General features: G+C 34.7%; 3 protein-coding genes across 6 annotated transcripts; 2 read left to right on the forward strand and 1 right to left on the reverse strand.

The window, feature by feature from the left end:
• Positions 1 to 12,888: 12,888 nt before the first annotated feature.
• LOC108210514 (protein MRG1) lies at positions 12,889 to 21,620 on the forward strand. Its single transcript, XM_017381838.2, has 11 exons — positions 12,889 to 13,105; positions 14,158 to 14,211; positions 14,343 to 14,356; positions 15,519 to 15,664; positions 15,873 to 15,908; positions 16,036 to 16,076; positions 16,477 to 16,581; positions 17,857 to 17,945; positions 18,176 to 18,345; positions 18,522 to 18,606; positions 21,264 to 21,620. Exons 1-11 carry the CDS (start codon positions 12,965 to 12,967, stop codon positions 21,352 to 21,354), a joined length of 972 nt encoding a protein of 323 aa, XP_017237327.1. The 5' UTR covers positions 12,889 to 12,964; the 3' UTR covers positions 21,355 to 21,620.
• Positions 21,621 to 22,363: 743 nt separating this feature from the next.
• On the forward strand, positions 22,364 to 33,954 carry LOC108214182 (probable cadmium/zinc-transporting ATPase HMA1, chloroplastic). 4 transcript variants are annotated; one of them, XR_001805530.2, is made up of 15 exons: positions 22,415 to 23,082; positions 24,103 to 24,253; positions 24,347 to 24,531; positions 25,662 to 25,808; positions 25,970 to 26,165; positions 27,002 to 27,114; positions 27,940 to 28,178; positions 29,063 to 29,168; positions 30,022 to 30,189; positions 30,804 to 31,020; positions 31,338 to 31,525; positions 31,601 to 31,687; positions 32,724 to 32,921; positions 33,017 to 33,066; positions 33,547 to 33,954. XR_001805530.2 is itself a non-coding variant. In XM_017386026.2 (14 exons), the coding sequence occupies exons 1-13, from the start codon at positions 22,567 to 22,569 to the stop codon at positions 32,901 to 32,903; spliced, it is 2,493 nt and encodes an 830-aa protein (XP_017241515.1). In that variant the 5' UTR covers positions 22,415 to 22,566; the 3' UTR covers positions 32,904 to 32,921; positions 33,547 to 33,954. The 4 variants fall into 4 exon arrangements, 3 of the variants coding, with proteins under 3 accessions (XP_017241513.1, XP_017241515.1, XP_017241514.1); XM_017386026.2 differs by lacking the exon at positions 33,017 to 33,066; XM_017386025.2 differs by lacking the exon at positions 33,547 to 33,954 and having other exon boundaries at positions 33,017 to 33,149.
• Positions 33,851 to 35,221, reverse strand: LOC108214184 (transcription factor MYB44). The gene has a single exon (XM_017386027.2). It carries the CDS (start codon positions 35,112 to 35,114, stop codon positions 34,167 to 34,169), a length of 948 nt encoding a protein of 315 aa, XP_017241516.1. The 5' UTR covers positions 35,115 to 35,221; the 3' UTR covers positions 33,851 to 34,166.
• Between the last annotated feature and the right edge of the window lie 36,868 nt (positions 35,222 to 72,089).

The following is a 72,089-nucleotide window of genomic DNA, read 5'->3' on the forward strand; positions in this document are numbered from 1 at the left end:
TGTTGGAAAGGCAGAGTCAGTTCCTCAACATAATAATGATCTGGTTGATTTGGATCCAGTTCCTCCAAGACATGTGGACTCGCAGGTTGGAGACGATGCTCATGATAATGACCAACATGACACTAATACTGATATTCCCGAAAATAGTGACATGGATGATGATGCCCATGAGGAGTCACCGGTACAAAATGTTCCACCATTCGTTCCACTCAGGCGGTCTAACAGAGATCGTCATCCTTCCAACAGGTATTCTGCTGATGAGTATGTTCTATTGACTGATAGTGGTGAACCTGAATCTTATGCAGAAGCTATTGAAGATGAGCACAAGAAGGAGTGGGTTTATGCCATGCAAGATGAGATGAAATCCTTGTATGAGAATAATACTTTTGAGTTGGTGAAGCTACCTAAGGGAAAACGAGCTTTGAAGAACAGGTGGGTTTACAGAGTGAAGCAAGATGAGCATACTTCACAACCACGGTACAAAGCTAGGTTGGTCGTCAAGGGATTCAGTCAGAAAAAGGGTATTGATTTTGATGAGATTTTTTCTCCCGTTGTTAAGATGACATCAATTCGTACGGTGCTTGGTTTAGCAGCTAGTCTTGATTTGGAGGTTGAACAAATGGATGTCAAGACAGCTTTTCTACATGGTGACTTGGACAAAGAAATCTATATGGAGCAGCCTGAAGGTTTTCAGGTTAAAGGTAAAGAGGGGTATGTTTGTAGACTTCTAAAAAGTCTATATGGTTTGAAGCAAGCACCAAGGCGATGGTATAAAAAGTTCGAGTCATTTATGAAGAAGCAAGGCTACCGTAAGACTATTTCTGACCATTGTGTTTTTGTTCAGAGATTTTCAGATGATGATTTTATCATATTATTGCTTTATGTGGATGACATGCTTATTGTTGGCAAAAATACTGAAAGAATTTCCCAACTGAAGCAACAGTTGAGTAAGTCCTTTGCCATGAAGGACTTGGGGCCAGCGAAACAGATTCTTGGCATTCGTATTCATCGAGATAGAGTGGCCAAGAAGTTGCATATATCACAAGAGCAATATATTGAGAAGGTGCTTTGCAGGTTCAACATGGATAAAGCTAAAGTTGTTAGTTCTCCTCTTACTACCAACTTTAAGTTAACTGAAAAGGATTCTCCTTCTACGAAGGAAGAAATTGCAGAGATGGATGGAGTTCCATATGCCTCAGCAGTAGGAAGTTTGATGTATGCTATGGTATCTACGAGACCTGATATAGCCTTTGCAGTTGGGGTTGTCAGTCGTTATCTTACAAATCCGGGTAAGAAGCATTGGGAAGCAGTTAAGTGGATTATGCGATATCTTCGAGGTACTTCCAAATTGGGTCTTACATTTGGGAATGATAAACCAGTGCTTATTGGATATACAGATTCTGACTTGGCAGGTGATAAGGATACATTGAAATCCACTTCTGGATATTTGATGACTTTTGCAGGGGGAGCAGTCTCATGGCAATCTAGGTTGCAAAAGGGTGTTTCACTTTCTACGGGGGAGGCAGAGTATGTAGCAACAACCGAAGCTTGTAAAGAGTTGTTGTGGTTAAAGCGGTTGATGCAGGAGCTTGGCTTCCCGCAACAACGCTATGTGGTTCTTTGTGATAATCAAGCAGCTATCGATATAGCTAAGCATCCAACATTTCATGCAAGGACGAAACATATCGACATGAGGTATCATTGGATTAGAGACGCTCTTGAAGAAGGGTTGTTTGAAGTGGAAAAGGTACACACCGATGATAATGGTTCTGATATGTTGACAAAGTCTTTAGCTAAAGGGAAGCTAAAAGTATGTTGTTCGATTGCCGGAATGGCGAACTCTTTCTCATAGTTAGAAAGGGGGAGATTTGTTGGGTTTTAGTTTCTATCTATGAGATTAAAAGCCCAATAGGATTACCCTTGTTTTGGCCCACAAGGAGATAAAAATAAAGGGAACCCTATATATAAATATAGGAGGATATTTGTGAAAATAAGCAAGAGAGAAAATAGGCAAAAGAGATATATTGTGTGAAAATTCGTAGGTAATTTTCTGGTTGCGCTGGCTGCCTTGTTTTTGCGTTTCCCGGAGTTCCAACGGTCGGATCGTCCTGAATTTCGGACAGCATCTTCCTAACACCGATATCTAAATTCTGAACGGTGGAGATCGGATTCGGAGGTGTATTTGAGGGGCTGGGCAGTAGCTAAAGAGCCGTGGAGAGGCTGAACCTAGCCGGTCTTTGTTCTTTTGTTGCTTATTTGGTTCCATACTTCTTGACGAGTTATTCCAAGAGTGTGAAGGTGATTGTATTCCTCTAGTTTTATCTGGAGAAGAACTTGGTGTATTACCCATATAATTTATCATAGTGAATTGTTTGGGTGGACTACGGTCCCGTGGTTTTTACTCCTTTCATTGAGGGGGTTTTCCACGTATAATTCTTGGTGTCTTGTTTATTGTTTATTGTTGCTTTACTTGTTTGTTTCATCGAAGGTTCATACAAGTAGGGAAAGTATTGTCCAACGAAGATTAATTCCGCACTTAGCAGTTGCCGTTGTGGTCACTTTTTCCCATCACTATAGACTAAAACTTCACGGCCATTATATTTCAGATCATGCATAACTACTGCAAGCAATGCTCATGCATAAATCAACGACTACAAAGCATGTTCTTCTGACTAGACCTAAATTTTAAATAATATATCATCAACTTAATAAATAAAAACACTGTAAATATTTTATTGTTTTCTTAGTTTTTGAATAATACTTCTTCTCGAGAAACCTAGATCTAAAATCATCGGAATTTTCACCATCTATTTTCCAAGCGGGTGGATTTCAGTCCGGTTTCTTTTGTTTTTGTAATTTTGCTCCGGATCTATTCTCCGGAGAATTCTTAGATCTAAAACCATCAGAAATTTCGTTGTTTTTCTTCTCTGTTTCAAGCGGGTGGATTTTTAGTCCGATTTCTTTTGTTTTGGTGATTCCGCTTCAGATCTAAGGTATGTTTATTTATCTTTTGTTATTATTTTAGTTTGGTATAGTCTCTCCTTGACGAGAGTTAGGTTGTTTCTTCTCTTTGTGAGAGTTTTGGTTTTTCACCCCTTTGTTTGTGAAAGTATGATCTTTGATTTAGTAATAAAAGCTGTTAAGGGATTGCAATTATAATCGATAGCTCAAATAGGATTAACTCCAACCGGATGTGGAGAAAAGAGTGCCTCTAAATATCTCATATTCAACAAATCGCGTGATTCGATGAAGAATGGATTAATCAACAATTGTTTATGTTTTATGTTTGTTCAATGGGACTGTTTTTTTAGATGTCTTATGACTTTTCATTATTGAATTAATATTCTACTCAAACAAGGCCAATCTAACTAAATAAGAAAGTCGAGTCGAATAACTAAAATATATATGTAAGTTTTTATTTTTAAAATTTAAATTTTTATATAAATTATAAATAATATATACTATATATAATATTAATTTTAAACATCGGATCAGTTCCTAGCTATAACCGGAACCAAATAATCTGTTTCGGGTTCGGTTTTTAAGTTTTCAGATATACACGATGTAGTTTTTTGCGGTTTCGATTTCAAAATTTATTCAAATTTTTGCTCAAAACTACATATAGAACTAATAGATAATGGCCACATCTTCTGAAACTTATACATCATCTGCGGTTTTCATTTCGATTTCAATTTAGAATTTATCCAATTTTTTCTGAAAACTACATACAGTATAGAACTGACAGATATTGGCCACATCTTCTAAAACTTGTGCTCCGTGTGCTTCTTATAAAAACCATTTCTTACGTTTCGTTAGATAAAGAGCATCTTCACAACTTCATAAACAATAGAGTTCAACTAAACAATTATTTCTCTATGGACATGATTGAAAGATATATGTAATATTATGATGCAGCACATCTTAATTGGAATTAAAAAATAAAAATTATAGAATGACAAATCATCTTGTGATTTACACGGGGAAGCATTGCATATAAAATGATGGATGATGCTTTCTTTGACGAGGCCTTCTTATAGAAATAAATAACACTCTCCATGCATATCATATGAAATATTGTTTAATTAATCCACAATCCTAATCACTTTTTCCTATCTAACTACAATATTAAATCACAAGTAATCTGTAATTATCAGCACCCGACAAGTATAAAGTATTATTATATTTCAGCACAGCTTTTACTATATCTGGCAAGGAAGTAGCTTCTGAAACTAACTGCCCTGCCTAGCTAGCATAATGTTGATAGAGAGATATATTTCTTTAGTTTTTCTCTACATGGTGGGAACCCAAAAGTTCCTTGAGATCTCATATGTACATGCCAAAAGGAGAGGCGAGGAGAAACTCTGCTTTAGAGTTTTATTTAATTAATTAATTACTATCACTAAACTGTTGGAGAATTATTATTGATCTTGCTTACTGAGGATTAGAATCTTAACGGTCCATAATTGAAGAGCTCCTGACTGCACAATATTATTCTTTTCTTTCATAAAAAGATCATTTCCAAAGTGGTGGCGAATGATATCGCGGATGACGATCAGACACTTGACTATGACTCCAAACACGACGTTCCGCAGATTTTGCCTGTGGGCTGTGGACATGAAATATGTTTGCGAGAATGATTAATATGCGTGATATTTGAAACATACAACACTACTTAAAGCTACAAAAGCTAATGAAAGAATTTCTAAATTCAAGAGGCAGACTAAATATCTCCTGTATCTGCTATATATGTATGAGATCATGTACATTCATTTGAGCTCTGTGTTCAACGGAACAGTGAGAAACGAAAAAAAAGAAGGTAAATTCGGCACAGCTAATATTCACTTGTGACCAGCTCCTCTTCTGCTGGGACCAGACGCTAGCGTATATACCTGACCATCTCCAGCAAGAAGGTCTTTCGTAGGATTCGGAACTTTGGTATTCGCGGTGATCTCGCTCGTGTTTTTGGAGACCGCAGCCTCCTTTGTTGCTGAAGTAGTTGAATCAAGAAGCATTCTAGAATGCACAACACTCGGTTGGCAGATCATGATCATCATCGAAATCGCGATCATCATCACACAGCAATATGATATCTTTGATATTGCCATCGAGTTTCCTCTTGTTTCTCTTGTAAAGTTCTTGTGTATCTTGGTGTAATAAGTATCTTTGTAGTGTTGAGCAAATGGAATTCTTGTGTATTTTGGTGTGATAAGTATCTTTGGAGAGTTGAGCAAAAAGAATGGTGCAGCATCTCCCTAGCATATGGAAAGCGCTTTATATAAGAAAATGGTTCGGTTGGGCGAGGAGTGAGGACGGTGACGAGCTTTTTGGGTCTGGGCCCTAAGTGTTATATGGTTAGTTTGACTAAGATTTTTGGTTGGTAGAGGGAGGGTGGTCACTTTGAAACGCTGCTTTTCATTCACATTTATGCCGATTCTTGTCCCTTAAATCCCCTTCGATATTGACATTTTCCAATCATGTCGCTATTTGAAAGTGAATGCCGTGAAATGGCCAGGAACTCGAGTATTACCAACGAAATTTTATTCATCTTCACCGTATACTTATGGACAGTATCGTAAAAAACGGAAACAAGAATTAATCGATGAATTCACGGAATAAGGATCAATCAGATATTAGTTGGATTATCAGAGAGTCATCGGATTGATTGGAGAATTATTGAAGATTTAATCAGTTCGACAAACTATGGAACATGGATCAATCGATGATTAACAACGATTTTTAGAACAGAGATTATAAGTTGTTACTAAAAATTCCAAAAATTTTTGTATCATATAAAATTTAATTAATTTATATCAAATCAAAACATTTATTTTTACTAAAAATTGAACTCTGGAACTTGTTAATCGGAGGGGAGTATACACAATTCATAATACATTTACGTGAGGAGCAGAAAAAGTCATGTGTGCAAAACATGTACCCGTTCACGTGTGCAGAAATCAAGTGAAGATCTATAATGTATTTGATTGTTAAGCATGTAACGTGTGGCTTGAGGGGTATGTTTATTTGCGTCCGCAACTAGTAAATACATCCATGTGAGATTCAGCCAGCTAGAGAATATTAATAAAAGATTTAGTTCCTCTAGTTTGCGGACTATATGTATGATATAACTACACTTGAAAATAACATCCATAGAAGTAGGCCAAAAGTCGGTAAGGATTGTAGTTGGTTTATCAACTGGGAAAAATCGTAGTGTTGTCGATTATGGATTTATTTTGCAGACACGATTAGTAGACATGTGAAGCAATGTTAGCTAGCTAAATTCTGGGCTACACCATTTGTACTTCTAGGCTTAGAAAACAACCTTTAAATCCTGTGGTGGGAGTCGTTTCCAAATGCTAGATAACAGAGGACCTAAATCAGTACAAAATCACTACAATAATACAGAGTAACCCTTGCAACTGGTTCGTATAATCCCGAAAGTGTAACCTTGTCATTACACAGTTCAGTCAAGATAATTCCTAATTCAGAGTGATGACAAGGGGAACATCAAAGTTCAAACCATGATAGTATCTCTCTTTATACATATCTTCAGGATATTTAACAGAATTCAGTGTTGTGTATAGGAATAATTCTATCTTTAGTCTCAGTCCTGCTGATGGGCTTGAGTTGAAGCTGTCACCTTAACTTGCACTCCTAAAATTGGTTTAAATTTTGCATAAATACCACTACAAAATAGTATTGTGGCATTTTTTGGGAACCTTAGCAGAAGATCTGAGCTGAGCTAATATTAATTTTACATCTGAAAGTAGCTTTCCTTAAAGTATTCTTGGCACCACAAACTTGTTTAATTCCCTTGTTCTAAACAGGCAAACACAACTGAGCACGATTGGATAGCCCAGTGATGGGTTTATCCTCTGTTGCCCCGGGTACCAAAAATTTCACAATGACGCGCGCGGATGATACATTGGCTTGGAATAAGTGATCCAGTTGATAATTGACCCGATGTTTATGTTATCTCGATATAATTCATCACTATGTAACATTTTCACTTATTTTGATTCTGTTTTCATTCAAAAAATAAAGATAGTGAACTCAAGAATTTGTTGCCAAAAGTAGTCCAAGACTCCGAGACCTTCGGATTGTAATTTTTTTTACTGTGAGTCATCGCCAATCCTTGCTAAACTATCTTGCTCATGTTAGTTCTTGAGCTGGGAACAGAATTAGGGGAAGGAGGCAGTTTGTTATCTTAGTGATCACATACTACATGGACACAAGGGGTTTAAGGCCATTGTAGAGGAAAGGGACAATTCTGGTGGAGAAGTTTGGGGACACGACACTGGGACTAATCTTATTATAACTTGGAAGGATACAGAAGCAGAACAAGTCCAACAATGTCTTAGCAAGTGCCCTATAAATATAATAAAAAATAGTGCTCTATAAATATAATAAAAAATAGTGTCCTAGTAATTTAGGACATCTTTTTTATACATGAACACAAACAACATGACTTATAATTGTGTCTTATTATTAACGGTTTGTCTAGTGTGTGCCCATGGGCACATGCTAAGCGCGGAAATTTTTGTATTTGAAAGATTTTGATTGGGATGGTTGGTGTATTTGCAGGGGGGTGCACCATTATCAAGAGAGAAGAACCAATCAAAATGATCTAAGCACAAAATTTTCGGCGCTTAGCATGTGCCCATGGGCACACCATAGAAAAACCGTATTATTAAACTAATAATTTATTTGAATTGGTGTTGGAGGGAAGTGAAAAAATAAGAGGAGAGAGATGCATTGAAATGGTGGAAAGTTAATATTTTAATGAGAAAATTAGTTTAGGACATGCTTAGAAGTGCCTCACAAATGAGGCACTTGTGGGATGTCCTGGTGGTTTAAGGCACCACTAAGACATTGTTGGAGCACACATTTCATCCAATTACCTTATATTTTAACTTAAGACATGAATTTAGGACATTGTTGGACTTGCTCTAATATAAATATCAATACTGTCATGCTCAACAGCTAAAGGTATGAATTATATATATGCTCACTTTTTATTGCATACTTCCCATAATTTCTCGACTCCCATAATTTACAACTTTGGGACAATCTTGAAGTATGAGAAACTCCATTGTAAACGCTCAATACTAATCAAACTTATTGAAAGCCAGTACAACCAGTTATATAAGTAAAAAGCTAAAATACATTTTTATCACTTAGGTATGCTTTGGTGGACACACCAACCATCAGGTTTTCAAAAATTACGGTTCGGTCATGAATGTTTGCTGTTATGCACATTTCAGCCACAACGGAGGGTAAAGGAAAAAAACCGAACGTGTATGCAGTGCACTTGCAGTTGAGACGAGTAGGCGGTAAGTGAGGAAGGAGTGGGTGACTGAACAAGATTTTCAAAAACATCTGACAACGCAGTGTATTACTTAGTAAATTAGTTAAATTTTGATTATTACCCCACTAATCATTCTGACTAATTTCCGAAATATATTTGGTATCATTTATCTGTTCCGAATAATCACAACATATTTTAATAAAGATTATTTTATTAAATTAAATATTATTATTTATTTTAATATATTCCGACTACTACCCATGCTAATCATTCCGACCAATTCCCGAATATATTTGGTATCACTTATTTGTTCCGAATAGTCACAATATATATTAATAAAGTATTTTAAAAAATTAAATATATTTTAAAAGCTAGTTTAATAAAATAAATATTATTATTTATTTTAATATATTTCGACAACCACCCCCACTAATTAACCTAAAATGAAAATTAATTAACCTAATTACTTATCACTTAATAAATTCACCGATTTAATTAATCTAAATTATCTAATTACTAGTCGAAAGAAAACAATTAAGATACACACAAATATTTTAGAATTCGGCCATGACCCGATAGCTTAAAGTGCCTAGCCGATTCAATAATTCAACAACATTAATTATCAAAACTCAAAACTGCAGCCTAGTCATGCTTATACATACTCTACAGAACTCGAAATCGATTTGTCACAAAAAAAACAAAAACAAATAAACTTAAACAAACGAACTGGAAATTGGAATTAACCCGGAACTCAGCCTGCAACATTCAAACGAAACTAACAATGCTAAGACTCGGATGGAAAAAAAAAAACGTAGCAGCAACTTCAGCAAAACCAGTAGCCAACCAACACGAGGCGACTCGGACTCCACGACCCAGCAAGACACAGCAAAAGAAACGATACGACACAAAAGACTACTCGGGTATTTTTTGCTTTAGCAATGCTCTCCACGGGTACAATATATTTGATAGTATCATTTATTTATTCCAAATGATCAAAATATTTTTTTTAAGAACCATTTGAATAAATTAAATATTATTATTTAATTTAATGTATTTCGACTATTACCCCACTAATCATTCCGACTAATTCCCGAATATGTTTGGAATCACTTATTTGTTCTGAACGATCACAACATATTTTAATAAAGGCTATTTTAATAAATTAAATATTTTTTAAAGCCCGTTTTAATAAATTAAATATTTTGTAAAGGCTATCTTAATAAATTAAATATTAATATTTATTTTCATATATTAGATTTTAATGCTACAAGTAATGAAGCTATTATTATTTAGAGGGGTTGCTTATTAAGTTAAAATCAAATAAATTATATACATGGCATGCTCCAGGAACAAATAAGACGTGTACGCTCCTGTACTTCCATTTGCAGGGAACCGCAAGTGCGCCGCATACACGGCCGGTTTCTTTCTTTTCGCTCGGTTATGGCTGAAATGTACATAACAGTAAACATTCATCGTCGAACCGTATTTTTTGAAAATCTAATGATTGGTGTGTCCACCAAGACATACTTGAGTGGTAAAAATGTATTTTAGCCTAAGTAAAATGTTGCTTAGCTCTGCTCATAGTGAGATTCATCTCTGAAATATAATAATTGAAGATTCTAATTTTCATAAATGAATGCCATTCTCTACTGTTATATATGATGACCTTTCCAGAATATACATGATACTCCTTCGCTTGTATTCATTTCTATACAATTTTCATTTGGGGATGTCCCATCATCTCTATACATTCCAAAAATAACAACTTTTAATAATATAAAATATTATAGAAAAATATATATGTCAGATTGCATTTTCATTTCTATAATTACAAGTTGCTTATGCTGTCTGCAAGTCTTTGAGAGGAACCTGCATGTTAGATTGCATTTTCATTTCTATAATTGTAAGTCGAGACTCAAATTTGATGTGGCTAAAGAGAATTATCATTAGATATGAAAGTTTATGCAGTTAAATTAGTGGTTTGAGGACTAATTAATTAGCAAAAAACTAACTAGGATGATGATCGTTTTTATTTGATTATCTCATTATTTTTATGATATTATTATTGGCATGGGAAAAATTTTATTATTCGACCTCTGCAAGCAAATGCAACTTATTATACAATTAAATGTAATTTTTAACAGATTTTTTCAAAATTGAATTTATAGTTACACATATAGTTGCAACACCCGTATGTTGACAATCTTTATTTGAAAGATAGTAATTTTACAATTTTCCTAAAAAAACTACAGTAATTTTATAAAAAAATCATTCTAGGTTTGGATATTTGGAAAAAATCCCATAAAATTTTCTGATTGTTTCTTTTAAAATCAGCCGAGCATGTACACGTGCCATGTAGAATCGACTGCCCATGCATTAGTCGTGGTCGTCGAAATAACTAAGAATAAGGAGTCTAAAACACAATTATTCAATGGCCGCCGGTTGAACTTGGATCCTTGTATATATCACTAAAATCATCTTTGAAACTGATATGGTCTACTAGTATCGTACCGATCAAGACAATTATACAAAGAAATGCTCTAGTTGTTAGGTAAATTCGTATTGTATTTCAGAAGCCAAGAACCTCCCTGGCTAGTTCCTCAGATCTCACAGTCCAATATTAATTTTCCTCACGTTTCGTTTGAAATTTGAATGGTACACATCACTCTCCGTTTACAAGTCAACAAAACTTACTAAGGTTGCCATATGGACCAAATCCATGCTGCATATAAATAGTTGGCATAAACCGTCCTTATTTTCCATCTCAACAAACAAAAACAAGCATCTCATTCCCACTACATATATCTTTCTCCCCCCTCTCTCCCGGCACGATCCCAAACCAAATCAAACCAAACATACTCGATATTATGGCCAGATCACGTATGAGTTTCGGGTTTGTTTTTCTAGCATTAGTACTTATAACAAGCACTGCTGTACATGTCACAAATGCACGCCCGAATCCGGTGAAGGTGGACTCGGCCGCAAGTGTCGAAGTGGGAGGTTTCTTCGACGGATTAGCTCTTGGTAGCATGAAGCAGTCAGGGGGTTCTAGTTCTGGTGCAGGACATAAATATAGCGTTAGTTCTCAAACTCTCGGAGGAATTAAAGACTCAGGGCCAAGTCCAGGGGCGGGACACAGTTACGTTACAGACACAAAGAATTAGAACTCCACTGGTCAATTGTCAATTGGCTGCTATATATATTATTTCATTGTTTCATCACTTTCGTTTTTATTTAGTAGTATTATATATACTTTATATACTTCAATTGTATTAGAGTACTAGGTGATGGAATACTTTGCAAATTGCCACCATTCATTTACATGGTTGCATGTATGAAACTATGAACGATTTTTCTATGGTGTGCTCATGGGCACACATTAAGCACTAACTCTTATTAGTTTGGTGCATTTTTATTGGTTATCTAATCATAAATAAGGATGGCCCCCCTGCATATGCATTAAGTCCACCAATCAAAATTCACCAAATTTATCAAATTTAGTGCTTAATGTGGCACACACTAGAAAGACCCAACTATGAATGCATATGGATACAACTGCTCGACTCTGAATTTGTTGGTGCAGTCTTTCGGAACATCACGTGAAGCATATTAACGGGGATTCTGTCTCCGACTTTGGCGCACATTAAGTCTTGACTTGTGAATTTAGACAAAATAATTAAGTTGCGAAAAAAACACTCGTGCTTAACATTATACGGCTTAACAAAATAGAAACAAAATAATGAAACAACAACAATAATAATATATAAAAATTATTCGCACTAGATATCCTACATTATATGCACCTATGTCCCAACAGATTTTTATTTTATTTTTGATACACATTTTAAAACTCTCATAAAATATATAGTTTTATAATATTTTAAAAAATATTTGATTCTTAAATTTTTATTAAAAAAAATATTAAACAATTATAGAAGATTCAAAATACGTGAAAAAACAGACGTGGACTAATTATTTGTATGCGGATATTAATAAGACATGTGATTATAATGATATTGATAATTAAGAAAGTTTTTGAACTGGACCAAAATTCTTGTCCTTTTTAATAGCTACTATTACCTGTTTTACGAAAATTGCTCAAAATTATTATATCACGGATACAGGTGTTTCTTATATCCATTTTCTTCATAGTTTTATTCACTTATCACGTATGTTTTTATATTTATTAATTAATTAATTGTTATATTTATTTACAGATACGAGACCAGTTATAATTATTTCAGAATATATTTATGAATTATACGGGAGAAAATATATTATCATCGCAGTAGAAAATACTCCCTCTGTTTTTTTTTTATATGACGCTTTGATTTTTGGCACACATTTTTAAGTGCTTTGACCGGGTAGTTAAAAATATTATTTTTCAAAATTTCTTTTTCTGAATAATAATATATAATCAAAATTTTTATTCAAAAAAAGAAAATTCAAAAAATAATATTTTTAACTACCCGGTCAAAGCACTTAAAAATGTGTGCCAAAAGTCAAAGCGTCATATAAAAAAAACAGAGGGAGTAATAATTATTATTATAAAAAGGTATTTAACAGAAAAAACAGACGCAAATTCAGAGTCACCTGTCAGCTGTTCTTCTTCACTCTTAAGAGAGAACAAAAGAAGAAAACGTTTTTGTTTTTGGGGTGATGGGAGGGAGCTCCAAGGATGACGATTCAGCCACTGACAGTGACGATTTCAATGGAGACTTGCCGGAATCTAGTTCCGGTCTTTTCCAAGAAGGCGAGAAAGTCCTCGCTTATCACGGCCCTCGCATCTACGAAGCCAAAGTAATCTCTCTCTCTCTCTCTCTCATTTTGCTAAATCATGAGTATATGATTTTGTATGTATATGTTGCCTTTGAATTATCCGTGCTCCTTAATTGGCGTAATTGGACTGGGCGTTGAGTGGATATACCATAATTGAAACACAATTGATGATATGTAATTAGGTTTTACTCATTTTTGTTTAGTGTTGGTGTTATATGTGTACTGTTCTATTTTCTCTCCATAAGCGTGTCAACTCTCCTTAATTATCGATATATGTGTGTGTCGTTGTACTGCTGATTGAGTAGTGAATTTTGTTTTTTACATGTATAGAACTAAAATAGTTATATGTTAAAGGTTACCGTGCAGCATACATTCTCATTCTATTGACGTATGTATATCCTATTTTGAGATTTGACGTCTGCTCTTGATTTGCTGTGATGGTTTTGTCATGTCGGAAACGAATCAATAGAGTACTGATTTGGTTTTGTCGTATAGTCAGTTGTCAAACTCTGTGTACGGAATAACTTTGATTATATATATTATTCCTGTTTTTGCTTATAAATTGTATTTCATTTAGTGCATTAACATTTGAAAAACTAAATAATATCAGTTCCAACTTGCTTCTTCTCTTATACCATAGTCATATTATGTTTGGCCACTTGATCTGTATAGAAATATTGCATTTCTTGTGCTTGCAGGCAGGTTCTGAGTTTTTCATTTTTCCAGAATAAGAGCATAAAGTATAGATCAATTAGTTCCTCGAGTTTTTTGAGTTTGTTTTTGAGATCTTGAAATGAATTAATTAGTATTTTTACCATGTTATTTAACTAAACACACTTTTCTTTTCAAGAAATTTGTGCTTGGCATTATTTGTATTATTTTCTTATGTATAACCGTCTAGGACCTTAATCTTGTATGCATCCATCTCATATTGGAGCCCATGTGTCTTAGCCCCTGTGTTTTTCTGTAAACATTGCAGTCTGATTCTGCAATCACTGGTATTCTTAGAATTCAATAAATGTATCTGACCCTTAATAAAATTTGTGTTGTGTTTATCATTTTACTTTGGAAAGGTGCAAAAAGCTGAACTACGGAAGAGTGAGTGGAGATACTTCGTTCATTATCTTGTAAGTTTTATAATTCAAATTACGTCTCTCCCCTGGCAAACATTTCATATTAGAGACATCTTGTTTATGCAGTAGACAGCTTCTCAGCCAGATATAGAGAGCTTGACATGTATTTTCTTCTTAATTTGCAGGGTTGGAATAAAAAGTGAGTATCGTTTTCTTTAGAATCTTTTCATCGAGGAACATAACTTGGTCAAAATTATCATGGGAACAAATGTATCTTGGTCAATCTTATAGCTGTATGAATGTGGAAGTCTCCAAATTTGCTTATCCATTATTACTTCCCTCTGATTTTTTGTTTTATTAGCACATATGTTCCCATGTTTTTCTACTCTTCTGCCTCTTGACCCTGAAAGCATGTGAGCAACAGATTACTGTAATCTGTTGATTAGTAACAAAGCTAGAAATATCCTGGGAAAACCACGAAGGATCATGTGGAGTGTGGACACATAGATGGACTGGAAGGCTTTTTTCCACCCCCTTTTTTGAATCTGGGGAACTCCATTTAAGGGGAGAAAAAGTTCCCTTAATTGGGAAATTACCAAGTACAATCAGGGCGAAGCACCAAATATGGTTTAGTGTACTACAGAAATTCTGATGATAAAATTAGGAAACTCGAGCATATACTTGAATAACTGAAAATAGCCCATAGGATTGTGAGAGCTAAATTGCTATGATCGGAAACAACACTGGACATAAAAAAGAATTTTTATATGTTATCAGTTAGTTTAAATACATGTTGTGTGGAGATAAATAGTGTATATATGTATATATTTTACTGTATTTTATATGTGAGGCTAGGAGTTAATTAGATATGCAGGTTATATATAATAAGCTAATTGTTTTTGGTCCTAGGCCATTATGTTATATTAATAGGGATTTATTACGTAGACAAGTATTGTAATCCCCGCATATCATGGTAGACTTGATTGATATAGAGTGATCTATATATCCATACAAAATTGACCACATTTGTTGGTGGGTCGCCAATTCAAATTTACATATTATGTCCTGCATTCTGCTAGTTAGATGTTCCCATATCCATAGTTAGTTGTCCACTTGGCAATGTTTTCCAGAAAAGCTTGTAGATCTAAATTAATTATACTCCTTGTCACTTTTGACTACCCGTATATTTTTTAATATAATTCTGTCAAATTAGTAACTGTAAGTATCTTTGGTCTATGACGTGCTTCACTGTGGAAACAACATATGTCAGCATGGTGACAATCTGAGTCTTACAGTTCTTCTTTGACAACAATTTTTGAGCTTGACAAAAATTTTCTGAAGCTTGGATATCTTGCCAACAGTTGGGATGAATGGGTAGGCAAGGACCGCCTAATGAAAAATACAGAAGAAAATGTTCTGAAGCAGCAGGCTCTTGACAAAAAACAGGGTGCAGACAAGAATCCGAAATCAGCACGTGCAGGACACACAAAGCCAAAAGCCTCAACTGGTACCTCTTTGACTTGAATCTTGATATATAATTACTTATTAGCTTACTGTGTAATTTTTGCTACTTCAAATTTTATAATCCTTCAACAAGTTCACCTTATTTACGGGACCAAAACATATATGTTTGACAACATTTTAGAAAAATCTATGTTTCCCAGTATTTATCTTAAGACTTCTTTTCTCTTTCCTCCTATGTGTGTCTTGTGCAGATGCAAAATTGGAAAAAGAAGATTCACGAAATACTGGTGTTGTACCTTTTCACCCTTTTATTCTTGTGTCCAACTATTTTAACACCTTAGCTTCTTCTGTTGTGTTTTGATATCCTGACACTGATCAGTAATTTTAGTTCAATTTACCTACATTTCTTCGCAGGCACAAAAGGGAAGAAGAGAAAGAGTGATGTAGAAGTTGAGGTCTGTTTTAAAATGTGATAGCATGTTGTACTTCTCTTTTTGTTTCTTTCCCCCATTTTTTTGCATATTGTGTAACTCTTTCTTGAATGGTCAGTCTACGTATATCAGAGACTTTGAATAGTTTTTTCATTCCATTTGTACTTGAATTAACTTTAACTGAATGAATTCCGATTAAAATTTTGATTTGAATGTTTGCTTTGTTGTCTATCATATATTGAGCCTTTGCAGGAACCTTTTTCTCTGTGTCAATAGATATGATAGCTTAAGCTGGTTATTGTATAGAGCCCTTAGATTTACACCTGCTAACATGTTTGATTAGAATATTTAACCAATTTCTTAGTCAGTGCAAAGAACGGAAGACTGTTTACTAATGGAGCAAAGTGGTTTGTGTTATTGGTAGAAAGAAGATGATGGCCAAGTAGGAAAGCCCGTCAAGATTCAGATTCCCCTAACTCTAAAGAAGCTATTAGTTGATGATTGGGAATCCATCACTCAGCAAGACAAGGTACCTCTGTTTTTAGCTGTTTTGAGTAATCTAAATTGTCAAAAATCCATACAATACAATACTTGATTCTGGTATGCAGGACTATAAAATTGGTACGGTGAATTAAAAATGGTTTTGGTTTTTAACTATCTAGTGTAAATTGCAATAATTGCTCATGTGTAGGGAATTTCTCTTGATGATTTGTGTTTAATTTTTTATTTGATTTTTTTGATTAAGATGTACAAGCCCGTCAAATGTACCAAAGGTACCCAGTATTTGTATAATTATATGGAGAAAAATACATCTAATACCAATAAAATATTTTATGAAATTACTATTATATAGTGTGACACTGTTGTGAATTAAGCATTATAGTGATTTATATGTCAGGATATACCAAAATAATATTTTGTTCTTATATATATTAATTCTAGTTTAATTTCAGATTGTCTATATTTCTTTATTCTGCGGTAATCATTACGTGCTAGTCTATAAAGCAGGAACATGCCACGCACATGCCACATGCCTCACTGGATTCTTGGGTGCACTAGGATTCTTGTTAAATAATTAATTATGTAATTAGTTGATTACTTAATCAGTGAACTACTTTATAATGCAACAATTGTGTTATCAAATAATTATTATGTAAATTTTAAGGATAAGGAACTTATTTACTTGATTATTTGGTTTAAATATAAATGTAACTCTTGAAGTATACGCAATATATTAAATATATTAATATAACTCCTGCCACCGAATCCCCATATATTTTAGTTTGCTGAATTCCCGTATGACCTTATCCCCGTGCTGCTCCCGCACTCATGCTTCCTAGGTGCTAGTAGTAATTTTACAACATTCTATATTATTAGTCCATCAAGCTGATCTTTCACATAGGTGGAGTTCTTGCCTTCTGGGTTCTTTTCAATATTGAAAACTATTTTCTGCAAAATGGATGACCTGCAAGAACATATTTTTTAGATTATTATAAAATTATTAGTTTTCTGTAAAATAGAAAGACAAGTACAACTGTACGAAGGTTCCATATCTGGATGGAAGTGTCAAAGTTTAGCCTGCAGATTTTGGGAAAGATTTATAATATTATTTCATAATCCGTTCTATTTGTGAATCTTTCTTCACTTCCATTTTAACTCTTGTACGCTCATGCTTTTCGACCATGATTCTCTGTAGTGATGAAAAGTGTGTGCTAAATCCAAAAGAAGTTGCCATCTTTAGTGTTTTTTTATTGGGACTCAAGAGTTTTGCAGGACTGAACTGATCCAAAATCCGTTCTTGCAGCTTGTTAAACTTCCTCGTTCCCCTAATGTTGATACTATAATTTCAAAGTACGTGGAATACAACTCTTTAAAAGATGGAAGTCATGGAATGTAAGTGCAGTCTATTTACCTTCAGTTCACTGTCTGGTTATCTACTTGGTAATGTCTCAGTAAATGTACCTTACATTATATTTTTATGTAAAATTGTATTGAGTGGTAAACATGTATCATAGAAGTGCAGATTACTAGTTAGATGAACCAGCTGAAACATTTTTATTGATTTATCTCTTTAATTTTATTACCCCTGCTTTCTTTTTAAATTATAAAAAATGTATATATAGGACGACAGATCAGTCCCAGGAGATTATGAATGGCTTACTGTGTTACTTTAACAAAGTGCTGCCAGTTATTCTTCTGTACAAGAAAGAACGCCAACAATATATTGAGGCAGTTGTTGGCGATGTCTCCCCATCTGCTACATATGGTGCCGAGCATCTGCTACGCCTCTTTGGTATGCTCACAGATACCTGATTTTTTGTTTTTCTTCTATTTTTAAACCGTCATCATGTGAAACCTGCTGACTGTAATTAAAATTGAATCGAGTCATATATTGACAGTACAAGGATATTCACAATTTGGTCATCTCTGCTGTCTTTTTAGCTCTCTGATGCAAGTTGGCTTTTTCAGTTAAGTTGCCTGACTTGTTGGGAAAAATCAAACTGGAAGAGGATACACTTATTCACTTGAAGCAGAAATTGAACGACTTTCTCAAGTAAGTGAGCATATTTTTATCATTACATTGTATTGGGTTAGGATTTAGTATTTAAGGGTTTAGGGTTAAGGTCGTTTGGTTTGTGACTTCGTGGAGCGGTATGGGGTTGGAATCACGAATCGGCTTAGGGTGGTATTGGGTTGAGGTATTATTTCTGATATCATGTATTTGGTTGAGTGCTAGAATGAATCTGTTTAATTTAAATTATTATTATATTATTGATTAAGTTAATTATTTATAGGTAAAATATTTTTAATATTTTTAGGGCTTTTTTTATACATAACCAAGTTTAAAAGAATTTTTGGCGAAAATACTACTACCTTTTAAAACAAATTACAAAAATACTATATTTTTGAAAATATTTCCAAAAATACGATGGTTGCATATGCAACCATATCTGCAACTGCCAGCAACCATATGCAACCAGAAATGTAACTTTGAAAAATAAAATTAAAAATTATAATTTTTTGCATACTAAGTTGCAACCGGTTGCAAGACAGAATAATAACCCCTGTGGGGCCAAACATTACAACCTAAAAAACAACTACAACAACAAACTAGGAATCAACTCAGAAACAACTCAAAATTCAAAATCAATTACATTAAATCCACATATTAGACGACATTTTTAGGGTTAAATCTGATTTCAAGCTCAGCAATTGAGAGGGTAAAACTCAAATTGATTGTGGCCGGGTGTGTATATATCGACTGTTTATGAGACAGAATAATAACCCCTGTGGGGCCAAACATTACAACCTAAAAAGCAACTACAACAACAAACTAGGAATCAACTCAGAAACAACTCAAAATTCAAAATCAATTACATTAAATCCACATATCAGACGACATTTTTAGGGTTACAATCTGATTTCAAGCTCAGCAATTGGGAGGGTAAAACTCAAATTGATTGTGGCCGCGTGTGTATATATCGACTGTTTATGTTTTGTGTCCTTGTGTTGTTGTGTTGGGGCCTGGGGGAGTAAATCGGAGGAGTATTAGGGGTGCAGGCTGTTGGGTTTGAGTCGGGGGGAGACAGCTGAGGGGAGCAAAGCCGCGTCGAAACACAACAGCGGCGGTTGGTTGTTTGATGGGTAGCCGGAGGAATAAGGGGAGGGTCGCGACTGATGTTGCAGCGGTGGCGGCGGCCAGTCCCAGCGACGCCGCAAACTGATGAAGGTGGGCCAGGAGGCTGGGTGCGTAAGTTTGGGTGAGAAAGAAAGAGGGAGGGAGGGGGGTGAGGTGAGAGAGGAGAGATAAGTGATAAAGAAATGAAAAGATGAATTAGAGAAGGTAGTATTTTTGAAAATAAGATTAAAAAGATAGTATATTTTAAAGATTTTTGAGAGGGTAGTATATTTGTAAATAAGATCCAAAAAGTAGTATACATGGCAAGTCCCAGATTTTTATTATTATTAATAACATTTATTTATACATATAATTTTTTTATCATTATAAATGTTTTTCGGAAGAATAAAAAAGCAACATTGAAAATGATACCCATACCACCATCTCATATCCACCTCTCCCCTTGGGTTCCAAAAACTCATAACTGATGGGTTTTAAAGTATGGGTATGAGAATAAAAAAAATTCAACCAAACACGGTATGGGTTTGGTTTTGGTTGATTCCATATTTATAATTGATTCCTGGTACCACCCAACTAAACGACCCTAAGTATCAACCTTGTATGAACTAGGTCATAACCATCTCCTATTTGTTACTGTTTCTTCTAGGGGTGAGCATTCGGTAAAAACCGAACCGTACCGAATTTTTATTCGGATAACCAAAACCGAATTAACCAAAAAATTACCGAAAACCGAACCGAATTATAATCTTCGGTTAATACCGAAAACTGAATATAAAAACCGAATCAGACTGTCTTGTTTTCATATTGTCTCTGTGAATTTACTTCTGGGTTCTGAATATGAATTTTGCTTTACTGAGTTGATACAAAGTATGTCCAGGACAAAAACATCAAGTCTCACCACTGAAGTTTGCTTTTATACTTGAATATAGAACTTCACTGTAAGCATGACAAACTGAAATTACAGATACTGATCTGGGGTTTAATTCTAGAAGTACAGATACACACATGGATAATTAGATTCAAAGCCACAAACTTAATTTCAAAATACAAAAATTCGATTCAAACATATAGACACCCATAGATACAAAACTGAATCCTATTTTCTTTTAAGATTTTACCTCGCTTGTTTGAGAATGAAGCGCATAGTGGCATATTTAAGATTGAGGACTGATTGTTGAGTTGAGACATGAGATCAGAATGGTATATGTAGTACTGAGAGTGTGAGCTATTCAACTGAATTTATTAACTGAAATACTAAAATTTTCATGAAACATAGGAAATTCGGTTAACCATTCGGTTTTCGGTTAACCGCGGTTAGAAAACAGAAAAACCGAAAAATGAAAATTTGGTTACCGAAAACCGAACCGAAATATTTATATCGGTTAACCGAACCGAAATTATTCTCGGTACGGTTTTCGGTTAACCGAACCGAATGCTCACCCCTAGTTTCTGCCCTTGTCTGCTGTGAAGTGTTGTATGCTTATAAGTATCATGGCCTGAACTTTAATCGAATGACACTGGATTAGAGAATCTGTTTTAGTATAGTGTGACAAAGCTTTTCCCTGGTGCAGGTTTATGCAGAGGAATCAGAGTACATTTTTCCTTTCTATGTATGATGGATCTAAAGCTTCTGAAGAATGTGGTAAAGAGGAAGATAACTGAAGGGCTCTGGTCCACCTTATGTGTAACATTAGTAGCTCTTGTCAGATGGCAAAAGCTTGCGATTATTTCTCAACCATACTGGCATCTGAGATATTGTTTTTAGGATCGTGCAAAACAGAAGCCAGTACGCTGTTGTAACTGTAACTTGTAACAGTAGTTCAATCATCTTCCCTATACCTTTGGAGGAACTAAATTTTCGGAAAATGCCTTCAATTATTGAATAATCACATTTTAGGGAACTATATTCACTCCTTTTTTATTTTTCATTTTATCATTGCAATTTAATTGAGTTCTCTTTGTGAAAGTCCTCATGGGATTTATCATTTCCGTTATGTAAGTGTTGCAGTGTTATAAATTGGTCAGTGATGTTTTAGTTAAACAAGTTCATATTCATAGCTGTTTTAGTGCAAGTCGGTAGCATGACATGGGGATGGGTTGCTAATAGTTGGTTTCTTTGGTCCATGTCTGATATTTGTATGCATACAAAAAAAAAAATATTTTTTCCTAACAAAAAAATTATTCATAATTATCAAATATCTAAAGCTGCCCACGTCTTTTTGGACTTTATTTTATCTTTTTTTCATTCCATGGATAGGAGAAAATTTGGGCGTGTGGTTTGATCACTCATCCTGGACTGTAGGCCATGTTATTTGTGGTGTAGAATACCCCCTATTGCGTGTGATAAGCTAGTCATCCTTTGAACACAATTTCCATGTAAATTACGGGAGTGGTCTTAAACTAGAGCATGTTCCATATCATAATTATTATTAGTAGTGGTCTAAGGGTAAACTATTGTTATCATATATATCAATAAATAAATAAAATTCTTTTCCAATTAGATTTTAATTAATGTGATCACAAAAAGTTGAACAGAACAGTTAGTATCAGACACAGAGAATTGGTATTTTTTACTATTAAAGCGTACAACATTCAATTCACTGCAAAAATAAAAAATTATAATAATTGATATTTTTTTTACTTAAATTTTTAAACTGTGGAGTACTGGAGTATAGTAGTCCCAAATTCCCAATATGAAAAAGCAAGAAATGGATTAAAAAGAGCATGAAGCATGAAATAATTGGGGGAAATGAGGACATGATGTGCATACCAAAATAGCAGCAAAACTGTATGAATTTGGCGGCTAATAACAGAACAATTCCAGAATGAATCAAGCTTGAACAACAAGAAGACGACTCTTAAAATCGGTAATTCATGGAAACTCTCGCTCTCTCCTCCACTTCAATCACCACCACACTCTCCTATTCCAGAATTACAACAACCCTATCAACGCCTACAAGAAGAATCAAATTCAATTCACTCAAATCATTTCACTACCAACCATTATTCCTAAATCTCCCTCCCAAATCATCACTCTCTCTCCTCAATCTCTCCCGTAGTCGTCGCCAATTCGTCGTCAATTCCTCTGATTCGCACCATCACCATCACCACCACCACCACCACGATCACGACCACCACGATGATCACCATCATCACAGCCACCATCACCACGGTGGCGGTGAGCTCACGGAGTCGCAGAAGGCGTTTGTTCGGTTTGCTAAGACGATTAGATGGACGGACGCGGCTAATTTCTTAAGAGAGAACTTGGAGCTGTGTTGCTGCTCGGCTGTGCTCTTTCTCGCAGCTGCTGTTTCTCCTTACCTGGTTGCTAAGCAGCATGTCAAGTCTCTTCAGCTCCTTTTTACTTCTGTTGCGTTTCCTCTAGTTGCGGTAACACTCTTCCTGTCCTCTCTGTTTATTGCTACTGCTAATCGTTCATTATTGTTTGTGTGTATTATTATGCTTAGAATCATATGTTATACAGGAGGACTAGGTTCTGTAATGTTGATATATGCTTATGGTGACTATTTATGACGTGTGCTAGAGAAATATGCCTTTATGTGTATGAGTGGGGTCTTCGTAATGCAGAGGTGTGCAATTATCAAGCAGTTTGGGTTGCATACGAGGAATAGAAATTTGAAATGTATATGTGTACGAAATAGTTGAGTGTTTCAGACTTGTATCGTGTTTAGAACATTAAAAATCCATCCCAAATGTGGCACAAACACGTTTGAAGCATAATGTAACTGTTGTTCACTAAGTAATGTGGCTAGGAATTCATCTAGGTTAGACTAGTTCCCATTACAATAATACCATCCAATTTGCCAAAATTATAAGTCGTGACACCTAGGCTATGCGAGGGAAGGTGTGAATCTGAAGTCGAAATGTCACAATACTGATATAGCTTGACTTTTTGGTTATCTTCTTTGCGTTACAAGTGTGAATCTCTAAACAGAAAAAAAAGTTGGCAATCATTTGCAAGTTCCCTGTTATAGAGGCGTAAAGAAATTCTGAACCTTGTCATAAAAGATATCCTAGATACAAAGGGATAGTGTGAAGAGGAACAAATAAGATAAATTTCCTAAAACAGGCGAAAATCCTGAAAGTTTAATAAATTTCGGATTTTATATGATTTTCAAAAATTATGACTCTAATATGATAGTGCTTTGTGAGGAGGGATTTCTCCGCTCTTCAATCGTAGTTGTCATTTCTGGTTCTATTCTGGTTCATGCTTGTTGTTTTTTTGTTTTTATATTTGTAGTTTAGATGTCAGTTTTTTGTTATTTATCATACATGCTTATGTCAAAATTTATGTCTGGGCATCATGTAGAATCAAAATTTATGTTGCTTTCTTTAATTGAAGATCTCTCTGTCAACTGATTTATATATGTGGGACATTTTACTTCTCAGGTATCAGCATCATTCGATGCTCTCATAGATATAGCCGGTGGGAAAATTAATATCCATGTACTTATGGCTCTTGCAGCCTTTGCATCAGTCTTTATGGGTAACACATTAGAAGGGGGGTTGCTTCTTACAATGTTTAATTTGTCTCACATTGGTATGTATTTAAACCCAATTCTTTAAAAAGGTAGCTTCCTTTAGCACAAGAGCATTACATTTTCCTAACTTGTTATATATTCAATGGTTGCAGCTGAGGAGTATTTTACCAGCCGCTCAAAGGTTGATGTGAGGGAGTTGAAAGAAAATTATCCGGACGTTGCACTTGTGCTAGACTTAAACAATGAAAACACGTTTAATTTCTCTGATTTGACATACCATGAAACCCCTGTGAAGAACTTAGAAGTTGGTTCGTACATATTGGTCAAAGCTGGTGAGGTCCGTAATTGTGTTGCTTCAATAATCATCTAAATCTATATGCTATAATATATATATATATATATATATATATATATATATATATATATATATATATATGCTCCTATAAATTCCTTTGTTTGCAGCATCAGACTTCACTAGTAGAGGTGACACATATCTTTTTTCTTTTTTTGTATACCATATATATTTATAGAGATTCTCTAGTGACCTTTAAATAAATAATGAAAGCTAGCAAGGACTTAGAATTAAAAGAAGGTTAGGGTACCAGTTTGTTGATTGATATAAATTCGTTACTGGCAATAATATGTTTGCTATTACTATTAAAGACATAAGCCAGGAATATTAATTAAAGAAATACAGTTGACACTGCTTATCTATAATGGCGCGATTGAGGTAACTTGACTTTTAAAGACATATATGCATTTGGAGTCGAGATTTACATGCAAACAGCGGTTGAGGGTTTACCAAGGATAGACTGACTAACTGAACAATTGTAGATGGCAGCTTTTATATATCGTTTATGTACTAAGAAACTTTAGAAACAATTGAATAATATCTACAACCATAATACAGTTAATTTTAGGTCATAAATTAAAGAAGTTGAGCTTGTGGTTGGGAAGAGTTTCTGCTATCATCCTCAATATTTGTTATATCTGTCTCACATATATGTGTGATATTATTATCTGTAAGCAAAAAAAAAAACAGAAATTATATTAATTGACAGTGTTGAAAATACCTATTTGAAATCCATTATTTGTCATTCATCCTTATATAAATAATTTAATTTTATATTATTCCCCTTTACTGTTCAAAATAAAAGGGATGTCATTTAAAGGTTTAAATAACAACTAAGTTTAACATAATGGTTTAATTGGTCTATTCAGAAAATTTTAAGGCAGTTGTCATGTTTAAGTAACTGTAAGCTTTGGAAACCATTTTAGTTATCACAGTATCAAATTGTATGAACTTAATTTCTTTGTTAAATAAGGATGGAGTATGGAACAATTTTTTTTTTTAATTTACTATTTTAGCGCACATATTATGAAACCTTGTACCTTATATCGCTATATAGAAGTCTCTGCTTGATTACTATGTGAAAGCATTTTAATGTGACACTTGTATTATTGCAGTCGGTGCCAGTAGATTGTGAAGTTTTCAGAGGAAGATCAACAATTACTATAGAGCACTTGACTGGTGAAGTCAAACCAGTGGAAAGGATAGTTGGGGACAGCATCCCTGGTGGTGCTCGAAATCTAGACGGTATGCTGATATTAAAGGTACATGACTTGGTTCGGTTATCTTCTATCAATTCTTATTTTATTTATTTTTTTGAGAAAATGGCTGTGGGACTGATAATGGACGTAGTCTCAGGTTTAATTATTAATCTTTATATTTATTATTATCTCAAGAAGCAGTTCGATTTTCTTATGATAATTAGGCAAAAAAGACATGGAAAGACTCGATGTTGAACAAGATTGTACAATTGACAGAAGAAGCTCAATTGAGAAAGCCACAGCTTCAACGGTGGCTGGATAGATTTGGAGAAGGTTACAGCAAAACAGTTGTATTTTTGTCAGTGGCTATTGCCCTTGTTGGGCCATTTCTTTTCAAGTGGCCATTTATTGGCACAACAGGTAATACTGAGTTTGGGTTATACTTTTACTGAACAGTGAACACTCATGCAACTGCAAAATTACAAATCTTTCTAGTAGTTTAAATTAGGAAATGCACCCCTTCCGGCCTTCCCAAGTCACTATGCTGAACTGTAGAGATCATTAAATTTATGATAATCTGACATGACGTGTCATTAGCAAGGATTTAGTGCCACATCATTTAACTGAGGAGGGTAACTGATTTGTTTTTCAAGATCAAGTTGCATTTCACTTGACAATAGTACCTCAGTAAATTGTTTATCTTCATTAAGCATTTAATTTACAAGAATAATAGAGTAAAGTGCAGACTTGTGGCCGTACTTTACATCGATTTTCAAAATAGTGGCCAGGCTTTCAAATTCGTATGTAAATGGCCAGATTTTGATTCCGCCCTTTAAAAAAGTGGCTCCCGTTAACATAATCAGGTTTCAAAAGAGTGATTCCGCATTTAAGCCATGTTTTTGGACCACATGATCAATACAATACAATACAATATATCAAAATCAATTATGCAATTTAAAACCTGATTATGTTAACAGGAGCCACTCTTTTGAAAGGCGGAATCAAAATCTGGCCATTAAAATGTAAATTTGAAAGCCTGGCCACTACTTTGAAAATCGATGTAAAGTACGACAACAACTATGCAATTTACTCAATAATCAACTGTTAGAATTTTGGTAGACCCACTACATTGTTACCAAGTCCATTGAGTCAATGTTCCAAGCCTCTTGAGTTCTTAGTTGGAGCTGGACTTAATTTCTTCTTGATTTTGTGACTTAATTTTTTCTTGATTTTGTATTGTTTGGTTGATCATGTAGTTTGCCGAGGGTCAGTCTACAGGGCGTTAGGGCTTATGGTCGCAGCATCACCTTGCGCATTGGCCGTAGCTCCTTTGGCATATGCTACTGCAATCAGTGCTTGTGCTAAAAAGGTAAACTTATATTGGTTTTAGTGTTTTAATGGAGTTCTAAGGATTGTAATCTTATAATTTAAATATTATGATCTGGTTTAGTATGTCTCTCCTAAAAGCTTCCTGTACATTATTATTCTTGAGTCAAGTACTGAAGTATTCCTAAAACCGACGTTTTCATCAGAATTTTTCTTCCCCCAGGTGGTTCATGACTAATTCAAATTCTTGCCGAATTAAGGATGAGCATATATTATATCTTTAGCATTTCATAGGAATAGCGCTGAAAAGATAGCCCTTTTAAATGCGAAAGGGACCCCACCCCTTTATATGTCTGTCTCACAGAAGTAGATTGCTTATCTGGCATCCCATACCTGCAATCATCTTGCTGACAAAGCCGATCATTATATCAGGAAAAATGCTGCATCATTACTTTATTGCATGTGAAGGATATGTAATGTGACATGCAATGTTGTGCCCTATTTTTTTGGCATTTGCTGAAGTATTCATGAAACGACATATTCATCAGACTTTTTCTTCCCCCAAGATTCACGACTCATTCAAATTCTTGTCGAATTAAGGATAAACATATATTATATCTTTAACATTTCATACAAATAGCACTAAAAAGTCTAGCACTTTTTAGGGCGAAATGGACCCCGCTCCATTATATGTCTTCTCACAGAAGTAGATTGCTTATGTGGCATCCCATCCCTGCAACTTCATCTTGTTGACCTAGCCTATCATTATATCAGAAAAAATGCTGCATCAATATATCTATTGCACTTAAAGGATTTCTAATGTGACATACAACATAGTGTTCTAGTTTTTGACATGTACTGTTTTTAGGGCTTATTACTAAAAGGAGGGCATGTATTAGACGCTCTAGCTTCATGCCAGACTGTTGCATTTGACAAGACTGGTACTCTGACAACTGGAGAATTCACCTGTAAAGCTATTGAACCAGTACATGGACATGTTGGTGGTAATCAAAAGAATTTTGTCTCTTGTTGCGTCCCTAGCTGTGAGAAAGAAGCTCTTGCGGTGGCAGCTGCTATGGAAAAGGGTACTACTCACCCTATCGGAAGGTAGTACTACTTTAAATTGTTATTTACTTGTTCGTGTTGTAAGGCTGTTCTTTTTATTGTACATATTTTGAGACCTATTTTGTGAGATAGTGATATTTTGATTATGTGGAGATTTTACTTAATAATTGATAACAGTTACAGTTTCTAGCATCTTCCTTTAAGTTTGAGCAAGAGAGTTTGTTTACTAGGTATCTGGCTGCAAACCAAATTTATGTTGTGATTCTTGTGACCCATAAGAAAGCGAATGTTGGTGGTTTATGGTCCTGGGTACATACCTCAGCTATTCTCCAGAATCTGACTAATTTATCACTGTTCCACTTGGATATCAGCTTTGCAGCAAAGTTTCTGATATTTTTGAATTCTATTATCGACCCACTTTCAGAGGCCACTTTGTGTGTAAGATATTCTTAAAATTAAGTGACAATAGTAGAACATACTGACTAAAGCGTTAGCATTGTTTGGCAGGCAGTGAATAGAAAACTGTCAGAAAGTCCAGCAGACTGAGATTAATGTTATCCTTGTAACATTACAAGTAGTTAATGTTTCCCCTTCATTAGTCATTCAGCTCAATTTAACAAGGCATATTTTTCTAAACAGTTGAGATAGGTTTAAGATGTATAGAATGTCACAATAAAGTGGAAAAAGTCGAGAAGCGGAATAAATGATAGTATATAATTAAGCAATGACACCTAAAACATGATTTTTTCAATTAATAATAAATGTTTCAAGAATTGCCCATCTCAGGCTTGGATCCTTGCTGTTTTTAAAGATCACGAAACATTCAAAGTATTCAATCAGTTGTCATATGCATCCTCTTTGTGTTTATTTGCCGGTATTTGTATTAGTAATACTTATTCAGTAGTTTTTATTTTTGTTTTCTACAGAGCTGTTGTAAATCACAGTGCCGGGCAAGACCTTCCTTTTGTTTCAGTCGAAAGCTTTGTAAATTTGCCTGGCAGAGGTCTTTCTGCAACATTGTCACGAATGGAGGTAACTTTTCGTGGATTAGGCATATATATACAAGAAATTTATATGTCAATTTACCGTATGTTACTCAGACTCTTCATTTGCCTTGACAAATTGATGACATCCTCTTTCATTCTTTAAGAGGTAGTCTTCTTTTTCTAGTTCTCATTCAGATCTCGAATCTTTTGTGCTGCATTGTTTTGTTGTTCATATCTATCTCAGCAATATGATGTTGTAGTCACCTCAGAAGTAGACAATTTCTAGAGTTTTGCAGCATGTGCCAATAGTTTGCAATTTGTCTGACTATGATCGACATGATCCTTCAGGTTGAAATAGAAAGTTGGCTATAGTAGTGACAGCATTGGTCTATTTTTAAAGCCCTTAGGTGTTACTCCCTCCATTTCAAATTACATGTCCACTTTTAAAAATTAGGCATATTAAGAACTTCCGTAGAAAACTTTGATTTATAGTCATATTTATTGTATTGACAGAATATGATATGTGGGACATACTTGATCTTGGAAATATAAATTAGAATTATATGTTATAAATTTGATCTTGAAAATACAAATATTGAACTACCCTGCACTGAAAGTTGAATTGGACAACTAATTTGAAACATTTTTTCTTTTCAAAAGTAGACATGTATATTGAAACAGAGGGAATAATAATTTAGTTCATGCATCGCGGATATACTTATTTGTAGCCTATCGACTTCATCCAAGTACGTATAGCTATAATATAATTGCATCTGTACTATTTTTGGAACCTTGTCCTAGAATTTACACATTTATACTCCCTTAATTCTAATTTTCCTTACATATCTTATTTGTTCTCCTTTTTAAGAAATTTACATAAATCTTTTATAATGTTGTAGCCAGCAATTGAAGGTGGTGAATTAGTAAAAGCATCACTTGGTTCTGTAGAATATGTTGCCTCACTATTTAAGTCCGACGATGAATCGAGAAAGATCAAGGAAGCTGTAACCACTTCTGCCTACGGAAATGATCTTGTACGAGCTGCTCTGTCCATCAATAATAGAAAGGTGAGAAGTTCTAAAATTATAAAATAACTATACCTGGACCAATGTGCTCAATTTTTTGAAATGTATGCTTCCTTTTTACCCTCTGTTATTGCATGTCATTGTTTGCACTTTGTAAGTTACAATTGTGCTTCTCAGAGAGTACTCTGTAGTGAAGTCCTTCACTTGATGCCTATTTACTTCTGATCACAAGTAACCACAACTGATATAGAAATCCCTTAATTTTATTCCCGAAGGCTCCTAGATTGTGTTAAAATTTATGAAGGAGCATTTTTCGCTTCTCTTTTATTGTATAAATTTCAACCGTCGACAACTTTTTTAATTATTGTCAATAACTACAAAACAAATTGATATACAAATAATTATCTGCAATAAGCAACGGAACAATCATAATATATAAGGAAGTTTGTTACATTCTTTCTTTTAATATCACTGGTGATGACACATAATCTTAAACCGCAAGATGTGAAGAAGGGAATAAGATGTCCTTTTTCATTGGAAAGAAAAGTTCATTTTCTTGCAAACAAAAACAATCAGTTCCTGTCTGAAAAATTCAAATGATGGAAACTGGAATTTTGAAGTACAGCTCTTATGTTTCTATTACCCGCCATATGCAGGTAACAATATTTCACTTCGAGGACAAGCCTCGTCATGGGGCAGTTGATGTTATTACAGAACTTAAAGAAAAAGCAAAACTTCATGTAATGATGTTAACTGGTGACCATGAGTCAAGTGCCTGGCGCGTTGCCAAAGCTGTTGGCATTAATGAAGTTCATTGTAGCCTAAAGCCTGAGGATAAACTAAATCATGTGACTAGTATCTCAAGAGACACAGGTAAATGTCTCTACTGATGTTATTTAGGTATATGACACTATGTTTTGAGCAACACTATGAACTGTATACACTCAGTCTTTTCTACAAGCTGATCTCATTGATCCCAAAAAAAATGTATATAACCCTGTTTAATGGTCCATGTGGTATAACGGCAAACACGTTTGTTCCATGTACATTTCGAAAGTTTTATATGGACTTTCCTAGCTTTTCAGTTCCTTTTTGTTGGCATCATCGTATGTGGCAGTTTATGAAAAAACTTGGAAAATTACTAATTACTCTCAAATTTCTTAATAACAAGTTTGCATGATGGGCTACAGGGGGAGGTCTTATAATGGTTGGCGACGGTATCAATGATGCTCCTGCCCTTGCTGCTGCTACCGTAGGGATTGTGCTAGCTCAACGTGCTAGTGCAACTGCTATAGCTGTTGCAGATGTGCTTTTACTGCAGGACAATATTTCTGCCGTTCCCTTCTGTATTGCCAAGTCTTACCAAACAGCTTCCCTTGTATGTTTTCTAATGTATCGTTCTATGGAATCTTGTTTTCCTTCTACTTATTTATATCCAGGTCTCCATCTGCAGGTGAAACAAAATGTAGCACTTGCATTGTTTAGCATTGGTATAGCCTCTCTTACATCAGTGATGGGGTTTCTTCCGCTGTGGCTAACGGTACAACAAATTGCATCGACTTTCTGATACCTCTTTATTCAATCTCTCTCTATATATGCATGTGTGTGTGTGTTCTAGCCTGTCCTAAAATGATTGTCCTATTTCTGGTCTTGACAATTTTTTTTGTGTTATAATCATCAAGTGAGTTGCTTTGAAAATGAAAGCTTTGCATTGGTAATTTGTTTGTTCAAAGAAATTAAAGTATTGCTGAGATGAGTGTTGATAATATTAGAGAATAAACTTACTGATGACGTACTAGATGTGTTCACTTATCTAATTGGTAATTAAAAAGTGAAAAAATGTTTAAATAGTGCAATGAGAGTATCAAAATGAATTAGGAAGTTTAACTTTTAATAGGACTATAAACATAATTAGGCTGCACTTTAGCCTATATGCTTCCTGTTCTTTCCTTGATAGTGAGAAAGTTGTAGTTATCCTAGTAAAGTTGTATAAAGGTGTTATCTTAATTAGGTGTCATTAATTCCCAGTTCGCACTATGATTACAAGCTGGGAAAGCTGCTTTTAAAGGTTTATTGGTTATTATGAGACAGAATGCTCGAGAGAAGGCTCTGACATAAAGCAAGAGTTTCTAGAACAAGTTGTATGGTTATCAATTGACCATTAAACTGAAATGATCGGACTTATATGTCTGTATTAATCCAGCATAAAATACAACACAACTACCCTTCATACCAGCTATTGCTAGTCTGCATTGTAGATGTTTCTGACACTTAAAATTTACTAAAATTAAAATAATTGTTAAGTTACCGGAAGAATATAAAGGTCCGAGTATCTATACCAACTCATATAGCACCTAGTAAAATGAACTATAGTGTAACTAATTCGCCGAAATTCAGTGAATGCGCATATTATTAGCTGGAGCATTTTAGGTTCCCTTCGCCTGATATTAAAGTTATGCTTCTGTGCAATATATATGTTCTGCTCTAAGTCGTATTTAATCTTTAGCTAGAAACTGTTTTTTTTTTTTTGCACAGTTCCATTGCTTTCTCAAAAGTCTCAATTATTGTTATAATAGGTACTGTTGCATGAAGGTGGGACTCTTCTAGTTTGTCTTAATTCTATTCGTGCTCTGAATGACCCGACATGGTCATGGAAGGAGGATATCATGCACCATGTTCAAAACTTGAAGTATGGATTTATGGGCCTTGGGAAGCAGGACAACAACCAGAACAACATCCAGGCTGTATCCTTGTAGCTAACATCAATTCAAATTGTAAGCTCTTGTACACTGTTTTCTTCCATAGGGTAATAGGTCTTTTCAGTTTATGAAATAATGGTCATAGTGAGTTGTAACGCAAATCTCAACAGGTAGTACCAGTACATTTATTGGCTGGAAATAAGTATTCAGGAGTTTTGAGGTAACATAATGTAAATCCTACCTGTAAATTAGTCTCTACCTTCCCTGGAGATTATATTTTTTTATGAAAGAAATTTGTTCCCATCTTGTATCCCAGAAATTCCGAAAATGTGTGATTATTTCTGTTAGCAGGGTGCTTTTAAAGCTGATGTGGTGGCTAACATTCAATTGAAAGCATTACTACAAAATGAGGGAGTTATCTGGAAGTAGTTAGAAAAATCATATGAAAATCTTGAAGATTTGATTAGTAAGTAGTTAATTTTGTTAGTTGGGTAGGTATTGATGGGCATTTAGGAAAAACTTTTAGACGGTTGAGAATATCATTTTCACCGAAAGCTTAAACACAACTACCATTGACTACCGTTTGATTGGAGTTGGGTTGTGGACTAAAACTTTGGAAGAGTTGGGTCGTTAGGCATCCGGTATGACATTATATTAATTATCAGGGATAGGCTAAATAGTTGTTTTTGATATTATGCAGGGCAGGTAACGTTAGCAACCGATTGGGTAGCCGATCATTGTTGTTGGCACATGTTACATTCGATGAGTCAGGTTGCTGAACCAAGGGATCAAGATGATTATTTGTACCAAGGGATCAAGATGATTATTTGTCTGTAATCCTGTAGAAACTCCACCTTGATTGGTTGATTGCTCCAAAAACCAATTCTTTATCCTCGGGTAAATTCAACCAGGTCAGCTGCTAAGTTAAAAGATCAAGTGGTGGAATGTGGAATTATTGAATCCTGTCCTTGTTAGTTTCATAGTTGGAGTGATTATTCATAATATCCTAGGGAAATATTATTATTATTATTCTCAACAGAATTCCAGATTGATTAGAATTTAGAACCTATTGTGAAGAAAAAAGAAAAAAAGATTTGAACTTTAAACATGGTTGCTTCTTGCTTGCTTATAGATATAAAGATTGCATTGAATGTTCAAAATTTTCTCCATTTAGGCTTTTTCTTGGCTTTGCTTCTCCACATTTGCTTCTCTTCCTTCTTGCTGAGATGATCAAAGGATCAAGCAGCTGTCATTTCCCCCCTCCTCTCATCTGTACATTGAGAACTAAAAACAAGAACTTGTTTGTTGCCCTGCTCATTCTCACTCACTGTGCATACCAATTCCAATCGCAGTTTGATGCTGCTGTCCTGCCATGTAATTCCTCACCTCCTTCCTAATCATCTCCTGCATCACCCCCATAAACTCCGCATTGAACGCCACAAATGGCTTCTCCTTCTCTTCCCCTGCCGTCTCCTTTACAAACTCTGCCTTCTCACGGCTGGTGGGAACATGACTCAAAGGAGGCTTCTTCAACACCGACGCCATCGAAAACGGATTCTGCTGTACAACCGCCACAGGCGATGGAGTCGCCGCGACCACCTCCATCGGCTCAATCACATGAGTGGGCTCAGAAACGCGATTAGAATGCTCATTCAAATCCACTCCAATCCCCGGTAGAGAAAGCGACAAGGAAGTCGGTGGATCATTGACGCAAACAGGCGTGTTCGCCGTCTCCACCTGTGCCCCGAAAACCCCGGCTGCTCTCGCCACAGGACGATACAAACGGGACAACCCGGAATCACTCACATCGGATCCTGAAGGACTCCCGGGGCTCAAATAAAGCCCGGAAACCGGTACACCCGACCCGGCACTCACCGACCTCTTCAACGGCTGCTGAAAATGAGCGAAGTCATCAGCGCCCATAGAAGAACTCTTCCTTTTCAGGGTCGAGTTCCAGTGGTTCTTAATAGCGTTGTCAGTCCGGCCCGAAAGAAGCCTCGCTATCGTGGCCCATTTGTTCCCAAACCGAGCATGGGCCCTGATGATGGTATCATCCTCTTCCGGCGTAAAAGCCCGATGCTCCACCTGAGGAGAAAGCTGATTACACCACCTGAGACGACACGACTTGCCGGATCTACCCGAAATAGATTTGCTGATGAGAGACCAGTTTCTGGGGCCGTGCTTCTGGACAAGCTGCTGAAGCAGATCATCTTCTTCGGGGCTCCATGGACCTTTGATCCGATCCACATCTCTCTTTGTGTTGGACATGCTGATATAGATAGATGATAGTTTTGTATAGTAGTTGTATTTTCTGAGAGAGAGAGACTAGAGAGATGATTGTGCTGTGTGTTGAGATGAGAGTGTAATAGAAAAGTGGGGGTATGTGTATAAATAGGAGGGAGAAGGGTGACCGGTGGAGCCGGTAAAAGGGGGGTCCGTTACGGAAAGAAAGAAGAGAAAAAGAAACGGGGGGAGGGTAGTTCCAGGAAAGCGGTTGCATTAGAGAAGGATGGGAAACAGCTGGAAAAAGGATACGTGTCCCATCATCATCATGTCAGATGTATATTATATTATTATTATTCATTCATACTCACATTATACAACGTCCTCCACTCTCATCCTCTCTTCAATTCGGTTACTCATGAATCAACGTCCTTCGTCACTTTTCTCCGTTTCCATCTATGCCCATTCCGTTTCCTTTATTTAACACACTTCTGTAACCACAAAACAGATATTTTAGTTTTTTGTTTTGTCGTCTTACTCATCCCAGCTGTTCAATCGATTAGATATAATGCTGTTACGCCATCATCAATTTAGACCGGTGTTACCTATTGACTTCTAGACATCCTCATTACAATACTCCCTCCGTCTCTAAATACTTTTCTTTAAATACTTTTCTTGTTTGGACTTTTCACGTTTGTCAACACACATTTTTTATCATTAATATTTTTCATTTCGTAGTAGCATTAAATATAAAAATTTCACCGTATTAAAATACTTGTGAATACGAATCTAACAAGATCACTCATGACTATATTTAATTTTATAGATTAGATGTAAATTAGTAATTTGTCTCATGTTATGAACAGTACCGTCATCACAAACAGGAAAAGAAAAAAGAAACGGAGGGAGTACCTTCTTTTCTACTATTACTGTATTAATTAATAAAAAATTTATTTATCTGTTTAAATTGTTGTACGGTTATCAAATAGTAACGGTAAAAATCATGATAAAAATACGTTTCGTTTTTGAAGTAAAAGATTAGAAGGGAGCGTTAATGCAAAGGCTCCCTATCCCGTTGAAGGAGCCTATCATATTGGCCATGATCTCCACTTAATCATTTCAAAAGATGGTTTTTGAAAACTGCGTATTTATTTCAAATTTTGTTCTAGATAGCCTAGCAGTAGAGTTGTAGTGAATGGTAAGCCTATGAGTTTAAACGGGAAAACTGTGAAAACATGGCAATGCTACTCCAGCTGTATTAGTTTCGGTAGACTTTCCGTTTTTTATCGACAAGCCCTGCACCGTCTGATATTACTGAAAATTCGTCTGAATTTTAATAAGTTATTTTGATTTAATCAAAAAATAGACCATCAAGATTTTTACCTCAATTTTTGGATTGATGAACAAATTGGTTTTAAACAATTAAATTTTAGAATCGAAAAACAGGGGCATTTCATTTACTCTTTTGAACCCAAATAATGGTGTCTGGCTTTACTCGGTGGAGTACGAATGTACTGGACTACTGGTGGTTAAAATAAGTAGAAAAAGAAAAGAGAAATAAGTGGAAAGAGGAGGTGGCATAACAAGACAAAGTACGGTCGCCGAATCAGTTAGGAAAAATGATAAAATAGGCTACAGTTCTAGTCAGTGTCAGAACAGCCTGTAATTATACTATTACTATAATGACCTCCTCACTCCTACCCTTTGAAATAAAAATTTATAAATTTATCCGGTTTAAGAGCATCTCCAACGGCGTTGGCTATAATCGTCGGCTAAATTGGACCTGTAAGACATTATGTAAAATTTGCTGAACCTGTAAGACATTTTGCTTCAATGGTACTGGCTATATTGGTTGACTATAATTTAAAAATAGTATGTTATTAATATTTTAAATTGTTAAAATAGAATATATCAGTTCAATATGGTAATAAATGATGTACAATCTTCCTACAGATTTTCTTACAGACCTGTAGAGGTTCGACAAATTTAGTCATCCATAGGAGGTTGGCTAAATTTATAGACAACAGGTGAGCATGGTTGGAGTTGAGATTTTGGAGCTGTTGGCTATTTTTTTTATTTTAGGTATGTCAACTCACTTTTTAGCCAATGATTTTAGATGGTTGGAGATGCTCTAAATGTGCACGGTTCACCACCTGGTTTTGGGTGTGTACGGATTGGAATCGTAATATACACAGAAGCATATGCAACATGAATATCTAACCTTCGTTGATCCTTCCTTATGAGATCTACTAGAGTAGTTTAGTTTGAAAAACAAATAAAAAATAGTTTAATGGAGCAGTGGTACAACTAACGCGAATAAAGAGGGGGATAGAGGAGATAAGACTAACAAGAAAGATGAGTCGTTGGGGGACATGAACTGGCAGCAGCGACATTTAACAAGTTCTATTCAAAGTAAGCTTATTATTTGAGGGATAGAGATGAAAAAAGAGGCATTTATTATTTAGTAGAGATACGTATCCTTTTTCTGTTTACTCGTACGTCGTACCAGCCCATATTATTCTGCCTTCTTCCTGCACTTTCAAATAAATACACGGATGCGCCTATTTCAACGGGAAAATTAATTCTAAAGTCCCTGAACTATAGGCGCTTTTTTTTCTAGGTCACTGAACTATAAATGTCAATTCATAAGTAATTCAACTTTTGATTTTTTCCTACCTGGGTCCTTCCGTTAGATATGATTTGACGCCGTTAGTTTTTCCGGCGAACTTGGTCGGAAAAGCTCAAATCCGGTGAGCTCGAATTTTCCGACGAGGCTAATTTGAACACTAAAAATCACGAAAATTATATGAACATGCTCATAATCACACGATCTATCAATGTACATCATTAGAATTCGAAAAAAAGCTATTAAAATGAAAACTAATATTCAACTCAAAATTCGAAAATTACCAAACTAAATTTTGATGGTATAGATGGATAGAGGATTGAAAAACGAACAATTTGATTACTCAAGCTTCAAATTTGAATACCGGAATCACCTTCAAAGTTATCTTTGATTCTCATGAACTTAAGAAGAATTAATGGCGTCAAACCAAATCTGACGGAAGGACCCAGATAGGAAAAAATCAAAAGTTGAATTACTTATGAATTGACATTTATAGTTCAGGGACCTGAAAGAAAAAGTGCCTATAGTTCAGGGACTTTAGAATTAATTTTCCCTATTTCAACAGTTTTGTTTATTGCTCCTTTTGCTTTTAGGCTCTGCTTTACGCCTTCTCTACAGATTTTTGTGCCTCTAAAATCTTTAGTTTTGTATTCGACACCGGGTTGTAATAGAAAATTTCATTGAGAATATGTGTTCGTCCTTCACTCTTTTTATATATTTTATATTATTTAATATGTGTTAATTAAACCAAACATACCCGGTACATCCCGTTTAGAGCTATGTTCTGCAGAGATTAAAATGTACGCAGACCATCCTACTATAAAGAATAGAGATGTTGTTTCCGTGCAGACCTCGGCTTAGTGCAAGACAAAGTACGATGTGATATATATGTAAATAGTACCCGAGCCCATGGTTGCGAACACATGCGACTCCATTCACCGTGAATTCGTCTGTCAATAAAAGATCTGAACCTCTTCGTCAAAGTATATGGCCATAACACTGAAAAGCCTCTTTGTCGCTAATTCCTCTGTCCATCAATGATCTGAACCTTTCCTTAAAGCATAATGCCCGGACAATCAAAACCTCTGTAAGCCACGAGACCGAGTCTCAACTACTCCAATACGCCGTCTCCGATCATTTCTATCTTCTGTCATATCATCCGTGAGATTCAGGGCTCCCATATCCAAACTTAATTCATCACCCACATCCGACGGGGACGACGTCTCTTTCGCTTATCCAGAACCGATATATGTTCAACTCTCCTAACTGGGGCTGAGTTACATTTGCGTCGAACATGTCCATACCAACGTAAACGCTCCTCCCTTATTTTCTTAGCAAATAGACTACACACCTAAAAAGGCGTCGAAAAATAACATTTGGTATATGATCTGTCATGGTGTTATCACACATCCAACGCAACATACGCATTTCCGCTGTCTCTAGCCTACGCTCATGAGCTTTACTTAATGGCCAGCACTCAAAACCATATAGCAATGACGGTCTGATTGCTACGCGATAGAATTTACCTTTCAACTTATAAGGTACACTTGGCAGTCCTCCATCGAAACCATCCTAACAAAATACGGTGTGTCACATCCGCAGAAATATCACCATTACTCTAAATAATAAAAACCCAAGTATTTAAAGGTATTAACTTGTGGTACACGAGCCTCCGAACGATTCAAAGGTACCAGTCTTAGAACGGCTAAAAACAACCCATAATCCTCCAGCGATGTACGCCACTGTTCTAGTTTTACATTAACCTCATTCCGAGACTCAACTATTAATACAATATCGTGTTTTTATATATGTATGTGTGTGTGTATATATATATATATATATGTATATGTAAATATTTAATTTTAAATTTTTATTTAAATCATAAAATTTTTAATATAATTTATAAAATTATATTTTTAATAAATCTCAAAACACAGATCAAATTTCCATCTTCCAAGATTATCTAGACTCACCATTTTTGAGGGTAAGAGCGGTGATTTACATGATCATCTGTTTTTAAATATCAGATCATATAAAAATCAACGGGACGGAGGGAGTAGGATAAGGAGTAATTTACCTCCTCTGTTTTGGGAGTCGACTCCCGTAATTAGGGTTCCGGCCGTCATTTTCCCATGTTTTAAATCTTCATCCCTTCACCGATTAAGTCATCTTCGCTCTCTCATCCTCTCTTTTATATTTAATTTCTTAATAAAACCAGGATATGTGCGATCTTGTTGAGTACTTTGTTATGATCAAAGTTGTTAGTCGTGCCCATATATTTGTGATGTCAGTATGTTATGTTTTGAGTTTTACGTGTGTTTTCGTTCGGTTGTCGGAAGTTTCTTTAAAAAGGATTCATATGATATTGGGTGATATATAAGACTCGCATCGATTTTGGGACGGTAGTGGACATCACAAGAGCTCACTTTTCGCAACAAAAATTTGTTCATATTTTAGGGGCATTTGTTACTCCAATATCAGTTGATATAACTAATAGTTCTAAACGTTGGGTTACAGATGATGCTTATGTGAAGGTCAATTATGATGATACTAGTTTCATAGATGATGTAGTTTGGATTGTTCAATATATTATTGTAATACTTTTTAGATCAAAGAATTTGAATATTTTATCTATTAAGCGATCTGAAAACAAAACAGTTATTTGTTTAGTTCGTTCTTTGTTTAACAATCAGATTGTAGTTGACAGTTCGGGGTTTGTCCGGATGGATTCTGATCAGAGATTTCTGTTAATAAAATCAATTGTTTGTCAAGAAATAATTAGATCACAGGTCTTTGTTGAGGCAAGTCATGTAAAAAAATAAACCTACTCCGATCTTCCCATTCATTTCTATATAGTTTGTTTTCTCGATGTACCATCATTTCTATACAATCAAAAATAATAATTTTTAATATAAAACACTATTATACCAACTACTTTCTTCCACTATCTCCATTCAATAATACTAATATAAACGATATTACACCCACTATTTTCCTCTACTATCTCAAATCATAACTAAATATAAATGAGTCACTGCCACATTACCCGCTTTTCATCAAATTTTACTCGTTTTTTTATATTTTTTCTTGATCTCCGTGTCCACCCTCGATGTAAAATTCATTGGGACGGAGGGAGTATTTTCTTCATTCTTAAATATTAGTTTTTTTATTTTTATTTAAAATATTAATATATTTTGATTATATTATTATAGATATTATTTTAGATTCTTTTTCGGAAAAATGTTACATCAATAACTTTTGTTGGAAAAGAAATTAAAATTTAATAGAAAAATAATACGACATTTACACATATAAATCAAAATTGAACAAACACGTAATCATACTCGCTTTTGAATCTTACTTTTTGGATATACAATCAAGTGACGTTTTTAAAAATATGTGCACGTTGTGCCCTCACGATTGTTTTGATCAATCGATCATAAATGCATCACGATACAAAATTTATTAAATCAACATCATGAACATCCCCGCATGTCCAAAAAAAAAAAACCAAACTTTCATGAGGAGAGACCAAACACATCCAAATAAGTTGAAAATTTTTTGAAAAAAAATAGAACATGAATTAAGAGTAATAAGAGATAATTTTAGAATTTTTTCGAGAGATTTCAAATACACTTTTTGGTGGAAAATGAAAAGTGTGATGCATAATTTTATTATATTGTTGATGTAATTTTCGGGAACTAATTTTGAAGGTTGTTTCTTGTTATTAGAGTTTAAACTTTCATATTTGGATCTAAAATGTTTTCTTGATCATGAAATCTGTAAATAAATTAAATTAAAATTGATAGTTTGAAATATGTTATGCGAGTTTGTCCTACATTGAATTGATATGAGAGGTTGTGCGTTTTATACAGTAGTATACAACTATTAAGACATGTGAGTATTTATTGTGTGAATTGATATTTGAGACGGTGGGAATATTTTCTTATTTTTCTTGTTCCGGCTATCCCTTATTTTTTGCATCTAGACTATTTATTAACCGGTTGATATCAGCTAAATGATGTGGCTAAAAGTCTGAAATATATTATTAATCCTGATCGTTGAATCCGCAAATCACTAATCCAACGATGAGACAATTTTGTTTATACAACAGGAAAAAATGGATGATTATATAAACCGGCTGGCCACTTGACCCCGGAACATATTAACTCGTGTAGACTGTATTTGTTAAAAATACATAACTCGTGTAGTCCATAACATATTTGTTAAAAATTAGGTAGTTTTGGAGGTAAATAAAACATGGGACTTAATTTCTGTTTCTTTAAAAGGTCGGTGCTTGCTTCAGTTATTTTATTAGCTGTAAACGCAACAAATTTGAATGCCATGTCCGTGTTTTTTATGAATAAATAGCAGGCTTTCGAACATACAAGATCAAAAAAGTTTAGAATAAACGTCACCCTCTGGGCCTCTGCCATTGCAACAAGTAGTTGCCTAAATAATTTTGTTTTTATTTTAAAATAATAATCAATTTAATTTTTTGCACGTAATTAGATATAAGAAGATATATTTTTATACATTATTATTCAAAAAAATAAAAATAAAATTTAAAATTTAATAATTAAAAAAAATAAACATATTACATAAAATTAATTTAATTAAATTTTTTCCGCTTTAAGTTTGGGCGTAAAAAAAATCAAAATGATTATTGTTTTGCAAGGAAGTGCGCTCGAATAGAGACATTGCGTAGTCTGAAATTTGAAGTATGAAGACGTTCTTCAATATTTACCATCCGCAGTAAAAGTTAAAGGAAGTCATTTTAGTACTCCTTCCGTTTCAAATTAGATGTCCACTTTAAAAAAATCACATAGTTTAAAGAAAAGTGGATGTTCACCAATTAATTGCATTAAATGATCAAAATATGTGGAATAAGATTGATTTAGGAAATATAAATAAGATATATGTGGAGTGGAATTGACTGTGGAAATATAATTTTGCATTGAAAGTTGAAATAGACAACTAATTTGAAACATATTTTTTTTTTGAAAGTAGACATGTAAATTGAAACAAAGGGAATATTACATGATGTATTTACGTAGGATAATTCGAGATAATTCGGTATCACGTGAAGTAGATGGAAGCACACGTGCATCGTGTATCTTTCCTCTGTGTAAACATGGACAACGGAATTGATCAACTCTGAGCTGTTACAGTTTTTAACAAAACCAAAAATCACCAAAATCTGACCTTATCTTCTTATCCGACACATTACTTTTTCCCCACGTCTGCAACCAAAAATCAAACTCAGAAAACATTAAACTCAAAGTCAAATACTTGAGCTTCACCATCCGGGGTCTATTGTTAGATGGTGGCAAACCATATTATCAAGATACGAGGTCAAAACAACTGAAAAAGTAAAAGATAAAAAACCATCTAACTGGTTCTATCTTTAGCTCTGATATCGAAAGCACGATACTTTTCGGAAGTAAGAAAGTTTTAACACGACGAAATATCATTGTGCAACTCTTTAACAATCTAGGATCGGCATTTAGTCCCAAAAAAAAACAAAAAAAACCCTAGGGTCGGCGGATAACGGAATTCAATCCATGTCTAATTGTTAGAAGTTAATATTTTATATCTATATATAACCAGTGTTCTAAAAATCCCCGATTTAACCGATTAATCCCCTGCAAGGTCGGTCACCGATCCGATTTTTGAAATCCGATTAATCCTTATATATATTTCTTAATCGAAGTATATGTGATAAATTATTAAAATTAAAATATTATATTACTTTAAATGTGAATAATTATAGAGTTTATGAATATAGTAAATATATTAGTTACTAAATAGATAATAGATAATATAATAATAACTAAATATTAAATAATATCTTAATATTAAAATAAAACCGATTTTAACTCCGATTAATTCCCGACTTCCGATTAATCCTTAAATCGGTAACTTAACTGATTAGGTCTGATTCCCGATTTCCTGTAACACTGTATACAACAAATCATGCAAGCATATAAATATTAACCTCGCTTGGCTATGAAAATATGAAAGCTATCTAGTCAATATATAATATAAATATAGGGTAGCACTCCATAACATACCCTCTTATATGGAGTTACGTAGCACACCATTATTAATATATACATAATATATATTCTATTATATTTTTTATGAAATATAATTGCAAATTTTGATTATTAAACCGAAAATGAAGTTATACAATTTTTTTATTCCAAAGATCATCTAAAATTATGCAATATCTCAACATGATTCTGTAACAGAATGATAATCATCCAGAATTATTCTGTTGTAGAATCAGTTTCAAAAATATACTTTTTTTAATCAAATTTTAAGTGTTAAATTACTTAAAATGGATTTATTTTATAATATTCTATATTAGAATCACGTTTTATATGTATTCTATAACAGAATTTATAATAAAATTGATGATTTATAGTGGCGCACTATGTAACTCCATATAAGGAGTCCAACTCTGGAATGTTGACCTATAAATATAAAAACAGAAATGAGATATCTTACTTACAAGACCGAGAAACCCAATCAGAAACCCAAACGAGTTACATCAAATTTCGAGATTGGGATCCAGCTAAATGATGGTATATAGGAGTAGTACTTTCATTTTGGTAAAAGGAAATTGTCGGGTACACGTAGTAACTGTGCGCAATATTTTGTATGACATGGATTACTCCCTCCGTCCCTTTGATATGTATACGTTTGAATTAGACACGAAGACTAAGAAAAATATATAAAGTAACATAAAGTGAGAGGAAAGAGAAAAAAAGTGAGTAAAGTGGTGGGACCTATCAATATATAATTGATAGATTTGTAAAAGTGGATGAAAGTAGTGGGTGGTTGGGATTTTTATATTATAAAAGGTTACCACTTTGGGAAGGTTTTGTAATATATAGAATTGAGGGGGACATCCAAAAAGAAAAGTGTATGGAAATCAGAGGGACGGAGGGAGTATGTTTTAATTGGAATGACTCCTTGTATTTACATCAATCATCTTAATTAAAACATTTCATCAAACTACTTCAGACTTGATTGGGTCTTGTTTCTTGACAACCGCATGTTAAATAAGGGTTATCTAACACACTGTACGGGGCCGTTAGATCTATATTTCAAAGGCTCAGATTCAATCTGAGATTTTAATGTATCCGCTATAAAAAACCGCGGATAGGGAAAACTTCCTTCCGCGGTAAATAACCGCGGATAGGGAGTTTTCCCTTCCGCGGATACATTAAAAACCCAAAATTGGATCTGAGCCCTTGAAATATAAATCCAATGGCCCCCGTACAGTGTGTTAGATAACCCTTATCTAACACGTGGTTGCTGTGGAACAGGACCCCTCAATCAAGATGTAAGTTGTAACAAAAGAGGAGGTGCTCTAGGATTTTTTCTCTGCTCCCTGTTTTGAGAGCCGACTCACGTATTTAGGGTTCTAGCCATCACTTCTCCATCTTCTAAATCTTCATCCCTTCATCGATTAAATCATTTTCGCTCTCCCATCCTCTAACCTGTATTTCAGTTTTTCAATAAATCAAGATCCGTGAGATCTTGTTGAGTACCTTGTTATCAGGGTCGTGCCCATATTTTGGGATGTTAGTATGTCATGTTTTGTGTTTTGTGTGTGTTTTTGTATCGTTGTCGGAGGTTTCTCTAAAAAAGATTCATACGATATTGTGGGTGATTTGTAAGACTCACATCGATTCTGGGATGACGGTGGATATCGCAAAAACTCACATTTCACAACAAAAATTTGTTCATCTTTTGGGAGTCTTTGTTGCTCCAATATCAGTCAATATAACTGATAGTTCTGAACGTTGGGCTACAAATGATGCTTATGTGAAGGCAATTGTGATGCTACCGGTTTCATAAGTGATGTAGGTTGGATTGCTCAATACGTCATTGTATTACTTTTTAGATCAAAGAATTTAAATATTCAATGTGTTAAGCGATCTGAAAACAAAACGACTATTTGTTTAGCTCGTTATTTGTTTCACAATCAGATTGTAGTTGACAGCTCAAGGGTTTGTACGGCTGGGTTCCGATGAGTGATTTTTATTAATAAAATCATTTGTTTGTCAAAAAAAAAATAAAAATTACATCTTACTTATCATTTTATGTACACCTAGCACTACTCACTTGATAAAATTTTCTCTCTGAAACTTAAACAAGTCATAATTTATACGATAGCGACGGTTGTTAAGGCCATGGTTGGGCCGATTGATCCGGGTGTTTCTCCGATTTATATTTAAAATTTGATTAATTATTATAAAATTTTTAAATGATTTATTATATAGTAAATTAAATTAATATAACATATATTATTATAATATTAAATAATATATAATATTTGACTCTTAATTTAGTTAATCCTTTCGATTAAATTCTGATCATCCAATTAATCTCTGATAACACTTTCACCGAATAATTTTGATTTTCGATTTTACAATTTGACAATTATACAAGCTCGGCCCAATCTACTAGGAGTTGAGTCTGTTTGGCATAATTTAAGAAAAATACATATTATTTATAAGTGAAATTTTAATGATAAGTGAAAAATAATTTTATTTTATGTGTTTGGATACTTTTTTAGTGTTTACGATTAATTGGATATAAAATTATTATTTTAGTAAAAATTATTACTTCACTGTCCAACCATTTCTTTACCATTTTCTTTGTGGGTGAACCATCCAATTCTTTATATTTTAAAACTAACAGAAAATAGTCAATAGGTTACACTAGCTACTTCCCCACTTTTCTTCCGTTTTACATTATTTTCACTGCACTATCTCCTTTTTATACATTAAAAATCAACGAGTCCCATCATTTCACTCACTTTTCTTCGGTTCTTGCACCTTGAAACCTAGCTTTGATATAATCCCTCCATTATAACTACTCGTTTTGGTCCAATTTATAGGTCGTTTGACTATTTGCTCGTAATTTTAGATTCTTTGATCATATAGTAAAAAATTAATATTTTTGTAATTTTATTTTTCTAAATTAAAATATAGTATAAATATTTTTATTAAAAAAATAAAATTTTAAAAATATTAATTTTAGATATGTGGTCAAACCTCCTAAAGATGCATGTAAAAAATTAAACAACTTATATAATGGACCACATGAAGCATTTCTTTAGTTTTCTTTTTGATATTCTCATCTGATTCCTTACATTTCAAAATCTTAAAAAGCATATAAAATTTTATACTCCAAAAACACCGTGTGTGTGTGTATATATATATATATATATATATATATATATATATATATATATATTTTGTTCTATTTCTCTCAAACTTATGCACCAGATAGTTATATATTGAGACTATTTCACAATCTCTTTTTGTGTCCTTTAAGCAAACGGTCTCAATAATGTGTAGCCACTTAGCCATCTATCATTTTTTATTTTTAAGCAACTGTCTCATCAACGCAGCCATTTGTCTCTCTATACATCAGATAATATTACTCCCTCCGTCCCAATGAATTGTATACAGTTTCCTTTTTGGGACGTCCCATCAATTGTATACATTCCAAAAGTAGTAAATTTTTATAATATTAAACATCATTACACCAACTACTTTCTTCCACTATCTCCATTCTATAATAATATAAACACTATTACACACACTACTTTCCTCCACTATCTCAAATTTATTATTAAATATAAATGGGTCCCACTACTATCTCCACTTTTCATCCAACTTTACTCATTTATTACCCAGTTTCTTGGTCTCCGTGTCCCAGCCATTTGTATACAAATGACTGGGACGGAGGGAATATCTATTTATTTTAACCGTGAACATATTTTATAGATATATTCAGAATACACTTGCTTACAGTTCAGTACTTCAATATTTAAAATAGACTCGATCTGACCAATCTAATATTTCTGAACTCGCAAATTCCTTATCGACATGAAACAGTCACAATGTCTTGTCTCTCCTTGTATGATGGCCAACCTGTGCGCTGTATATCTCATCGAATATGTGTATAGAAATTATAGTATTGCGGTAAAAGATACGGAAGAGAGGCGATGAAGAAGATATATTAATATCATATATATGGTCTGCTGCTTTGATGTTGCCTGCCCAACTACCCATATACCTATTTCTTTGTTTATATTGCTAGTAGTATATACGACTAGTATAAACTCCACTTGATTCCATTTTGCCAGTGGATCGTGTACACGCGTTTTAAACTAGACAATTTATCGGCTGCTTTTGGATTATATTTAGGAGGCATCATTATGAGATATCAAAAACAATATACAATCTTAATAACGACGATAAAGGTTTACATAATCTAGCCGCAGTTTTATTAGTTTATTAAGATTTTTAAATCCGAATCTGTACCTAACCATAATCAAAGCTTTAATCTATAAGCTGTCATGCATTGAGGGAAAACGTTGTTAGTAGTTTGTTAGTTTGTCCATAGTAATTTATTCAGGTTTTACCAAGCAAGCGTTTAATATGTTTGTTGTGTCAAAAGTCGTGCTCATTAGGTCGAATTCCTCGTGTAATATTTTTTGATACTTTAAGTAGGTTAAACCCAAATTATGTAAATCAAATGCATATGATATGATATGTTTATTCGGTTTTTCTAATGTGTGCCCAAGGGCACACAATAAGCACGAACTCTCATGAAAATGGCTTCTTTTGATGGGTGGAATTGGTGTAAATGCAGGGGGGGCCATCAACATTTATTATCCATCCACCAATCAGAAACTAGTATTTTCATGGGAGTTAGTGATTATTGTGTGCCTATGGGCACACCATAGAAAATTCGATGTTTATTAACTACTACTCTTTTAATAGCTGAATAATTTGGACAGATTGAATGGTGGCTTACAACCGTATTTGGTCGGTAAAATTGTTAAATTATCATTTCCCTAGAACTACCGCTCTATCCAAATTTTCTGTCTGATCGTTATTAAATACTAGTTTTTTAATATTAAACGGACCACTTTGATGATAAATTTAATGTGATTGATTTTCCATTTATCAACTTTACTATAATAACCGCTATTTTAACTTATTGTCTTACTATCATCCTAACGTTTGATTTCTATGTTATGTATTGGACGTGTTAGGATGAGTGATCATCACGAGGTTCATAATCTATGAATGATTTCTATGTTATTGAAAGACTAGGATTTAATAGTATAATATTATATTTTACTACAAACCATAATTTGAAATGAAATATTATGAATAAGATAATATTATATAAGTGAAACAAAGAGTCGTCGAATTTAATATAGTACCTTAATGTTGTAATAGGTTGGGGTGAATGGAAGTGTAGGGAATGGAATAAAATTTAATAACTTAGTTAGTGTTTAGTTATTTCATTTTTTTCATATCATCATTAATTAAAATGCCAACCGTTCATTTTATGAAGTTTTTTTTAATTATTTTTCTTCATTTTCACTAATTCTATTCCATTTAATTATCCTAGCCAAACACAAAAACCATCCTACGGGATTAGTAAGGGAGCAGTGATATTAATATTCAGGACATGTAAACATGAATACCTACAGTGTGACCAAAAAAGAATGCGTAGAGTGAAATTGAATTTTTTTTAACTACCAAAATACAACAGAATAAAATGTACAATATCTACGTAGTTAAGTATTAATATATAAAAATAAAAGTAAAATACATTTGTGCGAAAAAGACTTGCAATTTATTTTATGTTTTAAACTATCCGATGCACTTAATTTTTAAATAAACTATAGGTTTTAAAATATAATTTATAAATAAACTAAATTATAATGGAGAACCAATATCACATGCATTTTATTTCATTTATCTTTAAATGGAGCTTCAAGGAGGATCAGTTATCTATGAAGACTAGCCAACATCGTGCCGTTTCACATCAAAATTTCTAATTATGTCACGACGTATGATATTAGTTGGGGCGGTGATTTATTAGGGAAAAGTCAACTTAAAAAAGGTGTTGAAAATAGCTAAGTCGTAAAAACAATGACAAATGGCATGAATATAAACCAGCATTATCGACATATCTCAATCTGTACTCTTCAGCCTTCGTTATCAGATTGTATCGTAAAATGAATTATGATTGCTTCTGAACATAAAATGTGAGGTCATCAAACAATTAAGGGTATCACTCAATTCTAACAATGGCCCTCCTAATTTATATTCCTGTTGGAATTGGTGGTATATAACATTTTACGCATAGACATACATTTCGCAATTTCAATAGTTAAAGAAAATAATGCAATTCAAATTTTATAATTTGAAAGACGTGGACAATCTAATTCACATTATGTCATTTGGAAAACGTGAACGCTACTGTGTTGAGAAGAATTATTGATGATTGGGATACTTCTACAATTCTATTTTATGCATTCTCTTGTCAGTACAGTAATACAAGAAGTTAAATCATAATATCATTAATTTCTCAATTCTAAATATTTATAGAGAAAAAGGAATATCATATTAACCTGATATAAGAGTAATTGCATGTTGTATTAGGTTAAACTACATCATTTTCTTTTTAATGTAAACATTAATATACATAAATCAGTTCAAGAGACAAATTAATTTTACTCCTTCACTTGCATCTCTATCTATCCTTACACATTATAATTACATGTCATTGATTTCTTCAAATCAAGATTACAGATAAGTTAATTTCTGATTTTTAAGTCATATAAGTCCCTATAAATCATAATATCATTAAAAAATCATTTGACAAATCTTTACAGTATTTGGTGAAGGACTTGAATTCTGAATTAATGATACTAAATCTAAATGATAATTAAACGATGTTGTTTGTTAAATCTGACCAATATTTTATAAATAATTAGAAAAATCTAAATGAATGATTGATATGAATACTCAAACGAGTGACGACGTTTGATAAAAATTCATCATTTTCCTAATGATGAAATTTTATGTTGTGAAAATTTAGAATTTCTTAAATATTTATTTTCGTTGCACCGAAAAAATTAATGTAATTTTTTGATGATTTTTTATTCTTAAATTATACATATGAACTCGATTAATATATTTGTTTATTAAAATAGAATATATATTCTTATAATTGAAAAGAATTTATAAAATTATATGTATAATTTATAGTTCAAATAAATACATATCTTATATTAATTTTAATAAAAATAACTAAAAAGATCAAATAAGAAATATAATAAATTAAATTTTTTTAAGAATATTGCAATTTGTAGTGTTTGAAATTATGCATATTCTTATTGCCATTATTGGTTTATGAAGAGCACACGTGAAGGCATGCTTGGATTATCGAAGCTCTCTTTTTAAAGGTGAGTCGTTCAAACAATCAATAAGCATCCAGCTAAAACAAAAATAATAAACAGTCTTAATAACACAAAAATGCCTAGTCCAGTTCTTTAAATTTCATCAATAGATTAACAAACGAGGCATAAATCATATAAGTTGGTGTATATTGTTAAATTAATTTCTAATTTATAAATTACAATTCTTGAAGTTCAAATTATATTTCTATTTGATCACATAATAAAGAATTTTCTTAATAAAAAATGGGATCTATTTTTCTCAATTTATTTGTGTAAGGAATTGGGACCGTTTGGTGAGTTTAAAATAAATGTTTATTACTTAAAGTAGAAAAATGAAATAGAAATTAGAAACAAGTTGATGCTTATAAATGATTAAAATGTTTGAGAAAAAAGAAATAAGTTATGAAACGAAAGTTAGTATTCTTAATTTTTTATAAGTATTTCTTGACTTTTACACAAACGGTGCAAGTTTGATGGTAGACTTAATCCAACAACCTTTGCCGATTGGTTGTCTGCGATTGATGAGTCTTTTTATTGGTATGACAGAAGCGGCGAGTTCGGTTTGTTAAGATGAAGCTAGTAAGCCTCGCGAAGGTGTGGTGGAACGGTTTTTTTGTTATTGCTTCGACTCATATTCCCCAAAAAGTGGATCCCACTCTAATAGCTCCGAATAAATTAAATACGTGCATTAAGATACGAAGGCTTCTTATTCCACAACAACGAAAGCACTTAAAAGTTCTGACCAAAAAATAGACATATTCTAACGTATAATTTCAAAAACCGGACTTAAAAGCCCTAACCAAAAAATAGACATACTCTGGATTTTCATAGAAAATATGACAATATTTATGGCCGACAAAGTTTGTAAATGTCATTAGCTTATTAGTTTATTTTTAATCATCGTCATAAACTCAAATTTATCTAAATATGTCTTCAAGATCATTAGTTGATTTTTAATCGTTGTCATAAACTCAAATTTATCTAAATAGATTTTCAAGATCTCTTTTTTTTTTTTTGAAAGGCAAGAGATCCATTGATAATCAAAGAGATAAGTACAAAGATACTTGGAGACAAGGATAATAAGTACTACCGACAAAAGAGATCTAGGGAAGCCACCAACCTATCAGCACTAGATATCTCATTATACCCACTTAGCTTTTTTACCTAAAAAATACAAATCCAGCCCCCAAAACACATCTCCCTAAAAAAGCCATGCAACGATAATATCAACTAATTATCACTGTAGCCCTAAGCTCCCATGCACTCCATCCTATTGCTGACCTTTGAGCTTCAGACCTGCACTGCATTCTCTTCCACCTGCTCAGCCACGACATTCGCCATGGCCTCTCCAACCTGATCCTGACCCTCAGCTTCTTCTTCATCTAAATCCCCCTGCTCAATCTCCTCAGCATTGAGAACAGCACCAAGTCCCACGTCCTCTTCGTGCACAGCAACAAATTGAGGCTCAGCTGGCCCCAAGCCCATATCATGATTCCAGATTTCAAAAACCCTTCCAAAGGGCTGAGCAATAATCACCATATTTCTGTAGTTCCTAGCACCATGATTCGCAAGATAAGCTGCAAGTTCATTAGCATTATGGTCACATAAGTTTACCTCCATGCGAAAGTTAGGATCCTCCCTTCTCTGGTTGAGTTGTTGCACTATGTATGCATGATCTGGATGCACTCCCTCAAGAGCAGAGCGCCTCCATTCCCAGTACGATTCAAAGTGATCTGTTTCAAGCGTGAAATTGGACCAATCCTCAATGAAAGCCCTTTTACACCCTTCGAGCATGGCATAATACTCGTTTACTCGCCTGTTCTGGATTTGAAGCGTGCCTGAAAGCATACGCAGAATTCGACCTCTAGAGTTTCTTATCACCACTCCAATTCCAGTAACATTGCCATTTGGGAGAGCCTCGACAAAGAAACAGCCATGGACGTTAATCTTGACTGTCCCTCTGTCAGGAATTCTCCACCTGGGAAGGACTTCAACTGGTTCCATTTCTAAGCTAGAAATAAGTAAGTAGGGTACACTAGAGAAATTTACTGGATGGCTACAGTGTTTACTCTGCCAGTAAGAAATGCTAAGGGGGTATAAATACTAAAAATTAGGGTAAGAAGCTGCCAGAACAATGAGTAAAAGACCCTCCATTTACCCCTCAGTGGGCTAACTAGACAGGCCACAATTAGAACCTAACTATAGAGTTTTAATTATGGGCCCAAAGTGCAAATGGACTATTGGAAGCTGCACCCCTTTTAGCTAATTGGTCCGCTGTAATATTAAGATCACTGGGAATATGTTTAATTTTCCAGCGTATTTTCCTTATTATGTCTGTAACTTCCCTCGAGCCCCTCTGATTTATTCCAACTGAAATCTCCAAGGCATCGCGTACCACATCCATGCAATCAGAATAAATTAATATACTATTATTTCTCCAAACTGAATTTTCCGAAGCTTGAATCAAATATATGAAAGCCTGCCATTCTGCTTCATATGGAGTGCTAGCAGTAATAGGTTCTGAAAAAGTGAAGATTGCTTCATCATTTTTATTAAAGATGATTCCACCCCTTCCCGCTTTGATCACATTTCCTCTCTTTTTACATGAACCATCAATGAAACCCACTAAATCATCTGCCTGTTCCTTGAGATCTTTGATTTGAATTCTTTCAGAACTTGTTACAGCACCCATGGGGTTAAGTAACCACCAAGCAACCGATTTGCTGTGAATAAGATTAAAAGCTAGACACCATTCTTTAGCTTGATGCTTAATAGATAATCCTAAATGACTGAAGTTTACTGAAATACCATCGAAAACTATCTTGTTACGAGTTATCCAAAGGCACCATAAAACAGCACTTACCACCACCTTCCATGACATTTTGGCTTTTTTTGCAGGAAATTGTTTGCTTTGATTCCACAAGCTTCTGACATTAAACTCTGTAGGCAGGATGGGATTTAAGTGCCACCATTGAAATATCTCATTCCACACTGCTCTGGCCTTCTCACACTCGAAAAATAGATGATTGGAAGATTCTCTGACTTTATCACACAAGACACACCAAATGTTGTTATCCATAGAAACTCCTCTAAACTCAAGAAAATCCTTCGTATGCAGTATGTTTAAATGAACTTTCCATAGAAAAACTTTTATTTTTTGAGGAACTCTCAGCTTCCAAATAAATTCCCAGTCGATCTTGCTTCCTTGACCAATAATCAAAGATGTCGCTGTTTTGACTGAGTATTTATCTTTGCTTGTATACCAACTCAGTATATCTTCCCCTGGCATTAGAGTAATGCCCTGAATAATTCCATGAAGTTTGTCAGCTTCTTCCAATTCCCAGTTTCTTAGCTCCCTCACCCACATGTGTTGTGAAGACAAAGTGTAGTTTCTATTCCAGCATTCCACCATACTTGCGACAGACACTTCTTTGAAGTTTGTTAGTAAAAATAGCCTTCTGAAAACATCCTTAAGAGGTCTATCCTTGAACCATATATCATACCAGAAAAGTGTTGATTGACCATTTCTTATGTGCCAGACAAAATTTGCTTGTGAAAGCTTCCCCTCCAAGTCTTGATTGATTGCTACCTTCTTAATTGCTCTTAGAACTTCTGAAGAGTTCTTACCTACTTGTGCCTCTCTTAGACTTGCATGTTTTGGGATCTTGTATTTGCCTCTCATCCAAATATTCCATGATCTTCCTCTTTCATTTTCCCATTTAAAGTACCATTTCCCAAGCAATGCTAGATTAATATCTCGAATGGGCACCAAGCCTAATCCACCTTGATTTTTTGGTTTACATATTGATGCCCAAGAAACCGAATGTAATTTTTTCCTCTGCTGAAACTTATGACCTATCTGTCCCCAAAAAAATTCCCTTCTGATTCTCTCAATCTTGTTTAGTACTGAAGACGGTACGAAATGCAAATTCAACCAATAAACTGGAAGACTGTCCAGTACTGACTTAACCAAAGTCAGTCTACCTGCCTGATTAAGAGACTCCGCTTTCCATTTTGCTAATTTTTGCTCTATCTTTTTGATCATGGGCTCCCAAAAAACCTCTTTTCTAGAAGAACATCCAATTGGTAGCCCCAGATATTTCAATGGCCAAGAACCTATTTTACATCCCAATACTGCCGCACATTCATTCAGGCTTTCACCAATTGAGCTTGCTGCATAAACCTCACTTTTGTTGTAATTGATTTTCAAACCAGATAGTACTTGAAAGCATTGTAGAATTCTTTTTACTCCCTTTGCAGATTCTACTGTACCGTCTAAGAAGACTACTGTGTCATCTGCATATTGCAGATGAGTAACTTCGTCAGTCTCTTTTGCCAGAAAAATCCCTCTGAAAATTCCCTTAGCAGCTGCCTTAGTCAACATTGTGTTTAGGACTTCTCCAGCTATATTAAAAAGCAGAGGTGAAATTGGATCTCCCTGCCTAAGGCCTTTCTCCGGAGAGAATTCTTTAGAGGGAGATCCGTTCACTAGAATCGAAACTCTCATAGTTTTCAGAAGAATTCTTATCCAAGAAATCCATTTTTGATCAAAATTCATGGCCTCCAGAGATGAAAACAGAAATTCCCAGTTGACAGAGTCAAAGGCCTTCTCAAAATCCAACTTAAGAATAATGCCTTTCCCACGACCTGACTGAATTGTGTGAGCGACTTCCTTAACGATGAGTATTCCTTCAGCTGCTTGTCTGCCTTTAATAAAACCCGCTTGAGCGTCCCCTATGAGAATGCCCATATATTTTGACAATCTAGAAGCAAGAGCCTTCGTAAGGATTTTCATTGAGGAGTTGATCAAGCTAATGGGACGATAATCTTTGACTGAAGATGGGCTTACAACCTTAGGAATTAACGCAATAAAGGAGGAATTGGTACCCTTAGGAAGAATCAACTTTTTCTCAAAATCAGATATGAATTCTCCTATATGCTTGTTAATAAAAGGCCATAGAAACTTAACACTTCTGATGTTAAATCCGTCTGGACCCGGTGCTTTGTCGTCTGCAAGAGAATGAAGTGCCGCTTCTATCTCCTCATTAGAAAATTCCCTTATAAGATCTTGTTTTCCTTCATCTGTCAATTGATTGAGCTTCAAGGATCCTAAAGACATCAAGCTGGTATGATTCTCTGAGAAGAAACTGGAATAGTGCAAAAAGAAAGCCTCCCTTATTTTATCAGAATCTGATAATAATTCCCCTTGCCACTGAAGCTTGTAAATATTGTTTGAGCTTCTCCTTTTTTGGATTGCTCGATGAAAGAATCTGGTATTCCCATCACCCAACGAAATCCAATTCATTCTGGCCTTTTGCCTAAGCATCGAGTCTTTCTTCTGATATAACTCAACCAATCTAGCTCTAGCTCTCCAGTGCTCATCACCGCCGAAATCTGAATCTTCCAAGTCATTAATTCTGATTTCTAACGTCTCTATTTCCTCTGCTAATTGCTCTTTAAACCCTTTAGAAGAAGACTTAACCACTCCTTTGATGTTTTTCAACAGTTGATGAATATTCTCTCTCTGCCATTCTTTATTCCCCAAGAATTTACCTTTAAGAACCTCTAATAAATCGTCATTTAGGAAACAATTGAAAATCCTAAATGGTTTTGGATTGTTAGATTTTGTTCGACTGCAAACCAATAAAGCCTTGTGATCCGAATGCTTCTTACCTAAAGCTTCTGTTCTCCATTCACTTTCTTGGTACCAATCTGAATTCACAAGGGCTCTATCTAGCTTGCTTTTTTTCCCATCTACTCCAAACCAAGTAAATGTTGCATTTATCATATCCAATTCCAAAAGGTTCCCATCCTCGATCATATTATTAAAACCATCTGTATCACTTCTTGCATAAATACAATTCTTCCTTTCATACTCAGAGCGCACACAATTAAAATCTCCAATAAAAATAATTGGCTCACTACCCACGCATGACAGAATGCTCCCTATATCTTCCCAAACTTCCTTTTTCCCCTCCATAGTCAGGGGACTGTATACATTAACAACATGAAAAGTTTTGCCACCACTTTTAGAAGAGAAAGTGATCCAAATCCAACTTTTTGACTGCGCTAATGCCACACTGCTCAACTTCGTCTTATCCCAATATGTTACTAACCCCCCTGATTTTCCTCTTGAAGGTTCGAAAAACATTCCAAAGACATCTTCATTCAGTATAGATTTACCACACCAGATCTCTCTTTTAGTTTCTTGTATGCAAACTATATCAGCCTTGGATTTTCTAACTGTCTCTATAAGATTCCCCTTAGCTATGTTATTATTCACTCCTCTAATATTCCATGACATGACTTTTACTGGAATCATCTTTTCTCGCACCTAACTAGCAGTTTACCTACACTACTCATTTCAAAGCTTCTTCCCTGCTATTCTCTCGGATATTTCTTTAATGACCACTGCCCTGTCTCCTTTAATTTCAAGCCCCATATTTTCTGCAGTAGCCAAAATTTCCATCGCCTCTTGTACTGTAGTCCCAACTAACTTATTTGAGATGATTTCCAGTCTAGAGCACTGCATTTCTCCCTGCTTCTTTATAGATGCCTTTCTTCCAACTGACCTTCTTTTTGCGAATTTCGACTTTGACCCTATTTCAAAAGGATTTCGTTGACGGACTGATTTCTTCCTCGGTCTTCCTCTGTTACTTTTAACCTTCAGTTTCGTGGCTAAACCAGCACAGAGTGTGGATTGGGACTGACCTAAGTCTTCTGAATTGTTGTCAACCAAGACTATAGACCTGTTGGACACCACTAAAGCTTTCCTATCTTCGGTCCCAATAACTGAACTAGTCTGAGCTTTCCTGTTCTCTTTGTTCAACATATCTACAGGCTTCTTCTCTTTTCCATTAGCTTCTACTTCAATTCCTGTGTGTTCCTGAGAATCTGACTTGAAATCACCCAAATTGTTATTTTGCTCCACCTGAGATAATTCACTCTCTTCTCTTGCTTTAAAGTTGTCAGATCTAGAATCTGCCTTATCTTTCTTAGTAGATTTCGTAATCTTAACAGTGTCATCTCTTGAAAGTTCCATGGGCAAAACTTTACCATATAGCTCGTTCACATTTTTAACCTCAGTAAAAGAGATTTCTTTCTGATCACCTTTGTAAAGAATTTTCATCTTCTCATGGATGGTGTCCCATTCTAAAGTGTCCAGACAAATCAAAGGATTGAAAAACTCTCCTAATCCATCACTCTGGTATGACCAGCTTAACCATCTTCCTAGTCTACTAGTATATGCTCTTAGATTCTCCTCTTTCCACGCTGGCATTGGCAAGCCACGACATTCTAACCATATCACTCGAGAGAGAGTGTGATCAGTTACTTCAAATCCCCTAATTTCGCAGAACCACACAGATAAGTCTGACTTCTCTAGCTCTTCCCAACTCTCCTGCTTGTTTTTTCTTATTAAGAACTTTCTCTTAGAAAGAGAGATCACTTTGTATTTCTTCAGGTTCATATCTTCTAAAATTCCTTGCACGCTACTGACTTCCATGTCAAACCATGTGTATCCGACCTTACAATCCAGAAGCGCCTCTTCCACCTCTTCATCTATCTCTGCTTCTATGAATTCAAACATCTTTTTTTCAAATTTAGTATCCTCCCCATCACTATTATTTGTGGCCTTTTGCCCTTGTCCTGTTTCCTTATTCTGACTTTTCCCTGGAGAGCTCTGAGCCCCTTTTGCTTCCTTGTATTCTTCTCATTTTCCATTAATGCTCATTCTGATTTTACTACCAAGAGTCTTATTCATCTTAGCATTACTAATAATAGCCCCAGCCTCTTTCTCACTTGTAGTTTTCAAAAAACCATATCTTTTCCCCCTAGCATCTCTCCTTCTTGGCAGTATGATATCCAAAACATTTCCACATGATTTAAATAGATCCCAAATCTCTCTCCCCATCGTGTCTTCTGGAATTCCGTGCAAGAAGACTGTGATGTTCTCCTTCCTCTTGAAATCTGCCAGAGGTCTCTTCTGCTTCCTATGTATAGCTTGCTTCCAGCCCCCTTGCTGATTACCATTATTTGATAGAACATCCTTGAAAGATCTTCCCGATTTGGAGACTGTACCTTGTGAATTTGTTTGCTCCGATAGACTATTGTGATGAATCTGATTTAGGGCTTCATTCACTGCTGTAGCATCTTCGATATTTAACCTTTCCAAAACTTCCTTTTCAACCCAATCATTGTGTGCCCAGATGAAGTTCAGCAATCGTCTGTCCACATTTTGCCATTGAATGCGTCTTGCCTCCGAATCCAACCTTAGCCCTCCATGGAAGTTGTTTGAATTTTGAAATTGCCCTTGAGCGCCTCTTGAACGGTAGAGGGAATTCATTTCCTTTAATAGTAAGTATTTTGTATTTGACGATATTATAAATGTTGGTGTGTTCGATGATTTAGATTTTCAAGATCTCTATTTATATCAAACTAGTTTTACCCATGCTACGCATCGAGCAACAGTTACTTTATGATAAAACAACAATTTTATTAATAAATATTAAATCAATTTATTATTTAGACATCATATATACAAATTTATTACATCAACTTGTATAAACTTTTCTTAATAATAATAATGTTTCCTTGTTTTTTCTTTTTTATTGACAGAAATAATAATAATATTTCTTAAGTCTTATGCATCACTTATAAGTCCACCTATTAATATATTAGTTTAATTATTAATAAGGTCACTTGTTTTGTTTCAATATATTAAGTGAATGATCAATAAATTTTTGGTCTCATAAATTTGAATTATAAGACATAAATTTGTTTTGGATTTAAAATGAACTTCTAAGTAAGACAATGTGATGAAAAGCAAAAATATTCAAATATAAGATTAGAAAAATTTATACAAATAAAGGTTAAATTACGTCTGCAAGCCGTTTTTCAAGTACTTCGTTATCTTATAAGCACAACCTCAAACTCAGCAACAAAGTTGACTGTGTCCTGCGAAAAAAATTGGACGGCAAATCCTGCCTCAAGGATATCAACGACTATTTTATCTTCTTGAGCAACTCTCTTATTTCTTACAAATTCAAGAAGCAACAAGTTATGGCTAGCTCGTTGGCCGAAACTAAATACCGGGCGATGGCCTTTACCGGCTGTGAAATAACATGATTAACAGAATTATTAAAGAATTTGGCTCCAAACACATACCACCAAACTTGTTAAACTGTGACAACATGACTGCAATAACCATTTCGCAAATCCAGTGATGCAATAAGCAGACCAAACAGGTAGAGCTGGACTGTCATTTCATATGAGATCAAATCAAGGTTGGGGATACTTAAATAGCTCATGTGTCCTCAAAAATTTAAGTTGTTGATATCTTTACTAAATAGTTGTTAGTTAATCTCTATATTATTCCCTACACAAGCTGACAAACTCATTCAACCAAACTATTACAGCTTGAGGGGGAATGATAATAAATACATTACTAATTTCTGTTCTATAATTTTATTTATTTTTCATTTGTGCTACTTTTTCGCATTATAGTTGTTATAATCATATTGTCTTGAATAAGTGCGTGATGATACGTAGTTAGTTTGGTATTTTCTGTTTATGGGCTCATGACCCTCATTGTAAATATCCAATATATTTCTATTTAGTTTCTTCATATTCAAGTTATTCTTAAGCTTGAACCTTTCCAGAGTTATTGGATAAGGCTTCACTTCCAATATAATTCTTCGCATTTTCTTGTTATTCAAGATATTTTATAACTTGTTCTAAGAATTAGATTGGACGGATGGAGTTATTATAGAAGCTTTGAGTATAAAATTCCATACATACATAATAATTTAGATAATTCGGCAATGAGGTTAACATTGTCATTTCATATACGTCATTAGTTAGTTCATTTAGTCCAAGCGTTGTATATTTACTGTGTAGATCATTCTCGATAAACAAACCTTTGATAATATACTTGTCTTTTCACTTCTTGGTTCTCTCTCTTACACTTTTTCTCTCTACAACAAACTTACCAAAAATTGATTTTCACATGGTATTCGAGTTTTTCCCGCCATTATCATATATAGCTGTTATGCCATATTTTGGGATAGCCTATTTTCTTCCTCCTAATTTTTTTATTAATACAGATTATTAATTAATTACTTGGCCACAAGTATTATCATCTCTCTTAAACGAGGAAAGAATCAATTATCACATAAAATATCTCCAAACGATATCTTTTGAATCGGGAAAGATATCACAACTCGAAGACTATATCATATTAAAATCAATTAATTCAGCATTTAACATAGCTTATCCCTAAAGTCTATCGGGATAGGCCCAATCCTAACAGAACTGCGTGGGCTTGATCGTATAAAAACATAGGTACGTAGGCATCTTAGGATATGAGATCCGATACACGAGACAAATCGAGACATCTCTTAAGCCCAGCCCCTCTATTTTCATAAACCCTAAATCCCCAAAATCATAAAATTCTTGTTAACCAAAATCCTCCGTTAACAATTGGCGACCACGGTGGGAGGTTTATTCATCATTCGAGGAGGACGAATGACATTAATCAACAAGGGGGGTTATCGGCCTGCTAACAAACGGACGCACGGATTATGTAATTTGATCGAGGGCTGTGACAAAAGAAATCAGATATATAACTACGTGACAGATGGAGTGCAGTGAATCAGTGACCACAAAAAAAAAGGCTGGAAAGAAAAGTGATAAGGCTTTGCAGCCAGCTGGAAATGACAGCTGGATAGTAGTGGGAGTTGGAGGGAAATTCTGTTATTCTGTTATTTTGTTAGCATATAAGAACTGAGAAAGCATGTGTAATGATTCATTCTGAATAGTAACAACTTTTCTCTACCTATTCTCTCTACAATTCTCTCTCTCTCTCTCTCTATAGTCTTTCTTATCTCTACCATTTCGTTTAGTTTGTACATTCTGTGAGATAGCATTACTGTATCAATGGTATCAGAGCTGTTCGATTCAACCACGCTACTTTGCTGATTCGTTCTGGCGCCGAAAACGCGACAAAATCGTATTGAAACTGTGGCGATGGATGAGCAATTGAAAGAGCATTCTCGATTGATAGATCGGAGAATGGAGGAACAGTCGAAAGCAATGGCGAAGCGTTTTGAAGAATCTGATAAGAAATTCGAGGAATTAATGAAAATGATGTGCGATTTAACAATTCAACGAGCATCGGCTGAGAATTCATCTCGAAATGACGGTTCACGTCTCGAAATTCCACATCAGGGAGGTAATAACTCGAATCGCAATCTTGGATACACGCCTAAACTTGCTTTTCCTAAATTTGATGGCAGTAGTTCAAGAAATTGGATTAAGAAATGTGTGAAATATTTTGCTTTGTGCAAAATACCTGAGGATCAAAAAGTTGATCTGGCATCCTTGCACATGATTGATAAGGCTGAAGTTTGGGTGTCTAATTACCTAGCAATTAAGAAGCATGTAGAGTGGTCAGAGTTTGTAATTGATCTAAGTGCTAGATTTAAAGATGATATGGGCTTAAGTGTAGTGGAGCAGTTCAATAAACTACAGTAGTTAGGGTCAATTGAGGAGTATATTGATGAATTTGACAATTTGAGGTCATTAATGGAACAGTTCCATCATGTTTTACCTGATCCCTATATGTTAGAAAGTTTTATTGGTGGCCTTAAGCCTGCTGTGAAGCCATTTGTGAAGGCTTTCAAACCACAAACTGTGACTGATGCCATTTTGTATGCTAGACTGCAAGAGGAATCAATTCAGGCCAATACTCAGAAGTTTACTAAGTCTTCATACACTCCTAAATCATCAAATCTCATGTTTAGTGTTAACAACAACAAGTCTGAACCACTATTACCCACACCACAGACTAAGCCTCTGCAGACTGCTTTACCTAAAACAAATGTTATCAAGCCATTCAAATTTATCCCAGCTGATGTGAGAGCTGAAAAAATGGCAAAAGGATTATGCTATTATTGTGACCAGCAATATGAGAAGGGTCATAAGTGTAAATTTAAAGAACCACAACTGTTCACAGTAGAGATTCCCTGTAGAAACATGGAGGACAGTGAGGAGGAAGATGCTATAGTTGAGGATGAAGTAAAGGAACCATGTATTTCTGTGAATGCACTGGATGGTAGTCAAGGCTACTCTACTATGAGAGTAAAAGGCATGGTTCAGGATTCTACAGTGCATATGTTGATTGACTCTGGAAGTACACATAATTTCTTGGATCTACAAGTAGCCAAGAAATTACAATGCACTCTTGTTTCTATTGCAGAACAGGTGGTGACAGTAGCAGATGGAAATTCAATAATCTGTAATAGAATGGTTAAAGGCTTTACCTGGACATTTAATGGTCAGAATTTTTCAGCTGATGTATTATTGATTGAGTTAGGAAGCTGTGATATGGTGCTTGGGGTGCAGTGGTTAAGTACTTTGGGAACTGTTAAGTGGGATTTCAAGAAATTAATAATGGAGTTCTATGTCAATAATACTCTTTTCAAACTCAAGGGTTTAACACCTAAAAAAATCAAAGTCCTCAAAGGTCCTTGTTCTGATAAATTGTTGAAAAATGCAGCTCAGCTCTGCATTGTGCAAGTTAAAGACATTTCAGCTACTGAAGAGGGTGGAAAGCTTGTTAATTGTAGTTCTATACACTCTTCTGAAGTATCAGATGCAGCTTTAGTAGATTTGAAAGAGAAGTATGCTGACATTTTCAAAGAACCAGAGGGACTGCCACCTTCTAGAGGTATCTTTGATCACAAAATTCCCTTGAAGGAAGGTATGAATCCTGTGAGTATTAGGCCTTACAGGTACCCACTGAAACAAAGAGATATTATTGAGCAATTAATTGAAGAAATGTTGACTAGAGGGATAATTCAAAATAGCACTAGTCCTTTTGCATCTCCTGTGGTACTGGTAGGAAAGAAGGATGGGAGTTGGAGGCTTTGTGTGGATTATAGAGAGCTAAACAAGGGCACTGTTAAAGATAAATATCCAATTCCAGTGGTGGATGAGTTGATTGATGAGCTAGCTGGTTCTAAGATTTTCAGCAAAATAGATTTAAGAGCAGGGTATCATCAGTTAAGAATGCATGAGAATGATGTGTTCAAGACAGCATTTAAGACTCATAGTGGGCATTATGAGTTTTTGGTCATGCCATTTGGACTCACAAATGCACCAGCTTCATTTCAAGGGTGGATGAATGCAATTTTTAAACCAATGTTGAGAAAACAAGTTTTGGTGTTTTTTGATGATATTCTGATATACAGCAAGAGTAAAAGTGATCACTGGATGCATCTTTCACAGGTTTTTGAATTGATGAGGCAAAATTCTTTATATGCCAAGAATAGCAAATGCTGTTTTGTGATGGACAAGGTAGAATACCTAGGCCATTTCATTTCTGGTAGAGGAGTAGAGACTGATCCCAGGAAGATAGAGGCCATTTCTAAGTGGGATGTTCCTAAAAATGTAAAAGCTTTAAGGAGTTTTTTAGGCTTGGCTGGATACTACAGAAAATTCATAAAAAATTATGCTGTGATTAGCAAGTCTTTGACAGATTTGCTGAAAAAGGGATCATTTAATTGGAATGAACAGGCTCAAGTGGCATTTGACAGTTTGAAGGAAGCTTTGACAACAGCACCAGTATTATGCTTGCCAGACTTCAACAAGACTTTTATAGTGGAAACTGATGCCTCTAAGTGTGGCATTGGAGCAGTTCTGATGCAGGACAATCACCCACTGGCTTTCTTGAGCAAGACTTTGGGATCTAGATGGCAGAACCTTTCAGTATATGAAAAGGAATTACTAGCCATTGTATGTGCAGTTCAGAAATGGGAACAGTATTTGAGTGGAAGTCACTTTATTATTAAAACAGATCAAAAAAGTTTAAAGTGGCTACTACAGCAGAGGATTTCAACACCTTTTCAGCACTTTTGGTTATCAAAACTTATGGGTTTTGATTATGAAATTCAGTACAAAGAGGGACAAGAAAACAAAGTGGCTGATGCCCATTCTAGAGTTCAAGGGTCTGAAGTAATTTGTCTGGCTATATCAGTAGTTCAGTCTGGATTACAGCAGACTATTGTGGATAGTTATGCTAAGGATCCTCAGTTATCACAGATTGCTCAGGAACTGCAGAATGGGGGTAACCATGTTGATTTTGAATGGAAGTATGGTTTTTTGAGAAAAAACAAAAAGATAGTGGTGGGACCTGACCCACAACTAAAGCAACAATTATTGACTTGGCAACATGCTACTACTGAAGGGGGTCATGCTGGCAGAGAGATCACTTTACAAAGGGTGAAGAGCATGTTCACTTGGAAGGGGATGACTCAAGATGTAAGGGCTTTTGTGAGAAATTGCAGAATCTGCCAGGCTGTTAAATATGATACTGCTGCTTCACCTGGTCTACTCCAGCCCTTACCAGTACCAAGTGAAGTTTGGGTTGATATTTCAATGGATTTTATAACTGGATTGCCCAAGTCTCATGGAAAGGAAGTGATTTTTGTGGTTGTAGATAGACTGAGTAAGTATTGTCATTTTATGGCATTACCACATGCTTTTAATGCTGTTATGGTAGCTCAGGTCTATCTGGATCAGGTTTTTAGGCACCATGGTTGGCCAAGGTCAATTGTTAGTGATAGGGATCCCATATTCCTTAGTAACTTTTGGAAATCATTGTTTACACTACATGGGACTGAATTTCTGTTGTCATCAGCCTATCACCCTCAAACTGATGGACAGATAGAGGTAGTAAATAGATGCTTGGAAGCTTACTTGAGGTGCATGTGTGCTGAGAATCCTGGAGAGTGGTCTCTGTGGTTGGCCTTAGCTGACTGGTGGTTCAACACACATTTTCATACAGCTTCACAGATGACACCATATGAGGTGGTGTATAATCAAGTTCCTCCATTACATCTGCCTTATCTGCCTGGGGAATGTGCTAATGAAGAGGTGGACAGAAGTATGCAGAGGAGGGAGCTTATGATTGCTAAACTAAAGAGCAATCTGGTGAAATCTCAGACTAGAATGAAACAACAGGCTGATATGCACAGAACTGATAGGATCTTTCATTTGGGAGATTGGGTTTGGCTTAAATTGCAGCCATATAGATAAACTTCTGTTAAGAAGAGAGTCAATCAAAAGTTGTCACCCAAGTACTTTGGCCCATTTCTGATTTTAGAGTGTGTTGGGAAAGTGGCTTATAAGCTACAGCTTCCAAAAGAAGCTCAAATCCATGATGTTTTTCATGTTTCACAGCTGAAGCCTTACTTTGGTTCTGTACCTGTGACTACTACTTTTCCAGAATGGATAACTACTGATCAGCACAGTAATGGCCTACAACCTGCTGCAATTCTTGATACCAGGATGGTGAAGGTTCATAATGTAGCAGAAGTTCAGTATTTGGTGCATTGGACAGGACAGCCTAGTCATGAGGCCACATGGGAAAAAGCAAAGGTATTTGTGCAGAAGTTTCCATCCTTTCCAATTCCACAAAAGACTTGAGGACAAGTCTTCTAGAGGGGAAGGCTATGATAAGGCTTTGTAGCCAGCTGGAAATGACAGCTGGATAGTAGTGGGAGTTGGAGGGAAATTCTGTTATTCTGTTATTTTGTTAGCATATAAGAACTGAGAAAGCATGTGTAATGATTCATTCTGAATAGTAACAACTTTTCTCTACCTATTCTCTCTACAATTCTCTCTCTCTCTCTATAGTCTTTCTTATCTCTACCATTTCGTTTAGTTTGTACATTCTGTGAGATAGCATTACTGTATCAAAAAGTAAAAAAAAAGAATCAAAAGTTTCAGAATACGAGGCGCGCGAAGGACAAAAAAAAATCATGGAGTGAAGGCAAAAGAGTTAACTCAACAGGGGATGTCGAGAGAAAACGTAGAAAGACAATGGAGCACATATATTCAGTATGGAACATCCAGGAAGAAAATCATGTAAACCGCGCATGACAGCCAACAACAGATAAGTTTTAATACTTATATTATTTTTCTCGGCAATTTTAATATATTGCATAGTAATTATATCGTGCCATGCATGCATAAAATTACATTTTTAAATATTTTTATCAAAAAATATTTTCTCTGTGCGAGCATTATTTTTATGCTTGTAAAATTATTTGTGAGACCAATTTCGGGTAACACATCTATGTCCGAAAATATCATACGAGATATTTTTATTTGGATAATTTGTACGTCTTTGAATTTTCGTACAAGATGCATCTCTCTGATAAAAATATTTATCAGCACATCTTGCCATTTTGAAGGATTTTACAAGGAGCATATTTTCAAGAAAATTTTTATATTGCGACAATTTTCAATCATCATGCTGATTATATGTTGTATTGCGCTTGTAAAATATTTTGCACATATTGTCGCAGTAATATATATGTCAAAAAAATATATTTCAAACTTGCGAACTGAATTTATCAAGTAGGGTAGCCTGGGCAAACTTGTAAGTCCCTTAATGCTACACTATCCAAAAAAGAGTCAGCAACTACCGGATAGGCGGATACCAAAATCCCCCCTCTTCACAAAAGAGTCGAGCGGATACAACTTATTTTTTCGAAATCCCCGCTCTCTCACGAGCACAGGAGTTACATGATTATCTTATCAAAGGCCCCGCTTTCTCAAGAGCACAGGGGTATATTCATTTGACAAAAAGACTTGTGTCTGCTGCATCCTGCGTTTTGCTTTGACACTTGAGGAGCGCGTGCGCCAATTCGGGTTCTATACAAATGCCAAGGTCCAAACTTGACAATAAAGTCTGCATGGATTTTGTATTATATTGCTCGCACTTTTAAAAATCTTGGCAAATTTATATCCGATTCTGATCCTTACATGATGTCATACTTGCATCTACGCATGCACTGTTGGCAGCGTAGTGCTCTATATATTTTAATGATATTTTATATCCAGTTGTTTCAGCGACTACAGGAATTTGAAAGCTTGAAGATTTTTAGTTCTCCAGCACATCCAGCTGCACTGAAGAACTGTGGGGTTGTTGTTATGCCATATTTTGGGATAGCCTAATTCCTATTTATCTCCTAATTTCTTTTATTAATTTAGATTATTAATTAATTACTTGGCCACAAGTATTATCCTCTGTCTGAAACGAGGAAAGAATCAATTATCACAGAAAATATCTCCAAACGATATCTTTTGAATCGGGAAAGATATCACAACTCGAAGATTATATCAGATTAAAATCAATTAATTCAGCATTTAACATAGCTTATCCCTAAAGTCTCTCGGGATAGGCCCAATTCTAACAGAACAATGTGGACTTGATACTATAAAAACAGAGGTACGCAGGCATCTTGGGATATGAGATCCGATACACGAGAGAAATCGAGACATCTCTCAAGCTCAGCCCCTCTTTTTTCATAAACCCTAAATCCCCAAAATCATAAAATACTTGTTAACCAAAATCCTCCGTTAACAATAGCTATTGCCTGTAATTATAATCTTTATACTCTACAATATGTTTTAATTTTGTGGGCAATTTGCTCGCCATTTCCTTGCGATTGCGATTACGATTTGGTTTGATTGTGATTTGGGTTATACAGAGTTGCTTATCAATTCATTTGCGTTTGCGTTTTTGATAGAAACTCAATTGTGTTTCGATTTGTTTAGATTGACATCTGATCTTCAGTTTTTCATTTTTGATTACTTCATTTCACGAGTCATCAGTATGATTGTTCTCGATTTCTTGTTTTGTGATTGTGTATTTTCACTGAAATTGTCTAGTTTTGCTTGTGTGATTGTAATCTTGCATATCATTACGTTTCGTTATGACAATGCTTGAACACACGAACATAAAGTCTTATCCACACTCAGATTTTGAGAGTGTTATACTTATGTTTTTCTTGAATCGAGTTATTCTCTGTATTTGTATCCATCTGATCATCTTAGTCAAATTTTGGTTGCAACACCATCTAATGTTGAAAATTTTAATGAGTGTCGTCGTTCAATGTCATCGGCATTCTTTGCTGAAAATATTCTAAGGTTTGTCACTGGTTTAAGATTCCTCGGGGAATCCTCTTCTTATCTTGATCAATGGCAAACATACAATGACATGATCATTACTTGATTCCTGAATTCTATGATTTCAGAAATTCGATCTAGTTTGAAATACATTACTTTGGCACAAGATGTATGGACTGACTTGCAGATTCGTTTCACACATAGCAATGGTCCTGGATGTTTGAACTTAAGAAGTCCTTGAGTGAACTTGCTCAATCAACTATCATTGTCTCTACATACTATACCAAATTCAAAATATTATGGGATAATTTCAGCAATGTGGCAAACATGTCAAAATGTACTTGTTTATGTACCTGCAAACATAAGTCATTTAAACTCTCAGATTATAACATTTAGTCAATAAGTCAATAATAAGTCAAAATTATTCAACAAATATTTTAAATTCTCAGATTATCACATTTAGTCACGCTTGTACAATCCCCTGCATGAGTTATTACTCAAAATTCCTGAACACATCCATTTATACGGTGATAATACATTAGTCATTATAATACATATAATCGAGAATCTCATTCTTCACGAACATACCAAACACAATAGAATTAGATTATCGTATGATTCGTGACAATAATAAAATCGAGTTCATTTCACCAATATATCTCTCCACCAAACTTTAACCAGCAGATTTGTTTACAAAGACATACTCAGCTTGATAAACTTTCCTTGCTACTTGATAAATCAGGAGTTTGTAACGCTCCAATTTGAGGGAGAATATTGAGCATAAAATTACATTTGTATATATTTATTTAAATAGTTAAGCTGTTGGGATAACATTGTCATTTCATATACATAATAGTTTTTTTTATAAAAAGGAATTAATTCATTAATTAAAAGCCATACGGCAACTACAAATATAATCGAAATTGGACATACGCGAAAAATATCGATGTTGAATCCTTCCTTCTTGGAGAGGCAACTAAGCGACTTGAAGATGTTTTGAATATATGTACTTGTTTTCACCCAATTGATTTTCACTTGAATGTGCTGAACAATCGACCATAGATGCGATCCCATAAAAATATTCATATCTGAATCAAACCCATGAAATACATACCGATTCATAACCTCGGTCATGGAGAATATCAAAACACACCAAACAAAATCCAACTCTCACACGTAAGGAGAGACTACCAAAACTCAAATAAATTGGGAACTTATTGAAAGGAAAATAAGATTTTAAACAAGAAAACAAAAATTAAAGGACTGGGGCCTTCCACCGGTGAAAACCGATGGAAGCCCCCTCAAAAATGTTTAATGGAGGCTAGGGTTTGAGAGAGAGGGAGAGAAGGAGACGTGTATAAATCAATTAATCTTGAGGCAAAGTTTTGATGTGAAACTTGAAATTTCATATACATGATAGTTAATTAGTCTAGTCAGTCCAAACATCATATCTAAATTCTGTATATCATACTCTGCAGACCAAATTTTGATAATATACTTGTCTTTTATTCTCTCTCCTACACTTTCTTTATCTTCATAACAAACTTACTAAGGGGCCATTTGTTTCCAAGAAGTAGAAGTTGTTTTTGACTTCTGCTTTTCTTGACCCGTTTGTGTAAATAAGCAAAAGCACTTTTAAAAAACTGAAAATTCTAGGAGCCGTTTGGGCGAGCTTAAAAAAAGTGAATTCTTTGCTTAAAGTAAAGAAGTGGATTGGAAGTGAGAAGTAAATAAGTTAATAAAATGTTTGGAAAAGAAGTAGAAGCTCTGAGAGAGAAGCTGACATTCTCAACTTTTTAAAAGTGCTTCCACTTCTTTACACAAACGGGTCAAGAAAAGCCGAAGCTAGAAGCGACTTCTATTTTCTCTAAACAAACAACCCCTAGCATCTCTTTTAGAGTTTCTGCTTCTTTTCCAAACACTTTATTAATTTATTAACTTCTCACTTCCACTTCACTTCTACACTTTAAGCAAGAAGTCGCCTATTTTAAGCATGTCTAAACGGCCTCTAAATGTGGATTTTCACAAAAAGAGCACCGTGGAGATTAATTATGAGAAAATTTTAGTTTCAAATTAATTATGAGAAAATTTTAGTTTCAAAATAACCACCGACATGTATGATAACAGCAGGAGGGCAGATAACGAGATAATTAACGGAGAGAAGATATCTAGGCGAAGGTGGAACCCAATATCTCGGAATCAATTGGTTGGTTAGTTGCGGGTCACTGTTTGAAGCTTAATTTGGCAATTCAATCTTCTCTGGTTTCGATGCACCAATTAGCACTCACTCACCCCACCTGTCATTTCTAGAAACAGACTACCTGTTTGTGTCTGCACATATACTACAGTCACGTTAACTCCAAATCTCAATAATCGAAGCGCCTCTCTCCTACAAATAACCACAGCCACACGTGTGTAATTCATTCTTGATAATATAGCTATCCGCCGTGTAAAATACTCCGACGTATTTTACAGCTGACGTTTATTGGCTGTGTTTGAAAATAGAGGTTCAGTCAAAAATTACATGTTTGAGGTATTTTGCATGTTTGGTCATTTCAATTACTTAATGTTAGTGTTTGAGGATTGAAATACAAGTTTAAGTTCAAAAAGCTAATTTGAGAAGATTTTTGAATTAGATATGATATGTGTCATAAAAAACTATACCAACAACTATTTATCAATCAGTTTTACAAGAAACCGTTAATTTAATTAACTAGTTAAAAACATCATTTTCAATCATCTAGTCAAAACTTCTAACTCAATCCACTAATAAATAACATCATTTTCAATCATCTAGTCAAAACTTCTAACTCAATCCACTAATAAATAATCGCTAGCCACTCGTGGGCAAACCAGATATATTTGAATAAGATTCTAAAACCTACAATTCACTGTTTAGACGTATTTTGATACTTTTATACAGTATCATTCTACAATTTTTTTTCTAACATTTTTTTGAAAAAAATGTTATAAAATTATACTTGAAATGAGTTTTAAAAAACGTGCCAAAAAATAATTTTGGGATATTACCTATTTTTCAAATTGCAAAAACCTCATTATAAATAAATATATTTATCATAACCGGAACACCATTCCATATGCAGATCAATAAGTATCAATAATT

The sequence above is a fragment of the Daucus carota genome, chromosome 3 (genome assembly GCF_001625215.2).
Source record: "Daucus carota subsp. sativus chromosome 3, DH1 v3.0, whole genome shotgun sequence".
Classification (NCBI taxonomy): Eukaryota; Viridiplantae; Streptophyta; class Magnoliopsida; order Apiales; family Apiaceae; genus Daucus; species Daucus carota.

What these genes read in the sequence shown, in the direction of transcription:
- LOC108210514 (XM_017381838.2), top strand. Translation starts at nt 12,965, where the DNA reads ATGGGAGGGAGCTCCAAGGATGACGATTCAGCCACTGACAGTGACGAT. An exon ending in CTCGCATCTACGAAGCCAAA is followed by an intron (nt 13,106 to 14,157) that starts GTAATCTCTCTC and finishes TACTTTGGAAAG; the next exon opens with GTGCAAAAAGCTGAACTACG. An exon ending in CCATCACTCAGCAAGACAAG is followed by an intron (nt 16,582 to 17,856) that starts GTACCTCTGTTT and finishes CCGTTCTTGCAG; the next exon opens with CTTGTTAAACTTCCTCGTTC.
- LOC108214184 (XM_017386027.2), bottom strand. Translation starts at nt 35,114, where the DNA reads ATGTCCAACACAAAGAGAGATGTGGATCGGATCAAAGGTCCATGGAGC.
- LOC108214182 (XM_017386024.2), top strand. Translation starts at nt 22,567, where the DNA reads ATGGAAACTCTCGCTCTCTCCTCCACTTCAATCACCACCACACTCTCC. An exon ending in TCAGTGCTTGTGCTAAAAAG is followed by an intron (nt 27,115 to 27,939) that starts GTAAACTTATAT and finishes TACTGTTTTTAG; the next exon opens with GGCTTATTACTAAAAGGAGG. An exon ending in CAACATTGTCACGAATGGAG is followed by an intron (nt 29,169 to 30,021) that starts GTAACTTTTCGT and finishes ATAATGTTGTAG; the next exon opens with CCAGCAATTGAAGGTGGTGA.